Genomic DNA, 72,089 nt, shown 5'->3' with positions numbered 1-72,089 from the left:
CCGGACTCATACCAACATAAAGGTGTCCGACATCTCCTACCATACAAAGCTTCAAACGGTGCCATACCAATGCTCGAATGAAAACTATTGTTGTAGGTAAACTCAATCAAAGGCAAATAACAATCCCAAGCACCTCCCTTTTCCAAAACACAAGCTCTCAAAAGATCTTCTAGTGACTGAATCGTCCTCTCAGTCTGACCATCAGTCTGCGGATGATATGCAGAACTCAGTCTCAGCTTAGTTCCCAAAGCCTTCTGCAAACCTTCCCAGAACTTCGATGTAAATCTAGGATCTCTGTCCGAAACAATCCTAGACGGAATACCATGCAAACTTACAATCTTCTCAATATACAACTCGGCTAATCTCTCTAACGGATAATCCATTCTGATCGGAATGAAATGAGCCGATTTTGTCAACCTGTCAACAATCACCCAAATAGCTTCAAAATTCCTACTTGTCCTCGGTAAACCCGAAACAAAATCCATATTGATACTATCCCACTTCCACTCTGGAATAGCCAACGGTTGCATTAGTCCAGACGGCTTCTGATGCTCAATCTTTGACTTCTGACAAGTCAAACAAGAATAAACAAAACTCGCAATTTCTCTTTTCATTCCCGGCCACCAAAATAACTTCTTCAAATCATGATACATCTTCGTAGCTCCAGGATGAATACTTAAGCCACTACGATGTCCCTCCTCAAGAATACTCTTCTTAAGCTCAATAACATTCGGAATACACACCCGACTACCAAATTTCAAAACACCATTCTCATCAACTCTGAATTCACCACCTCGACCTTGATTCACTAAAGTCAACTTATCAACCAAATGCATATCGGATTTCTGACCCTCTCTGATCTCCTCCAGAATACCACTCGTTAACTTCAACATTCCCAATTTAACACTGTTGTGAGTACTCTCACACACCAAACTCAAGTCTCTAAACTGCTCAATTAAATCCAATTCCTTAACCATTAACATAGACATATGTAATGATTTCCGACTCAATGCATCAGCCACTACATTTGCTTTACCCGGATGGTAATTCAACCCAAAATCATAATCCTTCAGAAACTCTAACCATCTCCTCTGTCTCATATTCAGCTCTTTCTGATCAAACAAATACTTTAAACTCTTATGGTCACTGAAAACCTCAAATCTTGATCCATACAAGTAATGCCTCCACAACTTCAAAACAAACACTACAGCTGCCAACTCTAAATCGTGCGTCGGATAGTTCCTTTCATGAACCCTCAGCTGTCTCGAAGCATAAGCTATAACCTGCTTATTCTGCATCAACACACCACCCAAACCCAACAATGGAGCATCACAGTAAACTTCAAATGGTTCCGACGAACTCGGTAACGTCAAAATAGGAGCAGTAGTCAACCTTCTCTTTAACTCTTGGAAACCTTCTTCACATTTTGAGTCCCAAACAAACGCTTGCCCCTTTCTAGTCAACATCGTCAACGGTAACGCCAACTTAGAAAATCCCTCAATGAACTTCCTATAATAACCAGCCAAACCAAGGAAACTTCGAATCTCAGCAACAGACTTCGGAGCTTCCCACTTAGATACCGCTTCTATCTTAGAAGGATCAACAGCAACACCACCTCTTGAAATCACATGACCAAGAAAACTAACTTCTTCCAACCAAAATTCACACTTAGACAGTTTAGCAAATAACTGCTTTTCTCGCAGCACTCCTAAAACCACTCTCAAATGCTCAGCATGCTCTTCTTCAGATTTCGAATACACCAAAATGTCATCAATAAACACCACAACAAACTGATCCAAGTACGGATGGAAAATCCTATTCATGTACTCCATAAATACTCCAGGCGCATTAGTCACACCAAAAGGCATTACAGAATACTCATAATGTCCATACCTCGTTCTGAAAGCAGTCTTCTGAATATCCTCAGTTTTCACACGTATCTGATGATACCCAGATCTCAAATCTATCTTGCTGAACACACTCGCACCAACCAACTGATCCATCAACTCATCAATCCTCGGCAAAGGATACCGATTCTTGATCGTCACTTTATTCAGTTGCCTGTAGTCCACACACAACCTCATAGTACCTTCCTTCTTCTTAACCAACAACACTGGTGCACCCCACGGTGACACACTTGGACGAATAAACTTCTTATCCAACAAATCTTCCAACTGACTTTTCAATTCAGCTAACTCAACAGCAGACATACGGTACGGAGCCATCGATATCGGTCTAGTACCAGGTACCAATTCAATCGAGAACTCAACTTCACGCTTTGGCGGTAACTCATTCACTTCTTCCGGAAACACATCAGGAAAATCACACACCACTGCTAGATCACGAATCACTGGTTTATCTTTAGCCTCTAAAGTTGCCAACAGCATAAACAACTCTGCCCCATCTGCCACTTCCTCATTCACCTGCCTGGCTGATAGAAACAGACTCTGCCCTTCCTCAGTCTCAGGAAATATCACCGTCTTATCAAAACAGTTGATATAAACTCGGTTAAACACCAACCAGTTCATACCCAAGATAACGTCAATCTGCACTAATGGAAGACACACAAGGTCTATCCCAAAATCTCTACCAAAAATATTCAAAGGACAACTCAAACAAACCGAAGTAGTAGTCACTGAACCCTTTGCAGGAGTATCAATCACCATACTTCCACGCATCTCAGATATCTCTAATTTAAGCTTCACAGCACAATCCACAGATATAAAAGAATGAGTAGCACCTGTGTCAATAATAGCTATAAGAGGAAAGCCATTAATATAACACGTACCTCTGATCAAACGATCATCTGCAGAAGTCTCAGAACCTGATAGAGCAAAAACCTTGCCTCCTGACTGATTCTCCTTCTTCGGCTTAGGACACTGGGGACTGATATGACCTAACTCTCCACAGTTGAAACAAGTTACAGTCTTCAATCGACACTCTGCAGCCAAGTGACCACCTTTCCCACACTTGAAACACTTCATCTCAGCACTGGTACACTCATGAACACGATGTCCAGCCCGACCACATCTATAACACTTAGCAGGAGCACTAGAGTCTCCCCCACTAGGCCTCTTCATGCCACTCTGCTTCTGAAAACCTTTGCCAGCTGCATACGGTTTTCCACGATCCATCTGATTCTTACCCTTCCTATCAACCCTCTGCTGATAGCTCTCTGCTCTAGCCTTGGAATCCTGTTCAAAAATTCTGCAACAGTCAACCAAGTCAGAAAACACCCTGATCCTCTGATATCCAATAGCTTGTTTGATCTCAGGACGCAACCCGTTCTCAAACTTCACACATTTCGAAAATTCTCCAGCAGCCTCATTATAGGGAGTATAGTACTTTGACAGCTCGGTGAACTTCGCAGCATACTCAGTAACCGACCTGTTACCCTGCTTCAATTCCAAAAACTCTATCTCTTTCTTTCCTCTGACATCTTCTGGAAAATACTTTCTCAGGAACCTTTCCCTGAACACAGTCCAAGTGATCTCAGTATTCCCAGCAGATTCCAACTCAGTGCGGGTAGCAACCCACCAATCATCAGCTTCCTCTGACAGCATATGTGTACCGAACCTGACCTTCTGGTTATCAGCACACTCAGTTACTCTGAAGATCCTCTCGATCTCCTTCAACCACTTCTGAGCACCATCTGGATCGTATGCTCCCTTGAACATTGGAGGATTGTTCTTTTGGAACTCACTCAGTTGACGAGCAGCTCCCATTCCTACAACATTTGGATTCCCTCCAAGTACTCCAGCCAGCATACCCAGAGCCTCAGCAATCGCAGCATCATCTCTGCCTCTTCCAGCCATCTCTATTCTGAAAACCCAACAAACTAAAACAATAAGTACTGATAGGGTTACACAACTCCTATCCCGTACAGGGAAAACAGAATAATTACGACTCGACACGACCGACTATGCTCTGATACCACTAATGTAACACCCTTCTAAAATACCCCAAAAATTAATTAAAATAATAAACATATAATCAGAGTAATAGTGCACCAAGGGTGTCACACAAACATTCCACACCATTTAAACAATATAACAATCATGCTCTTTTATTTAATTTAAATATAAAGTATTTGCACAATTACGCAGCGGATAGAGATCAACTCAATCATGCAAAACATGTAACATCACATGTAATTTAGTTCAACAACAACAACAATAGTCAAAGTGTTCCCGCCCGATGTTACATCTATCAGAGCATGACCCACTAGGGAGACTACACTAGACTCCAAGCATTTGCTTCTACTCAACTCATTTCTCGTTACCTGAAAAATAGTTGTAAGGGTGAGTTCCTCAATCAATATAATAAGCATTATAAAACAACATGTAATGCCAAGTAATTAACACATCAATCACCCTAATTGCAATACACATTCAGTAATAGCTCATTGGCTTAAACATCATACTCAACATCAATATACAATACCAGTATAATCTCAAATCATACTTAACAACAACACAACACACGTATAATATTGGAACACATCCATTCATATTATACGCCATACATATTTTTATGCAATGAGACTCTACACATGCGGTACCGACTATTCTTGAACATATAGTTCAAGCTCACCGATCCCTCCAGATACGGCTACTAAGCTCACTAGTCCCACTCATTTGAGACCTAGTGACTCACTCACTAATTCCTCACCATGGGAATTAGCTACAGCCCCGAAGGCTAGACTATGCACACTAATCATCTAGTATGCAAACATCAACAACAACCCACAATGGTTCACTCACTAATTCCTCACTATGGGAATTAGCTACAGCCCCGAAGGCTATGCCATGCATGCTAATCCTCTAGCAATGCAACATCAACAATAATTCAAGAATAAACATATGCTCACACTCTGAGCCATACAACAGTCCATTCACACATACATGCATAATATATACATTCACAGCATCAGGTACATCATTATACATCATCAATCTTTCATCTCATAAGCATGTCAGATTATGCCAAACAACAACCACAATATTAGTACATTTCAATATTGCATATACTGCTCAAAACAGCGGGAATTTATCCCTATTACACCATAGGCAACATAGGCCAACCCTCAATTAGGTACACCACGTTTAAAAACAATAATTTTTCACTCTGCAACAGTGTTAACCGGTTAACGCCCTGGGTTAACCGGTTAACGCAGGCAAAACTCACTTTCTGGCAAAACGCAACAGCGTTAACCGGTTAACGCCCTGGGTTAACCGGTTAACGCAGGCAAAACTCAATATTTTCACATTTCAATACAGTGTTAACCGGTTAACACCCTGGGTTAACCGGTTAACGCAGACCAAACAACAATTCCTGCGCTAACACACGGCAGGATGCAGAATTCCGCCGTTGGAAGACTTCCGGACCTCCGATTCCGATTCCATAAACAGCTATACGATCGGGAAAACATTACTCACACAAATACCGATTTAATTTCAACTTTCAACACAGTTCATCCAACAACATTTCAACATTTACAAATCCCAATTAGGGTCAAATTAACGGTTTATCACTACCCATGACATATTATCCCAAAATACCCATTAATCGACGATAAACCCCCCTTACCTTAACAATCCGGCGAATCTTTAAGCTCCAAACTCTTCTCTCTTCAACCTTCAGCCCTTGCTCTGTCTCTTTGCCCTTTCCTCTTTCACGATCGTTTCTCTGTTTTTCACGTGAAATGTTTTTACTCCCAATGGGACTTTTTCCTTAATTCCATCTTATATATATTTTCCAAATAATAATTATTATTCCAAAATAATAATAATTCAAAAAAATAATAATAATAATAAAATTTCCAATTATTTAATTAAATTAATAATTAAATTATTAACTCAATTCAAATAATTATTTTATTATTATCGGGGTGTTACACTTGTGCTGCTCTATTTATTGCATTTATGATTATTATGTTGTGTATATATTTGCATATATGTTTGCATGCATCATATTATCACTGTGCTGATCCTGGACAGGTTTGGTTCCTCTGACTTTGGGGTGGGTGTTCTGAGTGGGGCTAAAACCCAGGCCCGAGTATACACCTAGGATTAGTGTGGTCTCATGTTTCCTCACATGTTGGATCAGCATGTTGTTGCGACGTGACATACCACAAGCCGGACGAGGTTCTTCTGAGTGAGCTCTTCCGGGTGGAGTATTCCACTTTGGTTGGGTTATCTCTTTAGGACTGTTGACTTCGGTGACCGATCTTTCCCGGATCTTTGGTTTAGATGATCTTAAGAGAGCTGCAACGGCACACCCGAAAGGGCAAACCCGTTGAGTATCTTTGCCCGATTGTCGAGACCATTATCCGCCTTAGGATGACCTGATTAGAATTTACCTGTGAGGGGAGGGTTGATTCTTACAGATGCATGTTCTGTTGGTGACTTTGTTGGTGACTAATGGTTCAGCCGTTGATCAGAGTCCTATTTATAAGTCGGATTTATGGATTTATTTCTGAGACGCCGGAGTTCTGTCCGTGGTATTTATCAGTGGGGATCCGTTTATTTCAGGATTCCCTGGGCTGGTTCAGAGGATCTGTTGGTTATCTGTTCAGAGGACTTTCTGGTGATGATGATGATATATCCTCCGTTTCGTTTATTTCGGAACCCTGAGTTGGATTTACAGTTACTCAGTACCTCAGATGGTTGTGATCAGTTCAGAGACCAGGGCTTCAGTACAGATGTTCAGATGACTTGGAGGATGGCACAGTGCATTGCATTCATACATCAGCATCATTCACATTTTGCATTTATCTGCATCTAACTCATGTTTATCCATATGCAGGGGACATTCTTGATTGAGATCCTGGTTGAGAGACTCCTTTGTTTCAGACATGAGGCCCGGCTTGAAAGATGACATCGTCTACAATTTCTTCAATCCAGAGATTGATGTGTTGAAGGATATCATAGCATTGATTACACCTGACCATGCGGGAATGTTCCGTGAGAGATACGGTGGTATTCTGAAGTTGGTTTCTTTGAGACCCTCCACTTACACAACTAACTTTCTAATCATAAGATCAATATTCTTAAAAATAGGATGTTTGATTTATCATAGTTAATTTTTTGACCTCCACAAAAATTGACCGTAGTTGCTATTTCAAAAAATTAATAAAACGCTATTTCTCTAGAAGAGAAAATGTATCATTCATGAAGTTTTTCAAATATAATTATTTATTGACAATTTAAGGTATGTTGATTAATATATTTTTTATTATTTTAGAATATATTTTTTTAATTTGTAGAAATTGATTATTGTTCTAAATTTTAGATTAAATAAGGAATTATTACTTGTAACAGTTGAGAGATCGCCATTAAAAAAAAGAAGAAAAATCAATTTGCAATTTTTTCACAAGTAGATTGAAACTTCACCAGCCGTTGTTTTAAAATTTTAATATAAACACTACTAATTCTCTAGGGGAAGAGAAAATGGATAATTTTTGAAGTTTATTAAACATAATTATTTGTATGATATTTTTGAAGTTTATTAAACATAATATTATTTGTATGATATTTTTGAGTTATTGCTAAATTAGTTTGGATATTATTATTTGAAAATTTCGAATGCCGTATATCGACTAATCTTTATTAACACTTTGAGACATATATCTAACGTGCCGTTTGTTTTGATTTTTTTTTTTATAAATTTTTTATAGATGTTATTTTGTATAAACTGAATTTATAATTTTTTTTCTAAAAACTTTAAATAAAAATTTAATTTGAATAATTATTTTTAAAATATTTTATTATTTTATTAAAACATTTTAGAATATCAATTTTTTAAAAATATAAGTAATGTGATTTATTTTCAATAATATATATTTATGTTATAGGATGTCAAAATTAATCTTTTAATTTAAAGAAATAAATATAAAAAAGTTTATAAAATTTTAAAAACCAATTTTATAAAAATATTATTTAAAAACTAAAACAAACATACCCTATATGTTATAAAAAATTGATTTTATTTTTATATACCGACTGATATTTTTAATATTTTATTATCAAGAAAATTTGATATTATATTTAGTATTTGATAATAAGTAATATAAGATTTGTAGACTACTTAAAATATATTTTAAAGATTTTTATTTTCTATTAGTAATATAAATATAAATTTAGGTTTTAGAGATGGTGGGAAACAAAAAAGAAGTTATATATAGTGTGGGGACTTTATTGTCCCGAAAAAGAAAGATAAAGCGTGTTTTAATGGTTTGTTTGTCCGTTCCGTTTCTTCATTCAAAATTCCAGACACTCAGTGGGCGCCGCGGAGAATACCGTTCCATTCAAATCCCAATTGGTTCAAAAAAACAAACAGCTAAGCTTCCAAATTTCCATGTCAACACTTTTTTGAACTTATCCATACTCCTTGGGACCTTCACTTTCCACCCGTTCTTCCCTTCTCCAATTCTTTCATTTATTATTACATAATAGTACTTATTTTTTAAGGTAATATTTTATATACATGATAAATACCTATTATAATATATTTTCCAAAATAATCCCTTTTCCGTACAAAACAAACTTCTCCTTCTAGTAACTTTTATAAATTAATATTTATTTATTAAATTAATTAAATAATTAATATTTTTATAAACCAACTATCTCTACATGCAACGTGAAATATAGTAAATAAATATTAACGATGTTATTCTTTTGATCTTGACTCATTCAAAATAAAAAATATTTATTTTAATTCTTAATATATTTTTTAAATTTTAAATTTTAATTAATATTATTTTTATAATTTCTAATACATTATAAAAGCATAATATTCTCTTTCATTTCTTCTATTTTGTTAATGAGGGATATGTGGGGTCTCGTCTCGTTAAGAATAGACATGAAAATAGAAAAGGGTGTACCATATTTGGCTAGGTTAAAAGGATAATAATTGGGTGGGTCTCGAGAGAGACAAGATAAACCATACTCCTATTCGGATAAACCCGAATCTTACTATTTCTTTCCAACCAAGAATTTCAGCAATAAACTAATACTATGTGATAAAAACCAAAATAAATCTTGGTCTTATCCACCACCTCACACCTTCTTTTTTCTTCTTATATATACACAAAACGCAAACCAAACATTCCCCAAAATATATCAGCCCATTTCATGCTTTTAAAAAAGTAGAGTTCTTTGTTGCCTGTGAAGTTTCGGTGTATTAAATTGTTTCGAATATGGAGCAAAAGATGAACAATCATCCCAAGGTTGAATCACCAAAGAAAAGACCATTTCATGAAGAGTATGAAGATAATATAGATGGTTCTTTCTTCTCTTCCTCGTCTTCTGATTCCGATGTTTCAAATGATAATTCATCGTTAGAATTATCAGAATCTGATTCATTTGAAGATGTCACATCTCCTACTTCATCTTCTTCATTAAATGACATGTCTTCTCTGTTTCAACAACTTCCGATCAAGTAAGCTTGTTTTTTTTAATGGGTTTTACTTTTTCTTTCCATTTTAATTTCTGGGCTATTGTAATTTCTTAAGATTATGCTAAAGTTTGTGTCTTTTTGTTTTTTTTTTATTACAGAAGGGGACTTTCGAAATTCTACCAAGGAAAGTCACAATCTTTTACATCATTAAAAAATGTTCAGAGTTTAGAGGATCTTGTGAAGCCGGAGAGTCCTTACAACAAGAAGTTAAAGTCATGTAAAAGCTATGGAGGGTTTTATGAGAACCAAGATTCTATGTGTATTTTTAAATCAACTAGTGCTATGTCAAAGAAGGGGGTGTATTCAGCAAATTCAAGGGGTTCATGTTCTTCATTGAATGCAAGGAGGGGTAGTGGAAGTAACTTTATGGGTAGCAAGCCACCGGTTCATCCTCATGGATCATCTGCTAGCAATAACAATATCTCTAATCAAACTGCTTTGTTTGCTTGATAGGGATTATGTGATGTTTTTTTTTTGTTTAATATTTTTGGTTTTTGGAGTTGTGTTTTTCGGAAGTTATGTAGTGTAAGATTAATGATTAGTTGATTTTGATGAAATGAAAACAACTACTTAATTTATATGCCAAAGAATTTTTGTATGGAGGTAACTCACTTTATGGACCAGGATTTATTGTTCTAATAACTTGGATCTGCTATAGCATCATGTACCAGAGGCAATAAATTCAACTCCCTTCAGCTCATGGGCAAAGGGCCTAATTTTCCTAAAGGGGATAAGACGGAAGCTAAATGTGAATCGATCTGCTTAAATAAGTTGTTAAGTATTGAAAGGTTTAGATTTTTTAAGAGCAACATGATGGGAAAATGTCAACTCAACAATGTAAATAATGGTTGAGGATTGAAGATTTTGATTTTTTTAAAGAGTAATATGATATTCGTTCTAGATTGGATCATACGAAGATGACCGACACATTAAAGAATATTTTGAAGTAAGATTGAATTTTTAAGTAAAAAAATCCAATTATGCTCTCATAATCTTAAATATGAAATTATCCCGACCACTTTCACATTCTTATAACCATAAACACGAAATTGTCCTTGTTTTTTTCACGTTCTCATACCTCTAAGCATAAAATTATCGTTGCCTCTTTCACGCTTTCATAACACAAAATTGTCTGCCTCTTTCACGCTCTCATAATCATAAACACGTAATTATCCTTGTATTTTTCACGCTCTCATAACTCTAAACACAAAATTGCCGTTGCCTCTTTCACGCTCTCATAACCATAAACACGAAATTGTCCTTGTCTCTTTCACGCTCTCATAACCTTAAACACAAAATTGTCCTTGCCTCTTTCACGCTCTCATAACCTTAAAGATTTTGATTTTTTAAAGAGTAATATGATATTCGTTCTAGATTGGATCATACGAAGATGACCGACACATTAAAGAATATTTTGAAGTAAGATTGGATGTTTAAGTAAAAAAATCCAATTACGCTCTCATAATCTTAAACCTTAAATATGAAATTATCCTGGCCACTTTCACGTTTTCATAACCTTAAACACGAAATTGTCCTTGTTTTTTTCACGCCCTCGTATCTCTTTTACGCTCTTATAACCATAAACACAAAATTGTTCTTGTTTTTCTCACGCTCTCATAACTCTAAATACAAAATTATCGTTGCCTCTTTCACGCTCTCATAACCATAAACACAATATTGTCCTTGTTTTTTTCACGCTCTCATAACTCTAAACACAAAATTGTCGTTGCCTCTTTCACGCTCTCATAACCATAAACACGAAATTGTCCTTGCCTCTTTCACGCTCTCATAACCCTAAACATGAAATTGTCCTTGCCTCTTTCGCGCTCTCGTATTCCAAAATATGAAAATGTTCTTGCCTCTTTCACGCTCTCATAATCCTAAATACAAATTTGTCCTTGCCTCTTTCACGTTTTATCTCTAATTTTCAAGTTTTATTTTCTCCATTTTGTTTGTCCTTCTTGCCTCTTTGTTATTGTCAAACCGTCAATTTGTTGAATATGATGTATTTGATTGAAGTGGAAGAGAACGAGGATCTATATGATTGTCATGATACATGAATACATAATACTAATATCTTAGATAATTAGATTTGTTTGTATGAATTATGTCTTTTAAACTATGTATTTTGAACTTAGTCTTTTGAGACGGATGATTATGTCTTTTGAATATTTATGACTGTCTTTTCACATTATTAAATATGTTATTTGTTACAATATTAATTATATATGTTATTTTGTTTATATTTGTGCTCTTTGATAGGATCTTATGTGTTGTGCTAACGATTTGTTTTTTTGGAATCTTTCACAAGACAACCGATTCTACTTAATATATCGTCATTGATTACTTTGTTAACTGTATGACGAGTGTATGATGAGTCTGACCAATGATCCAAGTCTTATGATCTTTCACAAACTAATTGATCATATTTAATATTCGTATTTAAGTTAAGTATATGATGAGTCTTGTTTTTAATATGTTGGATAGAATTTTAATAAAGATTTAATTTGGAGTAATAAATGGATGTTTACGATAATAACTTGAGTGTGTGTGTATATATATATATATATATATATATATATATATATATATATATATATATATATATATATATATATATATATATATATATATATATATATATATATATATATATATTGGAATTCTCGAAGTCGAGTTATAAGTTACTGAGACTAAGTATGGAGACAATATGTCAAGTACTTGTAGAGAATGACAAATATCGATTTGCCATAAATAAAGAAAGTCAGAGTACATGCTTTAGGGTTATCAGAGACGTGTTGATAGATGACATGTATGGATTGTCGTAACGGTTATGAGGAAGCTTCGTGTTAGACGATATGTCTAGATCTAGAGGGGAGGAGTAAATAGATCACAAGTTAAAAACTTGAACCAAAATTGGTTTTGAAAAAGTTTATAATGCGAAAGCAAGTTTCAAGAATTTTCCAAATCAAAAATCATTTAATCGAATCTACTATAAAAAAACTTGGATATGCGTAAAGGTGTCAATGCAATGATAATAATCCATAAGTCAATCCACAACAACTAATCACAACCAGTTAAATACAATACAATAGGAAAAGTCTATCTCCAATCAACAAAAAAAAAAATTATGTCAAGCAATTTGTCAAGCAAATTTCAAAACACATTCAAAATTATGATCCAAATAATATTGATCATATGACCAATGCAATCGACAATTTGCAAACTATAAAATATATATATATATATATATATATATATATATATATATATATATATATATATATTATATATATATAATATATATATATATATATATATATATATATATATATATATATATATATATATATAATATAGAGAGAGAGAGAGAGAGAGAGAGAGAGAGAGAGAGAGAGAGAGTACATAAGAATTTGTTTAGACAGTTCTCCAATCGACCTCGTTATGGGTACGTCTGCCCTCAATTCGAATTCGAATTGAGATATTATAGTAAATCTTACTTTGCAAAATGTGTGAATACAAGAGATGAAGAAATCGAACTCTATAAAGTAATCAACAATGCCGCTTCAATCCACTTGTTCTTGCTACTTCCTTGTGAGGCACTCCTTGTCCCAAGGCTTTCACCAGGTTGAATTAATCCCAAGTGCACACTTATTGAAACCCAAGATTTGCCAACACGGTCCACTGTCTCACGCTACTCCCTTGCAAGGCACCCCTTGTCCCAAGGCTTCCACTCGATCGGATTCGAATTGCACAATCTTGTCCAAAAACTTCAAACCCTAAGCGATCTTGAAGGAAAACCCCAACTTAGTTTTTTAATTTGAGTCCCTCAAAGTTCTCAACCCAATATTCTCGTTACAATAAACCTATTTAGACGTTACCAATCCTAATCTAGATGTCACCCAATTAATAAATGATTATGTGTAGTTTAATTGTGTGTATGCATAATTGGAGTTGAAGATGATGAGAATGCTTTAAAATCCTGGATTCATGTAGGTTTTACTCACTCTACAAACCTTACTAGAGAATGATGCATGTATGAAGTATTTATATGCATGAGTGATTTTGGCAAAAGGGGGTGTAAATGACTTGAAAAATAATATGATTTAAAAAAAAATACATCGCATAGGTCGACCTATGAAAATCATGTGTCGGTCTGTTCGATGCATAGGTTGACCTGTCTAAGGTCATGTGTCGACCTATGAATGTTATACGCTCCCTATGTGTCGACCTAAAGAGTTGGCACATGAAACAAAAGCTAGAAGCTTTAATACTGCAGCATACATGTCGACCTATAGAACGCATGTGTCGACCTATAGTCAAGAAATGTTTTCCATAGGTCGACCTATATACATATGTGTCACCCTCTAAGTCTGCCTGTAATTGCATGTGTCGACCTGTAGGTCAACCTGTAATTGCATGTGCCGACTTGTAATGCCATTTTTCATAAAAATTAATTTTTCATGCATGTATGATGCATAAGACCTTTTCCGAGTTGTTTCCAAATGCTTTTATGCTTCCTAATACTAAGATGCACATAGAGAATTAAAGGATATCGTCCAATATACATTAATGCTAAAGTATCTTAGCCTTGACATCATACAAAACACATCTAATGGAAGTTGCACTCACACCAAGGTCCCACAAGAGTTACATAAAGTTATCAAGAAGATGTTATATGATAGTAATTAGAGCGACAAACGTTATAGCTATCATTTAACATGGAATTTTAGGAGACACTTCTTAATGATCTTGGAGATAGAAGATGAGTATAAAAAGGCTTCCCACTAAAGGAAGAAAGGGACAAGCAACAAGCACCACCTAAATTATAGTACATTTGTGATGTCACCTGACTCGCCTCTGGGAGATTATCCAAAAAGTGTATCAGGAACATTTGACGCTCACCGTGGGGCCTCGATAAAACTTTTGTAGGCCACACAAAACAATATATTACACCATAGCAACACAATGTTTGGATCATCTCCCAACAGGATTGAACCTCACTCTCCACCAGACATGACACAACTTTTGACAATTATGGAGAATCTGCGCCAACAGAATGAGTCTTTCCAAGAAAGTGTTCACACACTTCAGCAAACATAAAACACTAGGGAAAAGGAAGAAGAGGAGGAGCTTCTCGATCCACAACGTCTTTCAGAGGAAGTCTAGGGCGATCAAGTTCCATAAAATTTCAAACCACCACCTTTTCATTCCTTCGATGGCAAAAGTGATTCGCAAAAGCATATAATCTCACTTAACAATCAAATGGAAATAGTCATAGCTTCCGAGTCTTTGAAATGCAAGCTTATGGCGATAACTTTCAAGGATGTGACATTACGCTGGTATATGAGCCTGCCTAGATTATCAATCATCGATTACCAAGATCTAAACAGAAAGATGGTGTAGCATTTTTTCGCCAGTAAACATAAAAAGGTGACCACTACTAACTTATTCAATGTCCTCCAGGGGCCCTCTGAATCCCTAAGTGAATACATGACATGATTCAATGAAGAAAGTATACAATTTTCTCATCCAAATTAGAAAATGTTTGTGGGAGCCTTCCAAAACGGCCTAAAAGCCGACCATTTCAATCAGTCATTGGCACAAAAGCCAACGACTAGCATGGAGGAAGTAATGAATATAGCAGAATGTTATATCAAGGGTGAAGAAAGACATACAGAGGAAAGATCCTGAGATGCTAAAGAAAAGACACAACCAAGGCATGACGGATCGGGGGCCAAGAAAGAGCACTACAAGCTAGGGTCGAGGGAAAGGTCAGCAACAAAACCTTTCCGGAAGCCATATGATAACTTCACCAAGAAATTTACCCCACTCAATGCAAATCATGTTGATATCCTGCGTGAAGTATATCATCTTAAGCTATTACCGAAATCCACTCGCCCAGAGAGGGTCAATGTTGTGCTAGGAAAATATGGGGATGTATGGTGTGCCTATCATCGTCTGAGAGGCCACCATACTAAAGATTGACATCAGTTAAAAAGGGAAATCGAGATCTTGATCCAAAGAGGTCGGCTGTTATTGTACGTGAAAGAGGTTGAAGGATAAGTAGGAAAGAGAAGTCCTTATAGAAGAGATCCAAACTTAGATAACCTCTCTGCCAAGAAGGGAAAAAACATCGAGTAAGTGCGTGAAACCTGGATAACCCGCCATACGCTCAACACCATCTCGAGAGGTTTCTCTGGTGGAGGAGAAACAAGCTCGACCAGAAAGAGATACACCCAATCAGTAATGCATGTGTCACAAAATCAATTTTTAATAAAAGAAGAAAGACCCGTGTGGTTGGTTTTTCAAGACAGGATTCAGAAGGTGTGTTGGCGCATGAGAATGACCTAATGGTCATAAAAGTACAAGTTCATGATTGGAGTGTCAAGTAGGTGTTAGTCGACTCAGGTAGCTTCGCTGATATATTGTATTGGGATGCTTTCAAAGGCATGAACATGGATACGTCAGAGCTGCTACCCTTCAAAGGTTCCCTGGTCGATTTCTCTAAGGAACAAGTCCAGGTACTAGGGAATCTGCCCATCATGACCGTATTTGGAAGTTGAGACAACGTCAAAGGAATCAAAGTGAGATACCTGATAGTAAACACATTGTCACCATACAACATCATCATCGGAAGACTGACGTTTAAAGCTCTGGAGGCTGATATGTCCACTCTTTATCTGACCATCAAGTACCCCTTAGAAAATGGAAAAATAGAAGTAATTAAAGGTGATCAGGGATTGGCTAGGAAATGCTACAAGGATATCCTGAAATTGAAAAAGAAGATCCAGTAGGATCGTCCTACGACAGAGAATACTTTAAAGGTGAATTTGGTTGACCTCGCCCTTTGGGGGGATTCGATAGATGATATCTTGACCCATATTCGAGAAATATAAAAGGTGAAAATCGGTGCTGAAGAGTTTTTGGTAACACAAATAGGTTCAGGGCTATCTCAGAAATAGGAAGCAAACATCATCAAGGTTTTAAGAGATAATGTCGACCTCTTTGATTGGAAGCCCTCAGACATGCCCGAGATCGACCCAAATGTCGTATGCCATCCTATTTCCCTTGATCCATCATCGAAAGTCATAATTCAGAGGAAACAAAAAAATGGAGAAGAAAAAAGAAAGGTTATCACAGAGGAGGTAGATAAGATCTTGAAGGTCAGATTCATCTGGGAAATAAAATATCCCACCTGGTTGTCCAACGTCGTCATGGTAAAGAAGAAACCGGGAAAGTGGCGCATGTGCATAGATTTCACTGACCATAGAGAGGCTTGCCCAGAGGATCCTTACCCATTACCACACATTGATAGACGGATCGATGTCGCGTCCGAGTTCCGCCTGCTCAGCTTCATGGACACCTATTCAGGCTACAAAAAAATACGAATGAACACGATGGTGCTTCCAAAATGGTGTTCATGACCAATAGAAACAACTATTACTATGAAGTAGTGCCATTTGGTCTTAAAAATGTCGTTGCCACATATCAAAGGTTTATGGATATGGTATTCTCATAACAGATAGGGAGAAAATTGGAAGTATATGTTGACGACATATTGATCAAGACCTAGGAGGAGATGAATCATGTAAAAGACTTGGAAGAAACATTTGAGTCAGTAAGGAAGTTCGACATGAGGCTTAATCCAGACAAGTGCACTTTTGAGATTCAAGCTGACAAATTTCAAGGTTTCATGCTGACACACCGGAGAATAAAGGCGAATCCAGACGAGTGTCGGGAAATCATTAATATGAGAAGCCCGCCAGCGATAAAAGAAGTTCAACAACTGACTGGGAGACTAGCCACCTTGTCTCGATTTCTATCTTGCATAGACGATAAGTCCATACACTTCTTCACAACTATAAAGAAGTCAGCAAAGTTCTAGTGGATAGAAGAATGTGATAAGGAATTTATGGAGTTGAAATAGTTCTTGTTTGCCTCACCGATCTTGGTTCTTACGAAGGAAGTTTCATCCTTTACCTTATATTTAGTAGTCTCCGAGAAAGTTGTCAGTTCGATATTAGTTCAAGGCAGTGATGAAGATGAGAGGTCAGTCTATTTTGTCAGCAAGTTTCTCAAAGGAGAAGAAGTTTGTTATCAAAAGATCGAATGATTAGATTTAGCATTAGTGATTATTGCTAGGAAACTCATAAAGTATTTTCACGACCACCCTATCATTGTGAAGACGAACTATCCCATGAAACAAATTCTGATGAAAAAAGCCGAATTCGAAAGTAGGATGGTGGCCTGAGATGTAGAATTATCAGAGTACGACATCACATTCACACTCAGGAACAACATAAAATCATGAGTGCTTGCATATTTTCTAATAGAGTTTAGTTCTCATATCCAGAAAAATCACCCGAATAATGGATCTTATTAATGGATGACTCGTCCAAACTCAAAGGTAGCAGAGTGGGGATAATATTGGAGGGACCATGGATGTTGCTACTAGAACAGTCTTTCTTCTTTAATTTCCAGGATAACAATAATCAAGAAAAATACAAAGTTGTGATCATTAGTTTAAAGTTAGCTAAAGAAGTCAGAGTTTCCCATTTGCTGGTTCGTACAGATTCATAGTTAATTGCTAGTCAAATCAAAGGAGATTATCAGACAAATGATGCATTATTACTCAAGTATCTACAACGATCTCTGCAATAAGCCAAGGGGTTCATGAAATTTGAAGTATCATATATTCCCCGAGAATAAAATGCCAGAGCCGATCTACTAGCCCGTTTGGCCAACACTAAAGGCCCTAGGTTAAACAAAATAGTGATCCAAGAAAATTTGGAAGCAACAAACATGGAAATGGAGGAAGTTATGGTGTTAGAAAATGTATGGGTCTGGATGAAACTCATCATTCAGTACCTGATTCAAGAAAAGTTTCCATATGAGAAGACTAAATCTCGACGCATAAAAAAGATATCTTCCTAATACCTCATGATAACTGATCAACTATACAAGATGGGCAGATCTTCTCCGATGTTGAGAGGTGTCATTGAAAAAGAAGTATGACTTATAATGAAAGAGATTCATGAAAGAGTGTGTGGAAGTCATATTGGGGGAAGATAATTATTTGGAAAAATACTCACGGACGAATACTATTGGTCGATTATGCTACAAGACTGTGCGCGATTAGTGAATCATTGTGAGAAATGCCAGATTTACGCCTCATTCATACACTCTCCCGCCGAGTTGTTGCAATAAGTAATTTCCCCTTGGCCTTTTTACTAGTGGAGATCTGATATTCTCGGACCCTTTCCTTTGGCCGCCAGAAAATTGAAATTTATTATAGTTGAAGTGGATTATTTTACCAAATGTCCGTCGAACATCCCCGGCTAATGGATAGGCCGAAGAGCAAATATGATCACACTCTCATGAATGAAAAAGAAGATAGAAGAAGCAAATGGGCTTTTGGAAAAATATTTGCACAAAATTCTATGGTCCTACCATACCACTCCTCACTCTACCACTAAGGAGACCCCCTTTCGAATGATGTACGAGGATGGTAGGATATTACCATTAGAAGTCAACACTCCAACCTAGCGTCCAATACATTTTGAAAATAGTCTTAACGAGAGGGATTAGATAACTTGGCCGACCTCATAGAATAAATCCGAAGAATGGATCATGTTAAAGAATGTGAAGTGAAGCAAAGAATGGACAAGAGGTTTAACACTAGAGTCCTTCCGAGAAGTTTTCAAGAGGGTGACTTGGTTGTAGAAGGTTACTAATAACTTAGAAAACTATTGCATTTCCGACTTGGTATCCATGAAAATTTGAGTCTTTTTCTCTTCCTTTTTATAGGTTTATGTTTGTACTTTTCCTTGATTTTCGTTATTTTGATTACAAGAGTGATCATGCGAAGAAATGGTGCAAAACGACAAAAACGGGAGAAAAATCCATATTTTGCATTGCCATGACGTCTTCCTTGTTGTCATGACGTGGCAAAGGGAGGTCGTCACAACTAGAGGACAAAAGCCAAAAAAAGTCAAGCTTCAACACCAGGACAGGTATAGTTGTCATGCCCATGATGCCTGTCATGGCTTGCCACTCGTGACTAATAGGGGCGTCATGACAAAGACGCATGTCACGAACCTTCCACTCATTAAGTTTTGGCACGTTTTAAGACTCAGCCAGTTGCTTTTCCACCACTCTCTCCACTATTCTCTACACATTCTAGACACCCTAGTACAAAAATTTACATTATAAATAAGTCCTTAAATATCAATTTTCAATATCCAAGTAATTAGAATTTTATTTTAGGTAGAAAAGTCAATTTGTAAAAACACTTATTTGCTCCCACTAAGTAATAAGTGCACCTTAGAATTAAGTTCTGCAGTTTTCTAAGTTTTCTAATCTGTATTTGGGTAAAGTATATTTTAATCTTGCCGGCATCAGTTTTCAAGAAGTTTATTCAAGAATATTTCTACACTGTTATTTTCAAATTTCAATTATAATATTTTTACTCATTTAATATTTTTCTATTATTATACTACTTTGCGTGTGCCTATATTATAATATTATTATTTTTGTCATATTTAGTATGTTAGTCTTTAATATTAATTAGCATTTATGTTCCATTTTAAGCATGTCCGACTAAACTTGTCGAGTCCGGAATGTGAGGACTGTCATATCGACGATGTTCGCATTTAAGTTGTCAAATTATGATTAATTGGGAACTGTTTTATGGCTGAAAGTATTTTCTGTTTTTATTAAATTGTTTACTCCGAAAGCCGAAAGATAGAGATACCGATTTGATTCGAAAGAACGGTATCTGTATCGGACTTAGAAAATTTTAATTATTAACATTGAGAAAGTATATTTTTAGTTAATTAAGAAAATTTCAATTTTCAAAAAGGTGTGTAAACAGCTTAAGCAGACACACAAAAGCGGGCGTTAAACACTTAAAATTCGGTGTTAGACGAGCGAAAGCCGACATCACCTTTAAATTAAATTTTCTACATTAATTAGCTTTCTAAATAATTAAAAGAATTTCATTTTTAAAAATATAGTTTTTCTCTTTAACACGCCGACCACGCGAAAGCGATCGATATAAATTTTAGGCTAAAATTCGATTCTGATTGCGCGAAAGCGAGTAGATCATTTAAATTAATTAATTTTATTTACAAGAAAATATTGTCCCAACTTGATTATAATTAATGACTTAAGTGAGCGCTAGAGATCGACGAGAGCCATATTTTGGTCTCCCGATTTATAAATTGTTTTTACAACTTAATTTAATTCATTTGTACTTAAAACTATTAATCATCATCTTAGATTTACATAGCAACAATAGATAACAATAGGTTGGTATTCGGTCTCTGTGGGTTCAATAATATTTTATATTACTACGATATTTCCGTTCACTTGAGGACGTACCAGTTACCGATATAAAAAAGGAAGAAAGGTTCGCCCCAAACTGGGAAGGACCTTAACGGATCCAACATAAGATGAATATTGGAGCTTATAAATTGAGAGTTTGGAAGGAGTAGAAATACCAAGGGCTTGGAATGTTTCCATCCTAAGGTTTTACTATAGTTAACATTATATAATGTTATTATTAAATAAAAGTTAGGAGTGACACTCTTTTCCCTTGCAAGGGTAAGGGATTTTATTGAGGCACCCTCAATTCATATGGTTATGTGTTATTCTTTCCAGTTTTTTTACAGTAAAATCGAGCTCGTCCTAGGAGCAATAAGCGCGCTCGACACCGCCGATGACCTAATCAAATCGGCCATGTAAATAAAAACCTCTGGTCTGGTTATGTTAATAAAACCTCTGACCCAATCAAACCAGTCATTTAAATAAGAACCTTTGTTTAGGTTATGTTAATAAAATCTCTGATCTAATCAAATCGGCCGTGTAAATATGAACCTCAGATCGGGTTATGTAAATAAAACCTCTGACCTAATCAAGTCGACCATGTAAATAGGAACCTCTGGTCGGGTTATGTTAATAAAACCTCTGACCTAATCCAATTGGCCATGTAAATAAGAACCTCTAGCTTGGTTATGTTAATAAAACCTCTTACCTAAGAAAACTGGTCATGTAAATAAAGACCTTTGGTCGGGTTATGTAATAAAACTTTTGACCAAATCAAAGGTCTAAATACAGCAAGAGCCTCTAGTGAACTGGTTATATTAGCCGCTAACCTAACCAAAAGGTCCAAATTTTTCCAGCACATGAATTAGTTTGCTTAAGGTCTATAACTTAATTACGAGACAAACAAAATGATATGCCTCTAGGCCAGGTTCTAATACATACTACCAAAATATAAACATGGACAATATAAGATACGCCCAGGGCTATACACGCGATCAGGGAATAACAATGATAAAATTCATACAAGATAATAATAATAATATACCCTAAAAAGGCCTCAGAAGGGCTTAAGCATTGTATTGGAAATAAAACATACATTACACGAACATTACAAAAAGTGCATTATCATGGATGGCTAACAATAAAAAAACTTAAACGTCGTGTTGTTCATCCTCTTGAGCATAAGGGGTCGGATCGTCAGTCTTCACATCCTTAGAAACCTCAGATCCTGGAGAAGCTTCCTCCATATCTACAAGTCGGTCGTCCACCACGGTCTTGAAGAAATCTATCTCAGACACATTAAGGTTAGGTTTGAGGCACATCGCTTGAGCTTTAGCTCTCTCAAAGGCCTCATCGTGAGCTGAAAGAAGGTCTACATGGGCCTACTGTAAGGATTTCTTTAGCGTCTCATTAATCCCCCGAGCTTGTTCAACATCCTAGATCAAGCCGACTATGGTTGCCTCAAGCTTCAAACATCTAGAGTTTGCAGTTTCTTTCTATTTCTTCGATTCCGATAACTGTTTGTTCATATCTTCTACCTTGTCGATCTGAATCTTAAGGCTATCCTTCAATTGAGTTATTTCTTTTGTGATACAAATTTTGTTCTGCTCATAAGAATCACCGACTTTAAACAATCTTCGGGTCATAACAGCACACCTCACCAGGTAGGCCCCAATACTTTGGGTTAGTTGTTGAGAACCTATAGTTTTCACCTTCTCGACGCCTTCTGTCACACTCAGATGATCATAAAGAAACTTCAAGCCATCAAAACTAATAGACCAAAACATGAATCCGATTGACAGATTAGATTTGCGTCCGCCGTCGAAATCCTACATCAAGGTAGTAACTGCTAGATCGGTATGACTTACAGGGTCACCCATCAAAATTTCCATCCTTTTTGGGGTGCTCAACTTCAAACTTCCAGGACGGGAAATGAGGCGTTATGGGGCTTTGAGACACTTGGGGATACTTTCCCAGCATCAACTTTCTTTCTTTTAAGGGACCGGGTCTGGATGTCGGAAAAGTCGTTCTTGGAGGCAAATTGATCCCCCCGCCTCGCCCTCGCTTTAGCCATTAGCTTCTTTTGTTCCATCAACTTAAGGTTCGTCATTACGGCTGAAAAAGAATGAGAAGCCAAGATCATAGTGGATGAAGTAAAGAGATCTCAGAGTATAACAAGAGAATTATACGCATTACCCAAGAAATTAGAGATTTATTATGGATCATCGACCAAGTTTAGTAAGTCCTTGAACTTTACTACCCGGAAGGCATCTAGAATAGCTAAAGCTCGGACTTCCCTAGAATCTAGCTTGTCATAATCAAAGTCGGACACTGGAAACGAGTTATTCGTCCAATAGATCAGAAAGCGATGACCCCAATCCAACACATACATAACTTGAGGACATCTTTTCCCACTTTTACTTGAAGAAACTATAAGACCTCAATTTTGACCCTAAGATCCCTCATGCTATCTCATCATTTGCATTGGCTTTGGGATCACACCTTGGAATCCTCTTTACCCCTCATTCATTAGGTTTGAATTGGGAGAGATCACCAAGCACATTTGATTGTATCATACTTTATTTTTCTTTGTTTACTAACCAAAATACCAAAAAATATGTCCATGTATATCTTTGTTTCTTTTGTAGGTAGTGTATGCATCCATTAATGCCCTATCAAGCTCACAACTAGGGTTTGAGACCCTAAGTGCAAGGATATCAACCAATATATGTTTAACAATGGTTCTAGACATCATATATGTATCCCCATGTTCTTTATTTGTCAATTTGATCAAGAATTCATCAAGAGTTTGAAACTTGTTTTCCTTGGAAGCCATAATTCATCTAGGTATCTTGTATGACTTCCTCAGCAAGTTTCTTCAACCTTTGGTCAAATATATAAAGGGATACTTCATTATACCTCATCTTATTCATATATGATCCTTCATTAGTCCCAAATATCAAGAGAACTTCAAGTTTGCAAGTTGGTTCAAAGAGGTTGACCAGAGAAAGTCAACTAGTCAAAACTGGGGTTCCCTAGACCCTATCTCCTATAATTTGTGTCATATGAAAATGATTCCAAGAGAAATGTTACTATTTATGACATTCCAAACAACTCTCATGTTGTCATAAAGATCTAGTTTAGCTTGGAAAGTCATTTTTTATGGTGAAACATTATATCTCATTTTGTCTGTGCCCTAGTTAGGAGGTCAACTTCCAAGGACCATAAATTGCTCAATTTTTAAGATGAAGGCCATACGAGTTTCATGATCAAATTCAATATGTCCTATCTAACTTTTATTCTTTCATAAATGTCAAATTCAACTTGCAAGGGTATGTGCCAAGAGGAAACATTATAGGTCATTTTGGGCCATTACCATTGAACAAGCAATTTTCCTCTATTCTAAAATACCTAACTCCCTCATACCAAATCCAAATGAGGTCAAGTTTATGACCAAATTGAATAGGGATGAAATAGCTACAACTTTGGTGAAGAAACCTTTTCCATTTCAAGCTCATAGAAAAAGTTATTCAAGGTGGAAGAAGTGGTCATTTGACTTAGTACTTAGAAAAATTTCAATTATGTTTGATTTCTCAAACTTCCACCTCAAACTTCATCATCATCCAAGCCTCAAATAAAAAAGTGTTCAACATCAAAGTTGTTCCTCTTGATGTCACCTTTATAATAAGTCCAAAATAACTTCATTTGTACAGTATTTGAGGGACTTGCGCATGGTTCTTTTCATAGGTTTGTTTTGGAAAGTTTTGAATTCAAATAACCATTTCCCATTGCATGCTTACATGTTAATGTTTCAATACTCATTGTGCACAAATTGGAACAAGATCACATCATGAATTGAGCCCAAATTAATGCTCATGCATCCATGCACCAAACTTGCTAATTTTGGCAAAATTTCAAATGGTGTAGAAAGCATTTTCCTTGCCTATTTAAACAAGTCCATTGCCTCAGAATGATAGACACACATTGCCCAAGCTTTGCCAAGAGATCCCAGAACCCTACACCATAGAATACCTTGAGGATTTCTTTGAAACCGAGTTTGAATTTCACCTTCTGTTTTGAGGTTCAAACTCCAAGGATTCATTTCTTTTTTCATCTCAATTGGTCACTGCAAGCAAGAGGAGGAAGAACCAAGCAAATTCAGATCAAGATCAAGCCAGATTCAAGCTACCCGAAGGTGATTTTTCAGAAACTTTGAGCTTTTGATTCTCTCTTATTTATTCACCATTCTCTTTGATTTTTGGTTGGATGAAGTCCTACCAATGTAGGCAGCAAGATTTAGTTGCTTTGAGGTTAAATTGAAGCAATTCAGATCATGAACCTCAAATTTCAAATCCATGTAGCTTTCAATATACTTGGAATTAGATGAAATGGAGGTCAGATTTGAGCTCCTGAGCATTTTTCCTTTAAAACCATATCATTACTTTTCATTTTTGTGGTGGTTTGTGGTGGACCAGTCCGGTGAGGTCCACCAGAGAAGATGATCGGAGCCCTACCTCTGGTGTTGCGTTGGCGCCTTCCAAACCATCTGATATCTTTAAAGTGTTTTAATCTTGGCCCTTGGTTATGATTACCATTGGTGTGGCGCATTGAATTAGGTCTTAGGTGGAATGTGCACGCTTGGCCATCAGATCTGCCACCTCAATTAATGAGGGAGATTTGATGACCCTTGTTTTTTTGTATTTTCTGAAATTTCATTTAATAGCCTTATTTTATTTAATTCATAATAAATCCATTTTTAATCCAAAAAATATGGAACTTTCACCAAAAATCTTTAAATATTTTTCTCTTCCATATTCTGAAATAAATTAATTTTTGGATTTATTTTGGTATTTTTCATGAATTAAATATTTTTGTGCATATTTTTAATTATTTTAAAATACTTCTGACTTTCTAAAAATTGTGAATTTTTTTGTCTAAGGTCCTTTGACCTCATTTGACCTAGGATAAATCCCTTGGCTATTTATTTGGTGTTTTGAAGGGATTTGAGGTTTTGCCCAAATTAAAATGCATTTTAATTCATTTTTAAATTGATTTTTAATTGATAATTACTTAAAAATTATGTTGAGCCATTTTTATGGTCTTGTGATGTTTGAGTTTTTGTTTGGGCCTTGGTCATGGTTGATTTGAATTTTGTTTGATTAAAACCATTGGATTTAGGGGATTGATGAAATATACATTTGATCTCCCAGAACGAATGAATGGTATTGATCAGATGAAATTTTTCTCATGATCAATTTGTGTTTCTATTTCCCCTTCCCTCTTCATATTTATCCCTATTCTTCCCTATTCCCTCATTTGATCAATGAAATCTCTAATGTCTAAATGCTAATTGATTCATCAATGACCTTGTGTCAGATGAATCAATACAAGTCTGACTGAGATAGGTCCCTCCCATTTTCTTTTAGTGTGTGGTATGTTTTAGGAGTTTGGTTCTTTGTACCAAATCTCTAACATGCATTAACACCTATATTTTTATTGCCCGACCTCAAATAGTTGTGACTTCTACATAAGTCCAATTACGATTGCTTAATATAGAGCTAAATTTGATCAAAAAGGCATATCATTCTAGTAAGTGAGATTGTAAGTCTCCCATTCTTCATGGCATTGTGTGGAGACTAGACCTTTTTTCCTTTCATGAGAGCTAGTGGCATACTTGTTAAATTATCCAAGTTGGAGCCCTTCTCATGGATGATGTCTTGGTTCAAGGATCCATACTTGTGAATGAATGGTTGAGTGTTCTCCAAAGAATGACCTAATAAAATCAAAACTCTTCACTAACATTTGACTAACACTTGACTAACTCTTATTTGTTTTACTTTTACTTTCAAGTCATTTACTTTATGCAATTTAAATTTCAGTCATTTACCATTCATTTGCCATTTATATTTCATGCAACTTGTTTATGTTTCAGTCCTTTTCACCTTGCTCATTTGAGCCATATGTTGTAATTGTATATATTGTTTGTTTGTCTTTGTTTTTGTTTATGGTCTTAGGACCTTAAAACACCTAATAACAATAAAAAAAACTAAAAAATATCTTGGTGGACTATTGGACTTGATATGAGCTTTTGGACTTAGAAATAGGCAACATTCCCTATGCTAAAGGACTTGGCCAATGCCAACATTTGAGACTGAGCTACCTCTGTTTGTGCCTTCATATAATGCAAGACCTGGGATGCCTTGGATTCATCTCCTACTCTGTCTCTATGCTTAATGGTTTGGTTATTATTGTCTATGTCTGATGTTTTTGCTCTGAGTTGATCAAAGAATATTTCATCTGCTACATGGAAAGACACTGAAGACTGCTAGCTATTGGATGGCTTGCTTGGATATTATGGCTATCTTTATTTGATGCCTTGATCTTCACATAATGCTTGGATGTTTCTTATTGCTTATTGCTTATTTCTTGTCAAAGTCCAAGGGAAAATGGGGTTCTATATGACATTCTTGTCTATTGGATTGCATCCCATTGGTAAGATCTTTTCAACTCTTAACTTTTAAATTTTTTCTTAGGGTAGTCTCTTCATCTCCTCCCACTTCTTTAATTTCAAAATCTCTCCCTCTTTTCAAAAAAATTCTTTGCTTGTGATTTCAAACTTATATATGTTTTAATGATTAGAAACTTTTGCCTTATGCCATTGAAATTTTAAAACTTTTTTCTTAAATAAAATTTGTAAATAAACTTAACCATATTGACTTAAATTTTAAAAGACAAAAAGAAATAGCAACCCCATTCAAATCTTTGGCTTTTTACGCTCTTTAACTTAAACCTTTGTTAAAATAAATTCACTAACTTCTTTGAAATTTTTACCACGAACTACGATGTTTTGATCCCTCATTTTTATGTTGGTACGTAAGCACAAGATCGAAGGACTTGTCAAACACAAAAATATAATCAATGAATTCTTTTCCCATCTACTCATTACCTTTTATATCAAACATCATTTAGACCAAATCACTTGCACATAAAAAAGGGCTCCCTAGGAGTATCTGGGACACTTTGGGTGCTAACACTTCCCTTTGTGTAACCAACCCTCTTACTTGTAATCTTTGGCATTTTATTAGTTTTGATTTGAAAACTTCTTATCTTTGGGTTTTGTTCATACTTTTTCCCTTTTCCTTTGGAAACAATAAAAGCACGGTGGTGACTCTGGTTGTGATTGACGTCAAGTTTATCTATAGCTTGATGGTCATAAATTCACTCCTACAGAAATTAAGTGGCGACTCTGCAGGGGAGTAGTCCGCAATGGGTTTAGCCTACTTTTTTATGTGTATATATTTGTATATTTGATGTTTGTATATATTGTTTGTGTGATATAATCTATTTGCTGTGCTTGGTGATCTCTGAGTGGTGAGTGTAAGACCCTAATTTTGACCCTAAGATCCCTCATGGCATCATATCATTGCTCATTTGCGTTGCCTCAAGGATCATAGCATGTTTGGCTCCTTAACCCTAGGGATGGGACTTGTGTGAGTGGTTTTAGACCACCAAGAATTCTTGTATTGTATATTATTTCTTTTCTTATTTGTTTAGTAACCAAAATCACAAAAATATGTCACTAACCCTTTTTGTTTTGAAGCTCAAGTGATCGGTGCTCTCATGCTCCTAGGAGGCTCATAAGTTCAATGAAGTGGCTAAATGAAGATGAGAAAAAAACATGACAATGGTCCACAAAGCTCTTAATAATCATATATGTCTCCCAAGTATCTCAATTTGTCAATTTGATCAAGATAACCCAAAGGGCTTGAGGATTGTTTCTCAAGGAAGCCCTAATCCAACTGTGTTTTGACTGTGCCTTGCTCATGAAGCAACTCAACCTATGATAAAATTAAATAAAGGTAAGTTATTTCATTCATTACTTTATGCATATATGAGCCTATGTGAGGATCCTCAATCATTCATTCATCAAGATTTGAAGTTTGGCCTTGAGAAGTTGACCAGTCAAGTCATCTAACTAAACTGAGGATCACTGAGACACAACTTGTGATGTATGTGTCAAATGAAGATGACCTCAAGAGCACAAATGTTCTTAAGAACCATATGAACAACTTTCTTGTTCATCAAAAATCCATTTTAAACTTGGAAGGGCATCATTCATATTAAAACATTATAGGTCATTTTGACTGAAACCCTAATTTTGGGTCAACTTCCCAAGGACCTAACTTCCTTAATTTTTATGATTTTGAGGTGAGACCAATTTCATTGGAAATCTTAAGATGTCTAATTCAAATGTTATGTTGGAAAAAATTTCATAATCCTAAAATAAATACATGTGATAATACAAAACATTATAGGTCACTTTGGACCAAAGCCATTGAATTTGAAAAATGTCCAATTTCAAGTGCCCATAACTTTCTCATGAAAATTCCAAATTATGAAAAATGTAAGTCTAAATTGATCATCTTGGAAATATCTACAACTTTGATGTTGGAGGTTTTTCCATTTGAGGCATGCATCATTAAAACAGAAGGGTTTGAAGAGGCTTAGTTTTGGTAAAAAATTTCAAAGGGGAACCTAGACATGTTTTGTACCTTAACCTTCACAGCCAGTTTTCATAAATTTCCAATTTCCAAATGAGTTTTTGTTCAACATGACTTTTGTTCCTTATTTCTAGAGCTTTCCAACCATTACTCACATTAATTTTTTGGACTTTCCATGAGTGAGTTTCAAAGAGCTTAATGTTTATGTTTATTTTTGCAATTCACATTATAACTTCATGTGCAAGCAAATTCCAGGCCAATTGCACGTCCAATTCAACTACAATTGATCCCAGCATGGATTTACATTCATTTTTGGGCCTTACATGCGCCTGTACAGGCCCATGCAAGGAGAGTTCAAACTTCATGCACACGAGCCAAGCATTGCCTTGCATCACATTCCAGCTATAAATAGAAGCGCAATCTCATTCAAATGGTAACCAAGTGGAGATCTGAAGTTCTGCTGAATTGAAAACCAAACCCTCACTAAAGGATGTTTCAGTTTTCTATTTCAATTTCAAGCTTGAATTTCAACATCATTAGTTGATTTTCAAAGCTCAATTCCTTAGCCTTGCATCATCATCACATTTCTAGAACCAAATTGGATCAAAAACTTGGACAATTCGTGTTGTTTGAAGCTCCATTTCAGAGGTATATCACCAAACTTTCTTGATCTAGATCTTGCTATACAATGTGAATCTCTTTGGTTTGTGCTGTTTTCTGAAGTCCTCATGCATGAGGCAGGCCAATGGTGGTCTTAATTTTGCAAATCGTACCATTTCAGTTCATGTACCATGATCTTCAAGCTCATGTTTCTCACTAAATAGGAACTATGAGGATGATCCATGATCACAGGGGTGATGTACATCACCTCAGCTTCATTTTGATACCTTCCTTTTTCATTTTCATTGAGGTTTGATTTTCTGCGCGTGGTGGCCGGATCTGGTTAGATCGTCGGAGAAGATGGTGGTTTCCACCACCATCCCCACGTGGGAGCCTCACGGCCCTTGGATCTCACTGAAATGTTATAATCTTGGCCTTTCATTGCATTGACCTATTTTAAATCAAAGTGTAGCGCGTTTGACCAAGGCGCATCCGCGCCTCTGAGCCACATGATCATTGCCATGTCAATTAATGAGATGATCAGAGGGCGCTGGATTTTCCTGATTTTCTTATTTTTGTTTTAATTTCCTTTAACTCATTTTATTTTCAAAAATTCATAAATATTTTATTTGAAGTTACAAAAATATGAGACCAATGCCAAAAATTTTCTTGAAAAATCTAGTTTCATATTTTGATTTTTAGTTATTTTTGTGATTTTATTTAATATTTTTTGTGAATTATTTGTTTTTTAATAGTTTTAATTCTATTTAAAATACTTTCTGATATTTGAAAATTCCAAAAATATTTTTCTAACACATATGGATCATGATAAGTCAATGAAAAATAGTCTCATCAATTTCTTAATTGATTTGAGATTTATTTGAGATTTTAATTCATATTGTGTTATTTATTGTTTTTAATTATTTTTAAATAGTTTCTGATTTCAAAAATTATTGCAAAAATTTGTCAAAGTTTGTTTGACCATGTTAAACCTATGAGAATTTAATTGGACTTGTTGAAGTTGATTTGAATTGAATTTGAAGTTTAACCATATTTTGTCCATTTTATTTTTGCATTTATTTTTAATTCAAAAATACCAAAAAAATATGTTTGACTTGTTGACTCTTGATCTTCATTTCTCTTCTGTTTAGCATTGGTTGATGATGATTTGATTCACTTTTGACCAATTGTGTTTGACACTTGAATTATCATTCCATTCATTTCATCTTCATCCCATTTCTTTTTATTTTTGGCCAATGAGTTAATGACTTATGGTTAGTCTTGACAAATGAGAGGTTTAATCTTCTTTGATCCAAATCAAACTCAACTTGATCTAAGATCAAGTGAGTTGCTTTGTGTCCAAGATAGGTTACTTCTTGATCAAGCAAAAAACCTAAAGTCCATACAAGGCCATTCTCTTTTTCTTTTGGCATGGCAAGTTTTTGGAGCTTGGCTTACTAGTCATGATCTCTAACTTGTGTTTATTTGCCTATAGTTTTATTGACCGCTCTCAGATAGGTGTGACTACTACATTAGTCCACTTACGATTGCTTAACATAACGCTACATTGTCTTATGACAAATTAACATAACTTCACTAATTACTAACTTTAAATTCAAGCATTTAATTTCTTGCAATTTACTTTAATGCACTTTATTTCTTGCTCACTTATTCATATTGCTTTTCATTTTGCTCACTTGAGCACATACTTTATGTTTATGTCATTTTCCTTTTGCTCATTTGAGCTCTTTATTGTATATAAATATAGTGTTGTCTTGTGATGGTTTTGCTTTTGTTTGTGTGAACCTAATGCAAAAAGAAGAAATGACTTAGAATTAGGACTTACCTATGCTTAAAGGAGTTCAAGAGAAACTAGGCCTCATGCCTTTAGAATGCTAAATTTGTTGAAGAACAACTAGGCCTCATGCCTTTAGAATGCTAAATCTCAAAGTTGACTTCAAAGGACTTCCTTTCCAAAACTTATTCTTTGTCTATTCCTCTTATTGTGTTATGAACTTTTTGATGTTTGCTCTTTGTGATAGGGATTCCATCTTGAGATAGTAAGGAGGACCATTGTCATGAGTAGCCAAGTTAAGAGAGAGACAAGCTAAATGGAGATCCTAGGAGCTTGAATCTAAATTGTTTGATTGCTTGATTGTGTTTGCTAAGTCCAAAGGAGAGGAGCATCTTGAATCATCTCTATGATTTCAAGAAAAGGAACTCCAAGGGTTTTATCTCTTTCTCTTATCTTTGTATGCTTTAGGACTAGCCATTCTCTTCTTCTCCTCACTCTAAACCAAGCCAAAACCTTTTCTAACTTTGACATTGTTTTCAAACTAGAAACCTAGGCATTATGCCTTTGACTTTTCAAAATATTTTCATCAATACTCATTGTGAATAAATCTTAATCCAATTTTGACTTCATTTTGTAAATAAATTAACTTGTAAATACAACTCACTTCAAGTGGTTTTTGTGGTTCCAAAGGCCACCCTTTGTTAGACCTTTTCATAAACATTAGTCATAGGTTTGAGTCATCATAGTGGTTAATGTAAATCTCACCTCATCCTTAGTGTTTGGATTATAAGTCTTCCATACTTATTATAGGGTTAACCCCTCATTAGTATGTTGAAGCTCTCACTACTAGAAAAACTGTTATTAGCGTCGGCCATTTACAGACGCTAACGGTGAAAAAACAGACACTAATATGTGGTTAGCGTCGGTTTAGCGTCGGTGTCGGGCCTTGAATAAAAGTTGCGAAGCTACTGTGTAACGTCGGCTAAAGATACACCGAGGCTACGTAGCCTCGGGGAGACGGAGGCTAAAGCGGACACTAATTGAACCGACGCTATGTTGTTTCAAAACCATGAAAAGTCAATATTATGTTTAGCGTTGGCCTGTCCGACTCTAAAGTCAACAAAAAAAGTCAACAGATAGCGTCCGTGTCACCGACCCTAAAGTCAACATAGAAAAGTCTATAATAATATTTAGCCTTGCATACACCGACTCTAAAGTCAACAAAAAAGGACAATAACGGGTTGCAACATGACAACCTCACTCGAACAAATTTTTTCAATCCACAATATCATATTTATGGTAAAACATTTGGAAACAATTTTAAACATTCGTGAAAGTAACTACAAAAGTTCTACCCACATTAACTTTCAAAAAACATACACAAAAAGTAATCACATCCGAGATTAATTCGTTCTACTAAAAGTACAAGATCAATCTTCATCTAATGATTGATCATCCAAATCGTCATCATAATGATGAGAATGTGATACAAAAGTTGAAGTGTCAAATTTCTTCATCATAAATTCCTTCCAAGCATTCATCTCCCTCTCCATCCTTTGTGCAGTCTCGGTAGCAGCTTTTGCAGCCTCGGTAGCAGCTCGCATTGCTTCGTTAGCCTCTTGTAATTGGGTCGTTGCAGCCTCGGCAATTTGTTCAGCTCTAATTCTAGCTGCTCTTTCAGCACAGCAGGAATTTCATTTTCAACAGAACTTTCCTTTTCAAACTGATAGCAGGAATTTCAAACTGATATCAAACAGCACAGCAGGAATTTCATTTTCAACAGAACTTTCCTTTTCAAACTGGCAATCTGTAATCAACACAACAACCACATTGCATCATGAATTAATATTGATTGTATTACAAGCAGCAGATTGCATCATGAATTAATATTGATTGTATTACAAGCAGCAGACAGTGGGTACCAAACATTAATTACCTGTACACCAGAAACCAATGATCCGGCAAGGACACCAGAAAGTGTTTCAACACCAAAAAAGATCCCAACAATAAGGGGTGTTAGCATAACAAGGGCACCAGGTGGGATCATTTCTTTGATGGAAGCGTCGGTGGAGATTGTCACACATGTGGCATAGTCAGGTTTCGCAGTTCCCTCCATCAATCCAGGAATCGTGTTGAATTGCCTGCGAACTTCCTCAACCATCTTCAATGCTGCACTTCCGACACTCTTCATGGTCATGGCAGAAAACCAGTAAGGGAGCATGGCGCCCACAATCAGTCCGATGAAAACCTTGGGAGTCAGGACATCGACGGTTGTAACACCAGCACGGCTCACAAAGGCACCAAAAAGGGCCAAAGACACAAGGGCGGCAGAACCAATAGCAAACCCCTACAACATAGTTACAACATACATCAAGAACTTAACTAGAATAATAGAATATATTGAACTAGGTGAAAAGAAAAGAAAAAAAAAAGAGGAAAACTGAACCTTTCCAATGGCAGCAGTTGTGTTTCCTGCAGCATCAAGAGCATCGGTTCTCTCACGAATTCTATGACTCATTCCAGCCATCTCAGCAATACCTCCGGCATTGTCACTGATTGGACCATATGCATCGATGGCTAATCCGGTTGCTATAGTACTCAACATTCCAAGTGCAGCAACAGCAACACCATACATAGCAGCAAAACTGAAACTTACAAAAATACTAATTGCAATGGCAAAAATTGGAATGATAACAGACTTGTATCCCAAGGCAAGACCAAAGATAACATTGGTAGCAGCACCAGTCCTGCAGGAATCAGCAACATCTTGCACAGGGCTGCAAAATTCAGAAAGAAAATGCAAAATATGATTCAGAATTACTTTTACCTGTATGCATTGCTGGTATAGTATTCAGTAACAAATCCAATGATAAGCCCTGCCCAAAGACCAACAGAAACACACAAGAATAGCTGCCTGCAAAGCCAAAATCAATCCAGTAAGTACTAAGACTGTTCAAAATTTATGATTCAAATCATTATTTCGTAAATAGACTGAAACCCTAACAATAAGTGTTATGAAACTAACCAGTTCTTGACAACTTTCTGCTCTCCAAAATTGAAGATGGTGAAGGTAGATGGGAGTGCTATCCAACTAACAATTGCAATTCCAACAGTCATCAGTACTGTTGAAATAACAAGCTGTTTTTTCAATGCTGGCTCAATTTCCTTTACAAGTTTGATCTCAAAAAAGTCGGTTGCAAATAAGGTGGTGAGCAAACAAACAAGGAGGCCCACAGAACTGATGATGAGAGGGAACAACATGGCAGTGAACTCATGATTTATCCCAAAAGAAGAGATGGAAGCAACAACAAGGGCAGCACAAGATGCCTCTGCATATGAACCAAATAGATCGGATCCCATACCGGCAATATCACCAACATTATCACCAACATTATCAGCAATAACCTGAATACACAAGAGTAACAAGAAGTATTTATAAATATATATTTTTTAAATTAACTATCAACTTTGGTCGGTACAATATTAACCTCTAAAACATAGATAAATTCAAAATATAAATATTATAAAATTGATACAAGATTAAACCATAAAAGATTTCTCTTTTATATAAATAACAAAAGACTTAGTTACAGCAGAAACTTGGAAAGCTCTGAACTTTCACAAATGGTATCGTACTTGTTGATATCTATCATGCATCAAAGAACTTCTAAATATTCATTTAGCTTTCTTACTAATGGTAGTGATATAAACTTTTGACAAATGAAGAACAACACAAATGCACTATGACAGATGATAGTAGTTGTCCACGATGTTAAGGTGGACCTGAATCCGTCTTGCACATTCTTAAAGACAGCTAAGACGCAATGGATTTTCAGTCTCCCATCTGGCCAAAATTCTATAGCCTAGGACTCATATTTTGGCTAGAGTGGAATCTTTCAAATACCAATATTGGTATAAATGTCTTCTGTGTGACCATGTAAACTTTCATCCGAAATTTTATATGCAGCTACCATCTGCTACATATTGTATATACTTTCTTTTGTTAGATGCGTCATTATATTGTAAATAAACTATCCAGATTCAACAAGAATCAATAATTAAACCACCATTAGAAGGAGCTGCACTGTCACCAACATTGTCCATTTCCGTTTTCACCACTTCATCCTCTTCTTTCTCAACCTTCAATCTCTGCTTGAGGACCATGATAAGAGTTTTAATTAGAAATTAGAAATACATTATACTATACAGAATTAAGAAAACAATGGGAACTTAGATTAACAAAAGTTATCAAGTTTAAACACTAATCACCTTCGGTTTATGAGCGAACATATTTTCATACAGTTTGGCATCCTTTTTGTCACTATCAGCTTGAAGTTGCTTCACTTTTGTTTTCAGCGTCTTTACCTCCCTGAAAAATGAAAAACAATGCACACCCCGTGATAAGTTTCTAATCCGGAAATAAATTTCTATGGAGAATCAAACCAATCGTTTATGTGTACCTGTTTTGTGGATCCACCTCAAGAGCTTTCTTGATGTCTACATCTGCTAAAAGAAAGTCTCCCGTCTCTATATATGCCTGCGCTCGTCTATACAAAGCTTTCACGTTGTGAAACTCAACATCAAGTACCTGATGAAAAGAGTAAGAGAAGCATGAGGAGGATTATAATATTTCAAAAAGTTCACTTCTTATCTGTATTAAAGTTTAACAATAGTTGTATAAACCAGTCTATAACCGTCCTCAAACTTGATCCTATCTAAGTCTTTATGAGTCTGCTCGAATTTACACGAAACAATTTTGTTAAGTGAGTTAACTCGGCTTTGATAACCAGAATCGTTAACTAGTACGGGATCAAAAATTAAACATGACGATATACACCATTCACAATTAACAACCGATTTCTTGATACATACCTCTACGTATCCATCTCCAAAGTTGATGCCATTTCCAAAATAGGTGCGAGAGATATGACGGTTAAGGGATGCTGAGTTGAACTGTGTCAATACAAATACTTTGTTGATCCCGCTGTTGATGCAGTTGCTCATTGGAATGTCTATAAGCCTGTAGCATCCACCAACAGGAACCTGAAAAATGTAAACAATACTATGTATCATTACCGAATGAAACAATTCTCGAATTTTGAGTCAACAAAAACAATGGTTTGGTTAACTCACAGCTGGTGTAGCAGCTCGTTTGGTAAGAGGAAAAAGTTGAACACCAGAACCTCCTCCCAGTATGATGGAAACAACATTTTTAGGGTTGGCTTTTCTTCTCAAAAAAGACGGAACTTGAAATGTCTGAAGTTGTCACACATAAATACGAATCCAAGAATCATTTACCTGGAGTAATCAGAGAGGGGGATGAAGAATATGAATCAGAATCGGAAGACTAGCGATGATGCTTGCGACGTCGTTTGGTGTGGGAGTGAGACTTGGTTTTTTTTCGGTTCTTAACGGAGTCCTTGTCGCGGTCTCAGTGATTACGGTGGTGACGCCTGCGACGGTGAGAGGAAGAATCGGAAGAGAGAGAGGAAGAATCAGATTAGGGTTTTCGTTTTGTGAAATGAAATGGAGGGAGAGTGAAAAATGACGAGGGAAAAGGAAAGAGGGAAATAAGCTGATTTTTGGTACGAAATAAAAAATTCCATAGAGTCCGCCAAGCGGACTCTAATTAATAAATAAAATACTTAAACCTTAAATATATATATATATTATAGATAAATCAATGGAAATTGTATATGTTATAAGAATAGAGTCGGCTTAGCGGACTCTAAGTAAATAAATACTAATTAAAAAATAATGCTACTAGATAGAGTCGGTCTCACCGACTCTAAATAAATTAATCAAACATTCTTCAAATATAAAATAACAATTAGTGTCGGTTTTGCCGACACTGATAAAAAAAATAACTTGTCTTACAAGTGTACCTAGATAGAGTCCGTTAGTGTAGGCTTAGCCGACACTAATAGTGTCCGTGTCGGTGGCCGACTCTAAACTAGGAGGCTAAAATGACTTATTCTAGTAGTGTCTCCTCACATGGTGGATTGTTGGTTTAGGTTGAGTTTTCTCCCTTTGGTAACAAAAGACCTTAAGGCTTTTGATCAAATCAATTCACCAATCTTTGAGATTTTTACCCCGAACTACGAGGTTTTGATCCTACCTTTGTGATGGTACGTAGGCAATGGGTTCATCCATTCAAACAACAAAATTGTAAATATAATCTATTCTCTTCTCATCCCCACAATCTTTTGCATATATTTTCACAAATACCAACCTACAACACACGTTTGCAAAAAGAGGTTCCCTTAGAGTACTAAGGATGTTTTGGGTGCATAAAACCTTCTCATTTCATAACCAACCCCCTTACCTAGATCTCTGACATTTTTATTAGTTTTTTATTTGATAAAACTTCTTACTTGGCCTTTGTTCGCTTTTTTAGCCTTTCCTTTGGACAAATAAAAGTGCGGTGGTGACTCGAATTGTATGTTTACTTTTGGTTTAGTCAATAAACCTAAAGGTAACAAAAATCCCGCTACAGAAAAGTGGCGACTCTGCTGGGGACAACCCTAGTGGGTTTAGCCTACTTTTTGCTTACATGTGTTGTATGTTTATATTTATTGGTGACATATTTTTGTGCAAATTTGGGATGACTGTATTGTTTGTAATGTATGAATTGCTTGATATATTAATTGCTTGTATGCTTGGTGGTTTCTTGTGAGATGAGTTCTATACCCGAACTCGAGTGCACTTATGATAGGAGAATGGCATAGTCTTGTTGACTTGTGTGGAGTTATTCCTTAGCAAGTTGACTTGCAAGCCCATTCACTTGGTGGATGTCTTGTTGGGATCAATAATGTCACACGAGTAGTCGTGGTTAGGCATTACTCTTTCCAATATAAACCTTATAAGCCAAGGACCTTAGATACCTAGCCCATCTTGGCCTATTTTAGGATGTAGTGCGAAGGTCATTCAAGTGTAAGATTTGATACGATTGTTACGCGATACTACACTCATTAGAGTCTCTCTTGAGAATATTTTTGGAGGACGAGTAGTCGTTTTATCCGATGATATCCGAAAGATGAGATGATGACTATGGGGACCCTTTTTAGAACATGATTGTCAGGTTTAACCATAGTACACTCCCCATTGGGTGGTTCTTAACCGAGACTCCATGCTCGTGACTTACAACTAACCCTTGATTCACGGTTGATCCGTTCTCGTACATTCTCAATATCAATGGAACTTGGGTATTGATAAGGTGTAAACCATAATCCAGCAAAATGGATGATTAATATTGACAATGACGTGAGCCATCCCGTGACCTTTGTGTGGTGTGACTTGCTTGATCCTTGAGTGTGATTGTTGCATCCATGCATTCATTTGCATCCATATCATCAACAATGAAATTTTTCAAGGAACTTAAGAGGTCTATTTTCAAATTTTTAGACATGGATAAGCAAAGAAGGAATACGAAGAAGTACAGTTTCAGACAACCCGACTTAAAAGAGTTAAGGAGTTTGACATCTTATGTACTAGAGCCTTTGGAGTTCAAATCTCGCCATGGGAAGCTTTTGTCTATTCTTTCTACCAAGGTGGATGAGGGTCTAATGAGTGTGTTGGTGCAGTTCTATGATCCTTTGTATCGTTGCTTCACTTTTCCGGATTTCCAGCTTTTTCCTACACTTGAGGAGTATGCCTATCATGTGGGTATACCTATTCTTGATCAGTTGCCATTCAGTGGCTTGGAGAAGATTCCATCTTCTCAAGAGATTGCTGATATGCTTCATATATATGTATCTGATATTGTTGCTCATATGACTACCAAAGGTGGAATTCAAGGTCTCCCATCTGATTTTCTCATTGCCAAAGCTACTTTGTTTGGGAAGGCCAAGAGTGAGGAAGCTTTTGAAGCCATATTTGTACTTCTCATCTATGGACTAGTGTTATTTCCCAACATCGACAATTTCGTAGATATGAACGCTATTAGGATTTTCTCTTCTCTTAATCCCGTTCCGACTCTGTTGGGTGACACTTATTTCTCTTTGCATATGAGGAATGCAAAAGGTGGTGGATCCATTGTGTGTTGTTTGCCTATGTTGTACAAGTGGTTTATTTTGCACTTGCCTCAGACGCTCGCCTTCAAGGAGAACAAGGGATGTCTACGGTGGTCCACGAGACTTATGTCTCTCACTAATGACGATATCTCTTGGTATAATCGTGTTTATGATGGCATTCAGTTTGTTGACTCTTGTGGTGAGTTCTCCAATGTGCCTCTTCTTGGTACATGAGGTGGAATTAACTACAACCTTGTTTTGGCTCGCCGTCAGCTTGGGTTCCCCTTAAAGGATAACCATAACAACATTTTGTTGGAAGGTGTATTCTTTCAAGAGGGTAAAGATCCCCAGAACTTGAAGGATAGAATGGTCCGCACCTGGCGCAACGTTCATAGGAAGGGAAGGAAAGAGCTTGGTCAGAAGAATTGCATTGCTTTGGAACCCTACACCTCTTGGGTGAGGAAGAGAGCTCTTGAGTACCGCATGCCATATGATTATCCGAGACCTACCCCTATGGTTATGGTTGGGCCTTCAACCCTCCCTAACCAAGGAGTAGAGGAGTTGAGAGACGAAGACTGGTCGCGTGCATGGGTTCATGAGCGTGAGGAACTTCTTCAGCAGCTCAAAGATAAGGATGCAGTGATAGAATTTCTAGAGCATCAGGTTATTGATGAGCCTGATGATGTGGTTACTTCTCTTCTTCCTCACTCATCTAGGTTCTGGAAGAGGAAGTATGATCAGCTTGCCAAGGAGAAAGTCGACATGGAAGCAGCTTATGAGAGAGAAGTGAAGAGACTTCGTGCAGCTTATCTTCCGATCTCGAAGGCTTTGGACGATTGTTTCTAGGGCTCTATAGGATGTTCATTCTCATTTTCTCTAGTATTGTATTTGGTTACCAAAACTGTACTACTTCTTTGGTGTAAAAAGTTCCCGAATACTATTGCTATGAGTATTCCATATATGTTTAATATTTTCAAAATATTTGCAAATAGATCTCTAAAAGGTTCCTCTGATTAAAAGCAAACCATGTGCACAAACATTGCATGCATCATATGCATAAGCAGGTTTTGTTCTGAGCTCCTGATCAGTGGTCTAACTCTTTGCTCTTCATTTATTTTGAAGACAAGCTGACGCACCGTTATAATACCAGAGCCAATCATCCAAGGATAATGGAGCATTTAGAGCAAGAGAACATGGAATTGAAGGAAGAGATTACTAGGTTGACTGCCATGATGGAGTCAGTTCTGGCCGCCCAGAGCCAAGCTTCACCAACTCCTGCAACTCCTTCCGCGAGGACGGTTATTTCTGAGATAGCGACTTCAACGGTGCCTGCTGCAACCGCCCACTTCGCTCCGTCTATGCCAGCTGGGTTCCCTTGGGGAATGCCTGCTAATTTTGTGCCAGAGGGTTTTGCTCCTACTCTCGCTTCTTTGCTGGCATCTAGCCCAGTCCTATCTGTGCCACCTCCCATTGTGCACACCTTACCCCGTGTTGAAGACACCATCTATCATTCCGAGCCATCTGAGGGCCCGAACCTATATGAGAAGATGGATGAGATAAAAGACAAATTCCTTGAGCTACGCAAGGAACTGAAGACTCTGAGGGGTAAGGACCTCTTTGGTAAAAGTGCTACTGAGTTATGCCTAGTGCCCAACATGAAGATCCCTATTAAATTCAAAGTACCTGACTTTGAGAAGTATAAGGGAAATACATGCCCACTCATCCATCTTGTGATGTATGCTCGCAAGATGTCCACATATACCGATAATGACCAACTGCTGATCCACTACTTTCAGGATAGCCTGACAGGTGCTGCGCTTCGGTGATATATGGGGCTGGAAAGTGAAAGCATCCTCTCTTTCAACGATCTAGGCAAGGCCTTCATCAAGCAGTATAAATATAATGTGGATATGGCTCCAGACAGGGACCAGTTAAGGGCGACATTGCAGAAGGACAAGGAGACCTTCAAGGAGTACGCCCAAAGATGGCGAGAGTTGGCAGCTCAGATAGTGCCACCCCTAGAAGAGAAAGAGATGACAAAGATCTTCTTGAAGACTTTGAACTCTTTCTATATGAAAGAATCATTGCTAGTGCTCCCTCAGACTTCACCGAAATGGTGAATATGGGGATGAGATTGGAAGAAGGGGTCCGCGAAGGACGTTTATCTAAAGATGACAGCTCCTCAGCAAAGAAGTATGGAGGCTTTGCAAGGAAGAAGGAGGGAGAGACTCATGCTGTGTCCTCCCATATTAAAAGAAGGCCCTCCGTGAGGAGGAAGGATGTGCGTCCTGCCGTCAACCAACACCAGGTGGCTCACATAGCACCTACTTTTCGAGAAGTTCATCAACAACAACAACAACAACGTCAATAACAACAGGCCTACCAGCCTCGCAACAATAATAACACCAGCACCAACAACTACGAGAGGAAGAGGGTAACTTTTGACCCGATTCCAATGACATATACTGAACTGTATCCTTCTTTGATCGATAGAAAGCTGATAACTCCGCGAGATCCTCATGCTGTACCAACCAATCCTTAGTGGTGGTATAAGCTAGAGCTTCATTGTGTATATCATTCCGGTGCTCCCGGACATGACGTGGAGAATTGTTACCCATTAAAGACCAAGGTGCAAGACCTTGTGAGAAGCGGTATATTATTTTTCGAGGACGTAGGTCCAAATGTCAAGAAGAACCCATTGCCCGAGCATGGGAAAGAAACTATTAACATGGTCCAGGGATGCCCTGGCAAATACAAAGTCCTGTATGTTAATGATATAAGGCAGTCTTTGGTCGAGATGCATAAACTGTTGTGTGAACACAGCTACTACGAGCATGACCATGATAGGTGCCAGGTGTGCACTACCAACGAGAGAGGATGCCGTCAAGTAAGAAGGGACATCCAAGAGATGATTGATTAGGGGATGATTGAGATACTTCAGAATCGTAATGAGGACGAAGTTGATGTTATCACCCCAGTGTTTAGAATTCCTGAGCTTGTTGTCGTCAAGTATGATGGCAGCAAGAAGAAGGTATCTCCAGCTCTTGTGATCAAGCCAGCGGGCCCTGTCCCATATGTATCAGACAAGGCTGTTCCCTACAGATATAATACTGTGATGCTGGAAGATGGAAAGGAGGTGCCGTTGCCCTCAACTTCCGTAGTGAGCATTTCTAACGTCAGTGGTGTGACCCATAGTGGTCGTGTTTTCTCGGCGCAGCCGAAATCCCATGAAGATGTCATGAAGAGAACTGCTGTTAATCCTGCCGGTCCCATGTGGACTTCTTCTTCAAACAATCCTGTTCCTATTGATGACCCCGTTTCTATTAAGAATAACAACACTCATGTCCTGGTTGGCCAGTCTGGCATATTAAAAGAGGATGGTGATGAGATGCCGAGGCTCATCAAGAGAAGTGAATATAATGTTGTGGATCAGTTGCTTCAAACTCCATCAAAGATATCTGTCTTATCTTTGTTGATGAATTCTGAGCCACACCGCGAAGCTTTGCAGAGGGTGTTGGACGTGGCATACGTGGACCACGATGTCACAATTGAACAGTTTGATAGCATTGTTGCAAATATAACCGCTTGCAACAACCTGAGCTTCTGTGATGCTGATCTTCCCGAGGAGGGGAAAGACCACAATTTGGCTTTACACATATCAATGAACTGTAAGGATGATGCCTTGTCCAATGTGTTGGTGGACACAGGATCATCACTTAATGTGTTGCCAAAATCCACTCTTGCCAAACTTTCATATCAGGGGCCTCCCATGAGGCAGAGTGGAGTGGTTGTGAAGGCGTTTGATGGATCGCGCAAAATTGTGATCGGCGAATTAGAACTTCCGATCAAGATTGGACCTAGTGATTTCTAGATCACTTTTCAGGTCATGGATATTCATCCGTCTTACAGCTGTTTGCTTGGCAGACCATGGATTCACGAGGCAGGCGCCGTGACATCCACCCTACACCAAAAATTGAGGTTTGTGAAGAATAAGAAGTTGGTGGTGGTAGGGGGAGAAAAGGCTCTCTTGGTCATTCATTTATCTTCCTTCTCCTATATTGATGCTAAGGATGAGGTTGGAACGTCGTTCCAGCCTTATCTATTGTTGAGCCTTCAAGGAAAGGACTTTCTTCATTTGTCTCCTACAAGGATGCAAAGTTGACCATTGAGCATGGTACAACTACTGGTTTGGGGAAAATGATAAAGTTGGAAGATAACAAATCCCGAGCTGGCATAGGGTATTCTTCTGGTGTTTCCAATGAGCGTGGGTTGTTCCAGAGTGGAGGTTTCATCCACACGGTTGAAGATCAGGAAGCTGCTGCCATTGTGGAAGATGATGAAGAGAAAGACCTTGGCAACTTTGTCATACCTAGGGGAATCTACAATAATTGGGCCGCTGTTGATGTTCCAACATGTTAGTACCTTAGGATTGGCATTAATTTTGTAAAACAAATAATGTAATCACCTCTGTTGTTTTAATATGTTGGGTTGAAGAAGTTCAACATCTGGACCAACATGTCATATAAGATGTCACGACATCGTGACTGTGACATCACGCATGTGTATAAAACTGAATTAGTTAATTCTGTTATGTGTTAACTGATTCAATATTCTGGGATTAGTTAGAATCCTATGTGGCGTTATTTGTGGAGATCTTGAAGACTCAATCAGAATATTTGGTGAATATACAGTTTCCAAATATGGAGATATTTTAGGAAGTAAAAGATTGAAGACCTTGATTGTAGCAGAAGTTTTCTGTTGGCTTTGTAACAGCAAAGGAGAAGTTTGTTGCGATTTCTGAAGGCCCAAATCCAGTTGGGTGTTTAGGTTATAAATAGCAGATTGTAACCTAGGTTTTAGAAGCCTCAAATAATGTAAAATTAGGGGTGTGTGTGAGGTAAACCTCTCAACCTTTGGGAAGGTTACCAGGTGTTTCTCAGTGCTCTAAAGCATGAGATTATTTGTAACTCAAAGCCTGTTGGTAAGAGTTGTTATGGTCTTGAATGAAGCTGTGAAGCAAGTTCAAGGTGTTTAGCATTACATTGTAATTGTAGTGATAGGAATGGAAACTGGAGGTTTCTATCTAGGAGTTCCTAGGTATAGATTGCATTGGGTAGGGATTAAGTGAAGAGTTGTAAACAGGGGAGTTTAACTCTGAATTAATACTGCTGATATCTCTGGGAGAAGTCTGATAAACATGGAGAAGTCTGATAAACATGGAGAAGTCAGAAGTGAGTTCGAAGAATCAAGATAATCAACATATGGGAGCTGATTATTCTTGAGGAAAGTCTGAAACAAATTACTTTTGAGCAGAAAAGTAGCAAGTTGAAGACAAAAGGAGGTGTTTTCTGTAACACCCCGATAAAATAAGATAATTATTTAAATTGAGTTAATAACATATTTATTAATTTAATTAAATAATTGGAATTATTATTATTATTTGAATTACTATTATTGGGTTATTATTTTATTGGAATAAAAGTTGGAATTTAGAAAAGGTCCCATTTAGTAAAAAGGTTCATTTTCACGTGAAAAGGAAAAAGGGGCAGAAAAGTGGAAAAGGGCAAAGAGAGCCAGAGAACAAGGGTTGAAGAGAGGAAGGAAAGCTTGAAGCTCAGAGATTTGCCGGATTAACTCAGGTAAGGGGGGTTTATCATCGTTTAATGGGTATTATGGGATAATATGTACTGGGTAGTGATAAACCATATGAATTGGATGATTATGATGAAATTGTGAACTCTTTGGATGAACGAAATTGGGTTACAATTGAGAGGAAATTCGTAGGAATTAGATGCAATAGTGTTAGGAGTTGTGAGATCGAATAGGTTATAATTCGTGTTAGATGATATGAACGATTATTGTGTAAAATTGGACTGTAGAAGGTTGAATTGGATAGATCTCGTAGCAGAGAAAGCCATAGCAGATCTGGAAATCTGGTTTCTGGTCATACGCGTATGGCACTAGGCAATACGCGTATGAGATGGCCTGGTACGCGTATGGCACTAGGCAATACGCGTATGGATGAGGAAGATGATGTTTTGAACGTAGATTGGTCTCTGTTGGTACGCGTATGGGGAAGTGGTACGCGTAGCATACGCGTATGAGATGGTGTTACGCGTATGGGATTTTGTCAGGAGATGGGCCATACGCGTATGGGGTTAGGCAATACGCGTATGGGCAGGATTGTGATTTTCCTGAGCTGTTGTTGTGCAGTTTTTAACTGTTCAGCTGAGTAACATAATGCAGATGATGTATGATATATTAGGGATCATTTCCCGTTGTTTTGAGTAGTATAGGTATTAGTAGAGTGTGCTAATACTGTGGTTGTTATTTGGCATGATATGATATGCTTATGTGATAAAATACTGCTGATGTGTGATAGTATGCGTGATGCTGTGAATGTATCAGTTATGTGTGCATTGGTGAATAGACTGTTTTATGGCTTAGAGTGTGAGCATATATCTATTCTTGAATTGTTGTTGATGATGTAGCATTGCTAGGTGATTAGCATGCATGTTGTGGCCTTTATGGTGGTAGCTAATTCCCATGGTGAGGAATTAGTGATGAGTTATTGTGGATTGTTGTTGATGTTTGCATGCTAGGTGATTTAGCGTGCATAGCATAGCCCTTGGGGTGGTAGCTAATTCCCATGGTGAGGAATTAGTGATGTGAGTCACTAGGTCTCAAATGAGTGGGACTAGTGAGCTTGGTAGCCGTACCTGGATTTGGTCGGTGAGGTTGAACTATATGTTCACGAATAGTCGGTACCGCATGCATGGAGTCTCATTGCATAACGTATGTATGTATGGCGTATAATATGAATGGATGTATTCCAATATTATACGTGTGTTTTATGGTTGTTTTGAGTTTGAGTATGATGATGGTGATGATTATGAGTTGATATTGCCGTTGCTGAATATGTGTAATCTGATTAGGGTAATGATATGTGTTATATTACTTAGCATTACATGATATTTTATAATGCTTATTATATCGATTGAAGGACTCACCCTTACAACTATTTTTCAGGTAACGAGCAGTGATTGAGTAGGAGCTAGTGCTTGGAGTCTAGTATAGTCTCCTTAGTGGGTCATGCTCTGGTAGATGTAACATCGGGATGGGATGTTTTACTATGTTTTCTTTTGGTTGTTAAACAACTTTACATGTAATGTACCACATGGTTTGAATGTTGCTAGTTGTATCCGCTGCGTATTATGCACATGTTTTATTCTAATGAAATAAATGAGCATGACAGGATAATTTGGAAAACGGTGTGAATTGATTGTGTGACACCCTTAATTGCATAATTACTCTGATTGATATATTGCTATTTAATTAAATATTTTGGGGTATCTTAGAAGGGTGTTACATTTTCTATTCATCTCTAGGAGCTTGTGGTAGGAGTTCTGAGCTATCTATGGAAGATTATCTCTTGTAATGGGATGAGAATGTATATGCCCCAATTTTTGCCTGGGTTCTTTTGGATCAAGCTGGTGACTCAGTGTTATCTGAAGATTATCAGATGGTGTTCGTTGTTATATTTTGAAGGATGTCCTAACTTATGTTACAATAGTTGGTGAAGTGATTTTTTGTTCTGGTTAGAAGAGAGATTGATACAGAGTGTGGATGTGTTCAGCCAAGAGGGTTGAACAGAGGGAGTGCTCTTGAAGACATGAAGATACGTCTTATGTTTTCCATTCATCAAGTGGTCCGGGTTCTCTTTGAATCAGGAAGTATGTGAAGGTCCAACTTTGGGGTGTTGGATATGTTCATGTGTGATCTCCAAGTTTCAAGAGGAGAGTTGGTTGTTCATGACAGGGGGAGTTCTGTCTTTGCGCTGCAAGTAATCATCAAGCTTGTGGTCTATGTGTTCTCAGATAACAAGGTATGACACCTTGTTAGTTAGTGGGATGATATGGTGTGTGTCAAGGCTGAGTGAGCAGAAGACTGTCTGACCGGATGTCATGACATTGCCTTGGACAATTTGTGTGTCTTACTAGTTGCATCCATAACTAGTAATTCTGATTGTTGCACAGGTTTATGGGGAGGAGAAGTACCCTTGTGCATGTGTGTATTACTAATAGCCATAGCTAGTAATTGTTTTGCTTCTACTGCTGATTAAACTACTGTTATGTTGTTTAAACTGCTGGTAGTTTTCCTTGTGAACAAAAAGGACAGAGTGTTCACAAGATGTCATATGTGATTTCTTAACATAAGATATCCTATGTACCTGCTGGAAGTTATATAAGGAAATATGGATGTGTGGTGCTAGATGTCAAGCTACCACTGGAGGTGAGAAAGTGGTTTTAGGAAATGGTGATAGGGAGAATACATGAAGAATGCAGACAAAAGCAGTGTCGAATGTTAAGACATCGCTTGCAACGTGTCTGACAACATTTATGGAATAGTCTACATGCATTGGAACTGTTGTTTTTTGAAAAGAAACAGTCAAGAGCTATGAAAGGTATTCAAAGATAGTCTGGAATATTGGTGGTGATTCTCTGACTGATTCTCAGCAAATATTTATGGATCTTGACCAAGTATTTACTCCTACCGTTAATTCCTAAGCAAATATTTATGGATCTTGACCAAGTATTTACTCCTACCGTTAATTCCTAAGCATGGTCTGACCTATTTAAAGGATGTATCAGCACTCCTCTTCTCACAAGAACGACATTCCATTCCCTCTAAACCATGGGGTTTGTTAAGATTTGGGCATACTGCGCCTGGATCTGGTTTTGTGAAGGTTTCATTTATAAATGTTTAGCTAAAAAGGGGGAGAGAAACATTATCCTGAGGATGTACCAGAAGCAAGCAAAATGTGGAAGCAAGCAGAAGTTGTTTTCAGGCACAAAAGTCACTAACTGGGTATATCACTTGTGACTTGTGATCTGAGTTAAGAAGACAATTGTGTCTTGTGATTTGAGTTACATTATCTATGTACTCAGCATTACATTTTCTTCAGGAAGCTCTAGTGTTGAGGGGAAGGGTTGTGATGCAGCTGATTACTATACAGCTTCTTCTTCATGCACAACAAAGTTGGTGTTAGTGATGGTGCTGACAATGACAAAGAGGAAGTGCAGACCCATATTGGGATGTGGTGTCTAGTGTAATGTTTATTTGTTTTAGCTAAAATTTGCCAAAGGGGGAGATTGTTAGTACCTTAGGATTGACATTAATTTTGTAAAACAAATAATGTAATCACCTCTGTTGTTTTAATATGTTGGGTTGAAGAAGTTCAACATCTGGACCAACATGTCATATAAGATGTCACGACATCGTGACTATGACATCACGCATGTGTATAAAACTGAATTAGTTAATTCTATTATGTGTTAACTGATTCAATATTCTGGGATTAGTTAGAATCCTATGTGGCGTTATTTGTGGAGATCTTGAAGACTCAATCAGAATATTTGGTGAATATACAATTTCCAAATATGGAGATATTTTAGGAAGTAAAAGATTGAAGACCTTGATTGTAGCAGAAGTTTTCTGTTGGCTTTGTAACAACAAAGGAGAAGTTTGCTGCGATTTCTGAAGCCCCAAATCCAATTGGGTGTTTAGGTTATAAATAGCAGATTGTAACCTAGGTTTTGGAAGCCTCAAATAATGTAAAATTAGGGGTGTGTGTGAGGTAAACCTCCCAACCTGTGGGAAGGTTACCAGGTGTTTGTCAGTGCTCTAAAGCATGAGATTATTTGTAACTCAAAGCCTGTTGGTAAGAGTTGTTATGGTCTTGAACGAAGCTGTGAAGCAAGTTCAAGGTGTTTAGCATTACATTGTAATTGTAGTGATAGGAATGGAAACTGGAGGTTTCTATCTAGGAGTTCCTAGGTATAGATTGCATTGGGTAGGGATTAAGTGAAGAATTGTAAACGGGGGAGTTTAACTCTGAATTAATACTGCTGATAGTGGATCTTCTTCCTGGCTTGGTATGCCCCCAGAGTAGGTAATGTTGTACCGAACTGGGTTAACAATTACTTGTGTTTTTTCACCTTATGCAAGTTACATTCTGTCTGTTATAACTCAGTATGTATTTCAGTCTGTTTATCAAGGGAATAACTGACCTGGTACATAGCATACTGTCTGAATGCCAAACAGAATGTTATGACATTCATCATTGACAGTTGATACTGAAGTATAGACTAGTTGGTCTTTTACAGTACAACAAACTGTAATGCTAGAACAAGTGATGTTGAAATCAATATTGAGACATCATGCTGATAACAGTGCAGGCTCAATAGAAGTAAGTGCTATGTTTGATCTCTGCTGTGTATTTGTACCAGATGGACAGAACTGGGTGTTCTTGTTTTCTGTGGTGGTATAGTAGCAGATGTCGTGACATCTGTGAATGTGTGCATATTAGTACTGGGTTTTAATTTTTATAACTGTCTTGCTGTACTTGTAACAATGTTGGATCAGATGTCATGACTTCGAGTAGAACATCTGAACTCTGACTGCACCAGAATTTCACAACAGTTATCCATAAGTCAATGTAATGTGTTCATTTTGTTTGAAAACCCTTCTCCCATGCCAAAGGGAGAAGTGAATACATTGTTGGCACAATTTGATTAATACAATGATATTCATTCAATAATCACATGTTAAATGTTTGTTTTTCCAAAATTATTTTCCCTTTTTACTTTTTTGCATGAAATTGGTGATCACCATAAAACCCTAAAAAGAGAATAAAATCAATCTTTTCATCTGCATAATGATTTGCCTTGTTTGAATTCTGAAATCTCTTTTATACTCAAAATCATTATACAGGATAATCAAACCCATTGAACATAATGATCCAACACCATCTCCCAACTTTGAGTTTCCTGTATTTGAGGCAGAAGAAGATGATGTTGAAGATATTCCTGATGAGATTACCCGTCTTCTTGAGCACAAGGAGAAGATCATTCAGCCACATCTTGAGAATCTGGAGACAGTTAACTTGGGATCTGAAGGTTGCGTTCGTGAGGTGAAGATTGGGGCACTCCTTGAAGAATCTGTTAAGAAGTGGTTGATCGAGTTGCTACGAGAATATGTCAACGTCTTTTCCTGGTCATATGAAGACATGCCTGGTCTAGATACTGATATCGTACAACATTTCTTGCCATTGAAGCCTGAGTGTGTACCGGTGAAGCAAAAGCTCAGAAGAACTCATCCTAATATGGCAGTGAAGATTAACGAAGAAGTTCATAAGCAAATTGATGAGGGGTTTCTGGTGACTTCTACATATCCTCAATGGGTGGCCAATATTGTGCCCGTGCCTAAGAAAGATGGAAAAGTCCGAATGTGTGTGGATTACCGTGACTTGAATAAAGCTAGTCCGAAAGATGATTTTCCTCTACCACACATTGATATGTTGGTAGATAATATGGCTAAATTCAATGTCTTTTCATTTATGGACGGATTTTCCGGTTATAATCAGATTAAAATGGCACCCGAGGATATGGAGAAGACAACATTCATCACACCTTGGGGAACATTCTATTATCGAGTGATGCCCTTCGGTTTGAAGAACGCCGGAGCCACGTATCAACGTGCCATGACTGCCTTGTTTCATGATATGATGCACAAGGAGATTGAGGTGTATGTTGATGATATGATTGAGAAGTCGAAAATGGAAGTTGAACATGTAGAGCACTTGTTGAAGCTTTTCCAGCGTTTGAAGAAGTACAAACTCCGCTTGAATCCGAACAAGTGTACATTTGGAGTCCGTTTCGGCAAGCTATTGGGCTTTATTATCAGTGAGAGAGGTATTGAAGTTGATCCTGTCAAGGTCAAAGCAATACAAGAGATGCCTACGCCCAAAACTGAGAAGCAAGTCTGAGGTTTTCTTGGCCGCTTGAATTACATTTCAAGATTTATATCCCACATGACTGCCACATGTGCGCCTATATTCAAGCTCCTTCGGAAAGGTCAGCGTCATGATTGGACCGAGGAATTCCAGAAGGCCTTTGATAGTATCAAAGAGTATTTGTCTGAGCCTCTGATTCTGTCTCCGCCTGTTGAAGGGAGACCTTTGATTATGTACTTAACCGTGCTTGATGACTCCATGGGATGTGTATTGGGTCAGCAAGATGAATCAGGGAAGAAAGAGTGTGCAATATACTACCTGAGCAAGAAGTTTACTGATTGTGAGTCCCGGTACTCAACGCTTGAGAAGACATGTTGTGCTTTGGCTTGGGCCGCTAAGCGCTTACGCCAGTATATGTTGAATCATACAACTTGGTTGATATCCAAAATGGATCCAATCAAGTATATCTTTGAGAAGCCTGCTTTAACTGGGAGGATCGCCCGTTGACAAATGTTGTTATCTAAGTATGATATTGAGTATCGAGCTCAAAAATCTATTAAAGATAGTATCTTGGCTGACCATTTGGTGCATCAACCGATTGAAGATTATCATTCTGTGCAGTACGACTTCCCGGATGAGGAGATTTTGTATTTGAAGATGAAAGATTGTGATCAGCCTACGCTCGATGAAGGGCCAGAGCCTGGTTCCCGATGGGGCATGGTGTTTGATGGTGCTGTTAATCAGTATGGAAATGGTATTGGGGCAGTGATTATTACTCCTCAAGGCACACATTTTCCTTTTACAGCAAGGCTAACTTTCAAATGCACGAATAATATGGCGGATTATGAGGCCTGTATTATGGGTTTGGAAGAATGTATTGATCTTAGGGTCAAACATCTTGATGTTTATGGAGATTCGGCCATTGTTATTAATCAGATTAAAGGTGAATGGGAGACGAATCAGCATGGTCTCATCCCATACAGAGATTAAGCGAGGAGGATTTCAACTTTCTTTACTAAGGTTGACTTCCATAATATTCCTGGGGATGAGAATCGGATGGCAGATGCTCTCGCTACGCTTGCTTCAAGGATTATGGTGAAGTACTGGAATGAAGTCCCCAATATTACTGTGATGCGCTTGGATATACCAGCTCATGTGTTTGCAGTTGAAGAAGTGAAGGATGATAAGCCGTGGTATTATGATATCAAGTGCTTTCTCCTGAGTCAGACTTACCCGCCTGGGGCATCTGTTAAAGATAAGAAGACTTTGAGGAGATTGTTTGGCAGTTTCTACCTTAATGGTGATGTGCTTTACAAGAGGAATTTTGATATGGTTCTGCTCAGATGCGTGGATAGACATGAAGCAGACCTGTTAATGACTGAATTCCATGAGGGTTCATTTGGTACTCATTCCAATGGACATGCTATGGCAAAGAAAATGTTGAGAGCGGGCTACTATTGGCTGACAATGGAGTCTGACTGCTGCAAGTATGTGAAGAAATGCCACAAGTGTCAGATTTATGCGGATAAGATTCATATTCCCCCGACACTTTTGAATGTTATTTCCTCACCATGGCCTCTCTCCATGTGGGGAATTGACATGATTGGCATGATAGAGCCAAAGGCGTCGAACGGTCATCGTTTTATTCTCGTAGCTATTGATTACTTCACCAAGTGGGTTGAAGCGACATCGTATGCGAATGTGACCAGGTAGGTGGTTGTGAAGTTTATCAGGAATAAACTCATATGTCGATATGGTGTGCCAGACAAGATCATTACTGATAATGGATCTAACTTGAACAATAAGATGATGAAAGAACTGTGTAGCAAGTTCAAGATTACACATCATAATTCTTCTCCTTACAGACCTAAGATGAATGGGGTTGTTGAAGCTTCTAACAAGAACATCAAGAAGATTATTCAGAAGATGATTAGCATGAGATGTTGCCATTTGCTTTGCATGGCTATCGTACATCTGCCCGCACTTCAACAGGGGCAACCCCTTTCTCTCTTGTATATGGCATGGAGGCCGCGCTCCCCGTAGAGGTCGACATCCCATCAATGAGAGTCTTGATGGAAGCCAAGTTGACTGAGGCTGAATGGGTTCAGAGACGTTATGACCAACTGAATTTGATTGAAGAAAAGAGATTAACTGCCATGTGTCATGGTCAGTTGTATCAGCAAAGGATGAATAAAGCCTTTGATAAGAAGGTCAAGCCTCATGTGTTCCGAGAAGGTGACCTTGTGCTCAAGAAAGTCTTGTCTTTCGCGCCCGATTCCAGGGGCAAGTGGACTCTAAACTATGAAGGTCCATACGTTGTTAAGAGAGCCTTTTCAGGCGGTGCTTTGTTGCTTACAACTATGGATGGGGAGGATTTCACTCGTCCTGTGAATTCAGATGCAGTCAAGAAATACTTCGCCTAAAAATAAAAACAGAATAGCTCGATAAGTTGAAAACCCGAAAGGGCAACTTAGGCAAAAATGAGCGTCTCGGTGGATTGAAAAACCGAAAGGGCGATTCAGGAAAAAGTTAGAGACATAAAAAATGAATATATATATATATATATATATATGTATATATATATATATATATATATATATATATATATATATATATATATATATATATATATATATATATATATATATATATATATATATATATATATATATATATATATATATATATATATATATATATATATATATATATACCGCTAGATTGAGTACCTCACTCTGGGGCAATCTAGGCAAAAGTTAGGGATTTGGCAAGTAACTGCATCCTGGTAAGACTTTGCTCTACAACAGTCATTTGTCAGAGAGTCTATTTCAGTCATCGTCAACTGAAGCTTCAAATACAGTGGATTCAGAGTTGGTGGAGAAACGGTCATTATGTACAATGTAGCCTTTTTTTTCCAGTATATATCACCAATTTCAAATTTGTAAAGATCCATGGAGTCTCGCCATTTGCGGACTACCATTCTATTAAATAAATTTGAGCCTTTATCCAATTCTTGGCACTCTTATTCGTTTCTATTTAACAAATGTTGGCATGTTTTAATTGATAAATATCATTGTTTTAAACAAATAAAGTTTTATAAACTGTGTTTAAGCAAAATGAACATTCACAATGACTGAAAGGATAGTCAGAACGTCTTCAGTGCTCTCCCAAGGATAGTACGTTTTCCTAAAGGATTAGACATTTGTTCAAATTCTGGCACGTTTATGTCCTCTTCATCAACTTTCAGGTTGTCTCCTTAGCAGGAAGTGGTTTAGAGCAGTTGGTGGAAGGTCTGTTTCTCTTCTACCCCCAGCATGTTGCCTTCGGGAGTACTAGCAATTTATCCCCAGTAGGGTTGCCTACAGTTCATCCCTTGCAGTTTTGCTTGACCCAAGTTTGGTAATTTGGCTTCCCTCCGTGGTTGAAGATTTCTTCAAGTTGAGGGATGTTGAGGAAAATGTGTTGCTTCCTTCCCCAGCGGAGGAAATCGTTCTTTCTCCCCTTTGCAGAGATGTTCTCTCCGGCAGTCAGAAGGGAATATTTTGATTGATGAGTATCCGTCCGGTGTTAAGCCCCACGGATTTGTATATCTTACCTTGATAAGTTCCCCAGTAGAGTTTCTTCTACGGCGAGTCCTATCGATCTTCAGCCACTCGTCCCCGAGAATGGACAAGAAGTCCTTGGCAGTCGGAAGCTGTGACCTTTGCCTATCCCCGACGGTGGTCGATGTCTTCTAGTATTTGATCATCCCCACCAGAACTGATTTCTCCTGTAGGCTGTGCCTTTCTACTTGAGATGTTGTGCCGGATGTCTGTCCATTGAGTCTCAGACCTGTTTGTGTTAGATATGTCTTTCTGTCAGCATTAATCATACACAAATCATGCATATACACGCATAAACATAGCATCCAGATATTCATGTTGCATTCTTTGCCATATATATTTGCTTGTTATCTCCTGCTATTGGTGAAATGTTTTTCCCCAAGCAGATGTTTGTGTCCGATCTCTCCACATAGAGTCAGCCCCATAGGCAGAAAGTGTCTATCTTTCCTTTTGTATTCCCCACTGAGTTATGCTCTCGTGGATGATTATTGTTGTAGTTCCCACCCCAATTATGTATTGGGATGGAATTACTCCCCTGAGTTATATCCTCATAGGGTTGAGTCTTGTTTAATTGTGTCTTTCTAGTTTGTTCCTAGATTGAATTCTTTCTTGTTATCCCTTGCAGTTCCCTGTTGTTCAGATGTTCAGTTGCTCAGTAACCAGTAATTGTTCATCCTTTTCCCCAGTGGATCTTGTGGCCTTCTATCCAGTAACCGGTAGTTGTAAGTCCTATTTCTGTGGTTTTCTACCCAGTAACCGGTAGATGTAATCCCCTCTTTGTTGGTTATCTTTACCCAGTAACCGATATTGATATTCCTTCGTTTTGAGTATACCACCCAGTAGCCGGTGATATATCTCTTGGATAATTGCTTTTATCAAGTAATTCATCTCCTACGAGTCGTCTTTCATTTACCCTTTGTTTGGTAATGATTGTTTCTCCTCCTGATTGGTCATCATTTTTATACCTAGTAACCGGTATCCCAATGTCCTTTCCTTTCGGTCGACTTATCCTTTATTAACCCAGTAACCGGTTGTGGATAATCTTCCATGCGAGTATGTTATCTACGTTATGACAGTAATAGATAATATGTCTCATGCGCTCTTCAGTCGAAGTCTTTTTCTTCCCCAGTTGAGTAAGATTCGTATTTCCTTGTGGAATCGAATGTCCATCCTGTAAGTCGAGTTTGCTTTTTCAGCCCTCCTTTCGGATGATGAGTGTTTTGGATATGTTCCCAATTCACGCTTGGTTGGTCACCTATTATATGCCCAGTAACCGGTATCCTTGGTGTTCCTTCCTTCTGCTCCCTATTATGACTTTTTGTCCCCTGTGGAGTCAGATTTCCCTGAGTTGAGATATGCCTTTTAGGTCCTCCTCAGATGTTTCGGATGATTGATATCTCTCACCCTTTTACCGGTATTCGATATTCTTTCTCCCTGAGCGTGTCGTTCTTTCACCTAGTAACCGGTGTTAATGACATGTCTCCCTTTGAGTTTATTACCCAGTGGCCGTTAATATCTCGTTGTTTCTACCTCAGTTGATGACCTTTGTGGACATCCCCGTCTGAGTCCGAATTTTTATCCGATGTATCCTTTATGGATAGTTTTGCTGTATTGGCATATTCCCCAATACATGCATCTTTGCGTCAACTCGAGTCTTTCCATCGATCTATTTTCGTGGAATCCCTTCGTGTCTCCCCACAAGTTTTTAAGTCGTGACTTGCTCACGCATTTAACCTTATTTTCCCCAGAGTCTCTGTCTCCTTAGTGAGTGTGTTACTCCTATGGGTTTTCAGTTTCTCCCAGTTTCTTTTCCTTTGTGGCAATTATTCACCATGAAGATTTTTTTTCATGCATACATTTGCATCATGAGGTCTGTTAGGGACCAAAATTCGTCTCTTTGTTATTATTTAAGCCCATTCTACCTTGTCGAGGCGAAGATTTTAACCTTCATATCTCCGGCTAGAATGACCTTAAATAGGGGCATCTGTAAGACCCTAATTTTTTACCCTAAGATCCCTCATGGCATCATATCATTGCTCATTTGCATTGCCTCAAGGATCATAGCATGTTTGGCTCGTTAACCTTAGGGATGGGACTTGTGTGAGTGGTTTAAGACCACCAAGCATGCTTGTATTGTATATTATTGCTTTTATTATTTTTTTACTAACCAAAAGCACAAAAATATGTCACTAACCCTTTTTGTTTTGAAGCTCAAGTGATCATGTGCTCTCATGCTCCTAGGAGGCTCATAAGTTCAATGAAGTGGCTAAATGAAGATGAGAAAAAAGCATGAAAATGGTCCACAAAGCTCTTAATCATCATATATGTCTCCCAAGTATCTCAATTTGTCAATTTTATCAAGATAACCCAAAGGTCTTGAGGATTGTTTCTCAAGGAAGCCCTAATCCAACTGTGCTTTGACTGTGCCTTGCTCATGAAGCAACCTCAACCTATGATCAAATTCAATCAAGGGAAGTTCTTTCATTAAATATTGTATGCATATATGAGCCTATGTGAGGATCCTCAATCATTCATTCATCAAGATTTGAAGTTTGGCCTTGAGAAGTTGACTAGTCAAGTCATCTGACTAAATTGAGGATCACTGAGACACAACTTGTGATGTGTTTGTCAAACGAATATGAGCCCAAGATAAAAAAATGTTTTTAAGAACCATATAAACAACTTTCATGTTCATAAAAAATCCATTTTAAACATGGAAGGTCATCATTTATTTAAAACATTATAGGTCATTTTGATTGAAACCCTAATTTTGGGTCAACTTCCCAAGGACTTAACTTCCTTAATTTTTATGATTTTGAGGTGAGACCAATTGAATTGGAAATATTAAGATGTATACCTAAAATGTTATGTTTTTAAAAAATTTCATAGTCCTAAAATAAATACATGTGATAATACAAAACATTATAGGTCATTTTGGACCAAAGCCATTGAATTTGAAAAATGTCCAACTTCAAGTGCCTATAACTTTTTCATGAAAAATACAAATGATGCAAAATTTAAGTCTAAATTGATTACTTTGGAAATATCTATAACTTGTATGCTGGAGGTTTTTCCATTTTAGGCTTGCATCATTGAAACAGAAGGGCTTGAAGAGGCTTAGTTTTGGTAAAATTTTTCAAAGGGGAACCTAGACATGTTTTGTACCTTAACCTTCACAGCCAGTTTTCATAAATTTCCAATTGCCAAATGAATTTTTGTCCAACATGACTTTTGTTCCTTATTTCTAGAGCTTTCCAACCATTACTCATATTAATTTTTTAGACTCTCCATGATTGAGTTTCGAAGAGCTTAATGTTTATGTTCATTTTTGCAATTCACATTATAACTTCATGTGCAAGCAAATGCCTGGCCAGTTGCACGTCCAATTCAATTATATTTGATCTCAACATGGATTTCCATTCATTTTTGGGCCTTACATGCGCCTGTACATGCCCATGCAAGGAGAGTTCAAACTTCATGCACACGAGCCAAGCATTGCCTTGCATCACATTCCAGCTATAAATAGAAGTGCAATCTCATTCAAATGGTAACCAAGTGGAGATCTGAAGTGCTGCTGAATTGAAAACCAAACCCTCACTAAAGGAATTTTCAGTTTTCTATTTCAATTTCAAGCTTGAATTTCAACATCATTAGTTAATTTTCAAAGCTCAATTCCTTAGCCTTGCATCATCATCACATTTCGAGATCAAAATTGGATCAAAAGCTTGGACAATTCATGTTGTTTAAAGCTCCATTTCAGAGGTATATCACCAAACTTTCTTGATCTAGATCTTACTATACAATATGAATCTCTTTGGTTTGTGTTGTTTTCTGAAGTCCTCATGCATGAGGCAGGCCAGTGGTGGTCTTAATTTTGCAAATCGTGCCATTTCAGTTCATCTACCATGATCTTCAAGCTTATATTTCTTACTAAATAGGAACTATGAGGATGATCCATGGTCACAGTGGTGATGTACATCACCTCAGCTTCATTTTGATACCTTCCTTTTTCATTTTCATTGAGGTTTGATTTCCTACGCGTGGTGGCCGGATCTGGTTAGGTCGCCGGAGAAGATGGTGGTTTCCACCACCATCCCCACGTGGGAGCCTCAGGGCCCTTGGATCTCACTGAAATGTTATAATCTTGGCCTTTCATTGTATTGACCTATTTTAAATCAAAGTGTAGCGCGTTTGACCAAGGCGTATCCGCGTCTCTGAGCCACATGATCATTGCCATGTCAATTAATGAGATGATCAGAGGGCGCTGGATTTTCCTGATTTTCTTATTTTTGTTTTAATTTCCTTTAAATCATTTTATTTTCAAAAATTCATAAATATTTTATTTGAAGTCACAAAAATATGAGACCAATGCCAAAAATTTTCTTGAAAAATCTAGTTTCATATTTTAATTTTTTTAGTTATTTTTGTGATTTCATTTAATATTTTTTGTGAATTATTTGGTTTTCAATAGTTTTAATTCATTTTAAAATACTTTCTGATACTTGAAAATTCCAAAAATATTTTTCTAACACATATGGATCATGATAAGTCAATGAAAAATAGTCTCATCAATTTCTTAATTGATTTGAGATTTTAATTTATATTGTGTTATTTATTATTGTTTTTAATTATTTTTAAATAGTTTCTGATTTCAAAAATTATTGAGAAAATTTGTCAAAGTTTGGTTGACCATGTTAAACCTATGAGAATTTAATTGGACTTGTTGAAGTTGATTTGAATTGAATTTGAGGTTTAACCATATTTTGTCCATTTTATTTTTACATTTATTTTTAATTCAAAATTACCAAAAAAATATGTTTGACTTGTTGACTCTTGATCTTCATTTCTCTTCTGTTTAGCATTGGTTGATGATGATTTGATTCACTTTTGACCATTTGTGTTTGACACTTGAATTATCCTTCCATTCATTTCATCTTCATCTTCATCCTATTTCTTTTTATTTTTGGCCAATGAGTTAATGACTTATGGTTAGTTTTGACAAATGAGAGGTTTAATCTTCTTTGATCCAAATCAAATTCAACTTGATCTAAGATCAAGTGAGTTGCTTTGTGTCCAAGATAGGTTGCTTCTTGATCAAGCAAAAAACCTAAAGTCCATACAAGGCCATTCTCTTTTTCTTTTGGCATGGCAAGTTTTTGGAGCTTGGCTTACTAGTCATGATCTCTAACTTGTGTTTATTTCCCTATAGTTTTATTGACCACCCTCAGATAGGTGTGACTACTACATTTGTCCACTTACGATTGCTTAACATAGCGTTACATTGTCTTTTGACAAACTAACATAACTTCACTAATTACTAACTTTAAATTCAAGCATTTAATTTCTAGCAATTTACTTTAATGCACTTTATTTCTTGCTCATTTATTCATATTGCTTTTCATTTTGCTCACTAGAGCACATATTTTATGTTTATGTCATTTTCCTTTTGCTCATTTGAGCTCCTTATTGTATATAAATATAGTGTTGTCTTGTGATGGTTTTGCTTTTGTTTGTGTGAACCTAATGCAGAAAGAAGAAAGGACTTAGAATTAGGACTTACCTATGCTTAAAGGAGTTCAAGATAAACTAGGCCTCATGCCTTTAGAATGCTAAATTTGTTGAAGAACAACTAGGCCTCATGCCTTTAGAATGCTAAATCTCAAAGTTGACTTCAAAGGACTTCCTTTCCAAAACTTATTCTTTGTCCATTCCTCTTATTGTGTTATGAACTTTTTGATGTTTGCTCTTTGTGATAGGGATTCCATCTTGAGATAGTGATGCGTTATTTTTTCGCAAGTATACAAACGCGTCAGAGTAATATAAAAGATTGTCGAATCCACAGAGACCAAGTGTCAAGCTATCGTTATCTGTTGTTATGGTGTTTATCAAAGGCAATCAAAATAGGTGTTTTTGTAGTGTGCAATGAAAAGTGAAGTATTGAAATAGAATAAAATTAATAAAGACAGTGAAATTCTAGTTAACAGACTTTCGATGTCACACGGGTTGTTATGACATCCAATTCTGTGCAGACAAGAATTATGCAGAACTTAAAACGTAAGTGCAGTAAATAACACAAGGAATTGTTTACCCAGTTCGGTCCAACATGACCTACGTCTGGGGGCTACCAAGCCAAGGAGGAAATCCACTATTAGTAGTATTAATTCAGACCTTAAACCACTTGTTTAACCCTATCACTTAATACCTACCCAATGCAATTTCAATCTTACACTAAGATCAGAGTTCCTACTCACTCCCCCTCAATCACCTCAGTGATTACAACCTTTAATAAAGATTAAAAACAATTTCAAAGTCACACTTCAAACAACTCTTGATTGTGCTTAACAGCTTTAATCAAGATACACAACACTCACGCTTAAAAGCTTAGAGTGACACAACACTTACAACTCAATGAACACCCTATACCAATGCAATCATCTCAGTGATAATAGCTTGGCTTACAAGATACGTCTAATACAAGACACACAAAAATACAGCAGTGAAGTATGATGGACACACAAAATCTTCACGCCTAAAATCCCCGAGTTCTGAATGAAGGATGTAAGAACAAAAAGTGTTCTACAACAGACTCCATGATTTTGATGATAACAAAGGATGAAACCAAAAATGGCACCCTAACGAAAAGTTTCTAAGTGTGCAGGGTTCTAAAGAAAGAAGAAATAAATCTGATGATGTCATCAGATGCAAAACAAGATCAGATGCAAAATCTCAAGTATCAGAAGCATCTAAAGTGGAATCTCGTTTCAAGAAGCTCTGACTCTGGACAAAACTGCAAAGTATCAGAAGCATCTGAACATGAAGTAAAGTCTAGAAGCTCTAACTCTGATCATATGCCCTCTGTAAATTCTGAAGTTATCAGCGCCATCTGAACTTTCAAGAGATAACATCAGAAGCCAGATTCTCCAGATACACAAAGACTCTAATCAGAATTGTTAATCATGATGAAGTAACGTTTAAGCCAAGTTAAAGTTCTGCAAATGGATTTCCTCAATTAGAAAGAGACGTTAATCTCCACTTCCAAGAGAGAAGATACTAATTGTGGTAAGTAGTCACTTCTAAGAGAAAAAGTCTACTGCAGAAGCTATTAATGGAATGGCGTAACTACATCTCAATATCCAACAGATTCAACGCTACTTCAACTCTACTTCAACTCCTATAAATAAGAGAAGAAATCAACATTCAGTAACAAGAAATCACTAGCCAAAACTATACTGAAATTATATCACGCTCAAGAAAAACATCTTTGTTCTTCAAAGAATTTCACTAAGCTTTTGCTTATCAAGTGAAAAATTTGTTCTTAAGTTTGTAATATTTGCTTTCTTAGAAGCACTCTAGATTACACATCTTGTATCTAATTTTTATTTGATTTCCTCAAGTGACTCTTTGCAGTCTGTAGACTTGAGAGGACTAAGAGATTTTCTTCTCTCTTAGGGGTTGTTTGTAATCTTTCAAGATTAGTGGATTAAGTCCTTGTTGAAGGCGAAATCACCTTGGCCGGGTGGACTGGAGTAGCTTTGTGTTATAAGCGAACCAGTATAAAATCATTGTGTGATTTTCTTTTTGCAAAAGCGCTTATTTTTCAAACAATTCAAACCCCCCTTTCTTGTTTTTCTCACCTTCAATTGGTATCAGAGCTCCGGCTCTGTTATTGATTTTCAAATCAAACACTTAACCGTGTAGAGAGATCCAGTGCGAGAAAAACAAATGGCCCACTCAAATGAGAAAGATTCTTACAATGCCAAGCCTCCTGTTTTTGATGGAGAAAAGTTTGATTACTGGAAAGATAGAATCGAAAGTTTCTTTCTGGGTTATGATGCTGACCTCTGGGACATTGTCACAGATGGATACAAACCTCCAACCTTAAATGGAGCTGAAGTTCCCAGAAGCAAAATGTCAGAAGATCAGAAACGTGAGTTCAAAAATCATCACAAGGCCAGAACAATACTTCTAAATGCTATATCATACAACGAATACGAAAAGATCACCAACAGAGAGACGGCTAAAGATATACTTGACTCTCTGAAGATGACCCATGAAGGAAACTCCCAAGTCAAGGAGACGAAGGCTCTGGCGTTGATCCAGAAATATGAAGCCTTCAAGATGGAAGATGACGAAGCTATAGAAGCTATGTTTTCCAGATTCCAAACTCTTATTGCAGGTCTTAAAGTGCTAGACAAAGGATACACGACTGCAGATCATGTTAAGAAGATAGTCAGAAGTCTGCCAAAGAAATGGAGACCAATGGTTACTGCTCTGAAGTTATCAAAGGATCTGAACAATATCAGCCTTGAAGAACTTGTTAGTTCTCTCAGAAGCCATGAGATAGAACTAGAGGAGGATGAGCCTCAGAAAAGGAACAAGTCAGTGGCGCTGAAGTCCAGACCTGAAAGACGGAAGTCAGACAGAACCAAAGCTCTCCAGGCAGAAACTGCAGATACTGACGACTCTGAACCTGAAGACTCTGATGATGAAGAAGAACTGTCCTTACTAACCAGAAGAGTTAAGCAACTCTGGAAAAGAAGGAACAACAACAACTTCAGAAGATCAAGACCCAGAGGGGATAGATCAGAGTCAACTTCAAAAGGTAAACCTAATAAAGATATTACCTGTTTTGAATGTAAAGAAACAGGTCATTATAGAAATGAATGCCCCAAGCTGAAGAAAGATAACTCTAAGAAAGAAAGCTTCAAGAAAAATGCCTTCAGAACAAAGAAGGGATTAATGGCCACCTGGGACGATAGTGAATCCGAATCATCAGAATCTGACTCTGATGAACAGGCCAACGTAGCTCTTATGGCTACCACATCCAGCAGCTCAGATGAAGAATCTGAAGAGGTATTTTCTGAACTTTCTAGATCTGACTTAGAATCATGTTTATCAGAAACTCTTACCTCTCTTCAGAAATTAAAACAAAAAGTTAAAAACATTAAAGGTCTTCTTAAAGCAAAATCTGAAGAGTGTAGTAAACTTGAGACAACAATTCTAACAAGAGATGATACAATCATATCTTTAACGTTAGAAAGAGATGAAGCTAAAACGAAAAGCTTAGAATTAGAAGAAGTGTTGTCTCAAGCACCACAAACTTCAAATGAAATTATTTATAAATATGAAGAAGCCTTTCAACAATTTCTGAAGAATGGGATAAATAGGAGTATTATGGCATCCATGATTTATGGAGTAGGTCAGAATAATAAAAGGGGAATTGGGTATGATTCTGATTCTGATAAAACTTCTACCAGTAACCAAATTAAATCGCCTTTTTCATACCACTACACACACACACAAGAACACAAATTTAAAAATGCTAGAAGACCCAAAGTTGTAAGAAACTCTGGGAAAACTAATCTGAAAGGACCCAAGAGATTCTGGGTACCGAAAGATAAGATCATCTATGTTGCAGATATCCTATGCAGCAAAGTTCAGACACCAGTCATGGTACCTGGACTCTGGATGCTCGCGACATATGACGGGAAGAAAGTCTATGTTCCAAAGCCTGGAACTTAAAGACGCTGGCCTCGTAGGCTTTGGAGGAGATCAGAAAGGAAGGATCAGAGGCTCCGGAACTATTGGTAACGGTACTCTTCCCTCTATATCTGATGTTCTTTATGTAGAAGGATTAATGCATAACTTGTTATCCATAAGTCAATTAAGTGATAACGGTTATGATGTAATCTTTAATCAAAAAACGTGTAAAGCCATTAGTCAGAACGATGGCTCTGTCCTTTTCACAGGCAAGAGGAAAAACAACATTTATAAAATAAATCTTTCTGATTTAAAAGATCAAAATGTTAAATGTTTAATGTCAGTTCACCAAGAGCAATGGGTATGGCATAGACGCTTAGGCCACATTAGCATGAGAAAACTTTCTCAGCTAACTAAACTTGAGTTAGTCAGAGGCTTACCTAAACTGAAGTTTTCTTCAGATGCTCTGTGTGAAGCTTGTCAGAAAGGAAAGTTTTCAAAAACATCTTTTAAAAAGAAAAATGTTGTTTCTACCTCCAAGCCTCTGGAGCTTCTTCACATTGACTTATTTGGTCCTGTGAAAACAGCATCAGTCAATGGAAAGAAGTATGGACTTGTAATCGTTGATGATTACAGCCGCTGGACATGGGTAAAATTCCTAAGGCACAAGAGTGAGTCTCACTCTGTATTCACCAGTTTCTGTTCTAAAGTGCAAAAAGAATTTGACTCTAAAATTGTTAGAGTCAGAAGTGATCATGGTGGAGAATTTGAAAATAAAGATTTTGAAGAATTATTTGATTCTAATGGAATATCCCATGATTTCTCCTGCCCTAGAACTCCACAACAAAATGGAGTTGTAGAGAGGAAGAATAGGACACTCCAAGAAATGGCCAGAACCATGATCAATGAAACAAATGTAGCAAAGCACTTTTGGGCAGAAGCTGTAAATACAGCGTGTTACATTCAGAATAGAATCTCTATTAGACCTATTCTGGATAAGACTCCCTATGAACTGTGTAAGGGAAGAAAACCCAACATTTCATATTTTCATCCTTTTGGGTGCATTTGTTTTATATTAAATACTAAAGAACATCTAAACAAGTTTGATTCCAAAGCACAGAAAGGTATTATGTTAGGATACTCAGAACGCTCTAAAGGCTATAGAGTATACAACACAGAAACCAAAATTGTGGAGGAATCAATTCATGTTAGATTTGATGATAAGCTTGACCCTGAAAAGTCAAAGCTAGTTGAAAAGTTTGCAGATTTAGAGATCACTCTGGTAGAATCTGAGAAAACTCCAGAAGCAACTGTCACTCCAGACTCTGAAGAAATTAAATCTCCAGAAATTCCAAGGAAAGTCAAGAGTCGTAGCAACGTATCTGAAGATTTGATTTTGGGAAACAAAGATGAACCTGTTAGAACCAGATCTACCTTCAGAACTTCTGAAGATATTCCTCTGGGACTAGTGTCTCTGATTGAGCCTACGTCCTGTGATGAAGCTCTTCAAGATAATGATTGGGTGGCAGCTATGCAAGAAGAGTTAGATCAATTCTCCAAGAATGATGTCTGGGATCTCGTTCCCAAACCCAGAGGCACTCATGTCATTGGAACCAGATGGGTTTTCAGAAACAAACTGAACGAGAAAGGAGAAGTTGTCAGAAACAAAGCACGACTGGTAGCTCAAGGTTATAGTCAACAAGAAGGTATTGATTATAATGAAACCTTTGCTCCAGTCGCAAGGTTAGAGTCTATTCGTCTTCTTGTATCATTTGCTATTAATCACTCTATAAAATTATACCAAATGGATGTCAAGAGTGCATTTCTAAATGGTTATATTTCAGAAGAAGTGTATGTAAATCAACCTCCCGGTTTTGAAAATTCAAACTTTCCAGAACATGTTTTCAAACTTAAAAAATCTCTATATGGACTTAAACAAGCTCCCAGAGCTTGGTATGAACGTCTGAGCAATTTTCTTCTGGAACAAAACTTTATCAGAGGGAAAGTTGATTCTACACTCTTCTGTAAAAATCATGAAAATGATCTCATGATATGCCAAATTTATGTTGATGACATTATTTTTGGTTCTGCTAATATCTCTATTTGCCAAGAATTTTCTAAGTTAATGCAGGCAGAATTTGAAATGAGTCTAATGCAAGAACTAAAGTTCTTTCTGGGAATTCAAATCAATCAAACTCCAGAAGTCACGTACATTCATCAAAGCAAGTACATTAAAGACGTTCTGAAGAAGTTTGACATGACTGAATGCAACTCTGCAAAGACTCCCATGCATCCAACTTGCATTCTGGAAAAGGAAGAGGTAAGCAACAAGGTTTGTCAGAAGCTCTATCGAGGTATGATAGGCTCTCTTCTCTATCTGACTGCTACTCGTCCTGATATTCTCTTCAGCGTCTGTCTTTGTGCCAGATTCCAATCAGATCCTAGAGAATCTCATTTAACAGCTGTTAAGAGAATTCTTAAGTATCTGAAAGGAACTCCTAACCTGGGCCTGATGTATGGGAAAACATCAGAGTATAGGCTTTCTGGTTATTGTGATGCAGATTATGCAGGAGATAGAATAGAACGAAAAAGTACTTCTGGAAATTGCCAGCTTCTGGGAAACAACTTAATCTCCTGGGCTAGCAAAAGACAGTCAACAATTGCTCTATCAACTGCAGAAGCAGAATACATCTCAGCATCACTGTGCACAACTCAGATGCTCTGGATGAAGCATCAGCTAGAAGATCTTCAGATATTTGAGAGTAACATTCCTATCCTTTGTGATAATACTGCTGCTATTTGTTTGAGTAAGAATCCTATTTTACATTCCAGAGCCAAACACATAGAAATTAAACATCATTTTATTAGAGACTATGTTCAGAAAGGAATAGTAACGCTGAAGTTCATTGATACAGAACATCAATGGGCAGATATCTTTACTAAGCCTCTAGCTGAAGATAGATTTCTTTTTATCTTAGAAAATCTGAACATTAAAAATTGCCCTGAGTAAAATTTGGCTCTGAACATGTAAAATGAGACTCTGATAAAAACAAATACACTTCTGCCTCTGACTCTGATACTTCTACCAAGTTAAGAAGATATCTGAGTTAGAAATCTTCAGAAATCCTTTGGTATTCCTGAAGATCAGATACATCAACACGTGGGGAACATGCGTCTAACCCTAGAACTTCTAGACAGCTGTCAAAAGAAATCAAAGGTCAGAACGCTTGAAATCTCCTCGAGCAGTGTGCTTACTGTTGGGATTAGACATTCATTAATGAGCTGTAATCATTTTTCCCCCAAACGTGCTATTTTGGTTTTTGTGCTAACGCTGGTATGTGTGTCGTTTTGCATGTGTTTTTACCCTTAGTATATAAACACTTTTCTCACATTTCACACACTTATCACTCTCACTCACTCTTAAACCCTAAACCCTCTCTCGAAGTTTTCTCTGCAACTTTCTCAGTTCTTCATCTTCTTCATCAATTTCCTTCATGAATCCTCAAGAGCAAGAAGTTTTTAACTTCTCCCAACAAATGGAAGCCGCTTCTAATCCCCAAACCTCAAACACTCAAACACCCATGGTTATAGATGTTACCACAACCCCAGTTTACAAAGAACCTCACATTTTGGAACGCGAACAACACATAAACCTTTCAACTCCCTTTGAAGGTTTAGATGTACTGTGTGAATCACTGGTGGATTTTGAGAATTTAAGAAGAAATGGTGTTGATCTTACTGAAGATCTTCGCAAGCAAGGTTGGGAAACCTACTTCGACAGGCTTTATGGTCCAATCTATCCTCTTCTGGTGAAGGAGTTCTGGAGATGTGCAGATGCTGATGACCAGTTCATTGTCTCGTTTGTTCTGGGTGTGAAGATTGTCATCACTGAAGCATCAATTGCTTCCTTGCTAAACATGGAGAAAGCTGGAGGTAAGAGGATTTACAACATTCCTCCAAGGTCCAAGCGCATCACAGAAGTCATTAACCCTACAATCTTCAAAGCAAATGTTGAAGGAAACCCCTCTAAGAACAAGGAGCTTCATCAGAACCTCCGAGTTTGGCTGAAGATTATTCTGGGAACAATCCATCATCGTCCAGCCTCCAACTCTTCAGATTACATAAATGCTGATCAGAAATGCATCCTCTACTGTATTCAGAAGGGTATCCCGATCAACCTCCCTGTTCTCCTCTTCAGATATCTGAGGGATTCAGTCAGAGAAACCAGGAATAACATGAAGCCCAGATCCTACATTCCTCTGGGTAGATTGCTCTCTGACATCTTCATTGAGCATGGGCTGGTAGATGCTCTGGAGAAGACCAGATGTATGGATGATCTGGCAATTGATGTGGGAAAGCCTCTGAATGCCAAAAATCTGAGGAGTATGGGAATCATCAAAGACATCAGAGTCAAGCCCACTATGGATGTGACCTGGGAAGCTCTGAAGGATCAGAGGAAGATGCCTCATGGCCTTGAAAGGTTCTTCAAGAATGAACCCAGAGATGCCATTGCTATCTACCTTCAGGATCGTCTGGATGAAGGCATTGATATTTCTGATTTCCGCCTTGAAGACTGTCTGGACTCTGTAGAAGATTTGGTCAGATACAAAAGAGGTCTTTCTGAGAAGAAGATAGCTGAGGAAGCAAGGAAGGCAAAGAAAGCCAGACTTGGAGAAACCTCTGGCACCAAAGCTTCAGCACCTCTGAATGCCTCTTCTGGTAAGTCTATTCCTCCTGTCTCTTCTGAATCTATAATGGCTTCCTCTAACCCTCTCTCCTCTCAACCAATATTTACAACCTCTGAAATCCCTCCTTCAACCATCAGAACCTCTCAACCTCCACCTGTTCTAAAAATTGCTCGAAATTTCACAACAACCTCTGACCCTAATCAACTATATCACCACAGCTCTTCCTCATCCTCTGAATATGAATCACCCCCTTACCTTTCCCCTTCTTCTGACCAAGAGTTCTCTGAACAAGAGTCCTCTGACCAAGAACACTCTGACCCAAACTCCCCAACAATAGCTGAAATTTATGCTAAAAATTTCGCTCCACAACCCTCAAGACAATCTGAAGTAACCTCTCCCCTCCAAACTTCACTTCCACCACAACAAACAACAACCTTACCCTCTGAAACTCAACCATCTGATCCTTTCACCTCTAATATCACTCCACCATTTATTCCCGCTGTACCTGAACCAGACTCTGACCCTTTAGACCTAAATCCACTATATGCTTCATCCCCCAGTCTTCAACCAGACGCAGATTCTGAACTTCAAGCAGAATCTGAACCTCAACAAACTGAACCTCAACCTCTAAATCTCAGCCCTCAAAACTCTCCACCTCATTCACCTGAACCTGAACCTGAACTTACCATACCTACCCTTGAGGAGGCCATTATACAGGTTGCAGAAGCCTCAGTCCAGAAGATCAAGTCTCTGGCTAAAAACTCTGAAGTTAGTGATGATCCTAAATCTGTTAGGACACACTGGAACAGAGTCATTAGTTGGATGACCTCTGAGTCTTATAGGCTGAAGAGTATCTCTGAACAAGTCAGAAATGGCTACATCAGAGACTCTGAGGAAAGACTTCAAGAGAGACTGGCTAGAGAAGCTGAGGCTAAGAGATTAGAGGAAGAAAGATTGGCTAAGGAAGCTGAGGAAGAAGCAAAGAGGTTGGAAGAAGAACGCCTGGCAAAGGAAGCAGAACTTCTAAGGATTAAGGAAGCTGAAGCCAAGGCTAAGGCAGATGCAGAAGCCCAAGCTGCTGCTGAAGCTGAAGCTCAGCAGGCTCTGATTCAGGGGGAGTCTTCCTCTGCGATCCCTCTGATTCTTAACACTCTGAAGGAGATCAAGCAAGATCAGCAAGAGATCAAGAAAGATCAGAATGAGCTTCGTGCCAGGATGGACAAGCAAGATGCTCTAAATGAAAACATCCAGAACATGTTTGCCATGTTGCTTCAGAGACTTCCTCAACCTCCAAACCCTTAGGCACTTAGGATTTATTTTGTTTGTTTGCCTAAGTGTTTTTGCTTCTGTCTTTTTTAGCTCTGATATTCTCTTGAATCTGATGTTTTGACTGTTGTTTGCCTTTGTGCTTTTTAATGAAGTGTTTTTCTCTTTATTATTCTTTTTAATTTTTTTTATGCCTTTTTGATTATGCCAAAAAGGGGGAGAAATTATTAAATAGCTCTGATGAAAATTATGTCTAAAACCTTAAGCATTCTGCAACAATTAAATAATAGCTCTGATTAAATAACTCTAACATTAAAATTAAGAAATTGCAGAAAGTTTTCAGAAATCTTATTGCTTGGAAAGCTCTGGTAAGAACTTCTGAACTCCCTAGTACTAACTCAGGGGGAGCTTTTGTCTATCTGATCTAATATTTTTCATGTTTCATCTGATAATTTTTATTTGTTTTGTCATCATCAAAAAGGGGGAGATTGTAAGAACAAAAAGTGTTCTACAACAGACTCCATGATTTTGATGATAACAAAGGATGAAACCAAAAATGGCACCCTAACGAAAAGTTTCTAAGTGTGCAGGGTTCTAAAGAAAGAAGAAATAAATCTGATGATGTCATCAGATGCAAAACAAGATCAGATGCAAAATCTCAAGTATCAGAAGCATCTAAAGTGGAATCTCGTTTCAAGAAGCTCTGACTCTGGACAAAACTGCAAAGTATCAGAAGCATCTGAACATGAAGTAAAGTCTAGAAGCTCTAACTCTGATCATATGCCCTCTGTAAATTCTGAAGTTATCAGCGCCATCTGAACTTTCAAGAGATAACATCAGAAGCCAGATTCTCCAGATACACAAAGACTCTAATCAGAATTGTTAATCATGATGAAGTAACGTTTAAGCCAAGTTAAAGTTCTGCAAATGGATTTCCTCAATTAGAAAGAGACGTTAATCTCCACTTCCAAGAGAGAAGATACTAATTGTGGTAAGTAGTCACTTCTAAGAGAAAAAGTCTACTGCAGAAGCTATTAATGGAATGGCGTAACTACATCTCAATATCCAACAGATTCAACGCTACTTCAACTCTACTTCAACTCCTATAAATAAGAGAAGAAATCAACATTCAGTAACAAGAAATCACTAGCCAAAACTATACTGAAATTATATCACGCTCAAGAAAAACATCTTTGTTCTTCAAAGAATTTCACTAAGCTTTTGCTTATCAAGTGAAAAATTTGTTCTTAAGTTTGTAATATTTGCTTTCTTAGAAGCACTCTAGATTACACATCTTGTATCTAATTTTTATTTGATTTCCTCAAGTGACTCTTTGCAGTCTGTAGACTTGAGAGGACTAAGAGATTTTCTTCTCTCTTAGGGGTTGTTTGTAATCTTTCAAGATTAGTGGATTAAGTCCTTGTTGAAGGCGAAATCACCTTGGCCGGGTGGACTGGAGTAGCTTTGTGTTATAAGCGAACCAGTATAAAATCATTGTGTGATTTTCTTTTTGCAAAAGCGCTTATTTTTCAAACAATTCAAACCCCCCTTTCTTGTTTTTCTC

At 37.4% G+C, this 72,089-nt stretch overlaps 3 protein-coding genes across 3 annotated transcripts; 1 reads left to right on the top strand and 2 right to left on the bottom strand.

The window, feature by feature from the left end:
* The first annotated feature begins 8,955 nt into the window (after positions 1 to 8,955).
* Positions 8,956 to 10,037, top strand: LOC127084300 (protein OXIDATIVE STRESS 3). Its single transcript, XM_051024718.1, has 2 exons — positions 8,956 to 9,441; positions 9,558 to 10,037. The coding sequence occupies exons 1-2, from the start codon at positions 9,200 to 9,202 to the stop codon at positions 9,907 to 9,909; spliced, it is 594 nt and encodes a 197-aa protein (XP_050880675.1). The 5' UTR covers positions 8,956 to 9,199; the 3' UTR covers positions 9,910 to 10,037.
* A 22,937-nt stretch (positions 10,038 to 32,974) lies between these two features.
* Positions 32,975 to 35,116, bottom strand: LOC127084299 (pyrophosphate-energized vacuolar membrane proton pump 1). The gene is made up of 5 exons (XM_051024717.1): positions 34,709 to 35,116; positions 34,511 to 34,597; positions 34,130 to 34,460; positions 33,620 to 34,030; positions 32,975 to 33,490 (listed from the first exon to the last, which is right to left on the bottom strand). The coding sequence occupies exons 1-5, from the start codon at positions 35,041 to 35,043 to the stop codon at positions 33,422 to 33,424; spliced, it is 1,233 nt and encodes a 410-aa protein (XP_050880674.1). The 5' UTR covers positions 35,044 to 35,116; the 3' UTR covers positions 32,975 to 33,421.
* Positions 35,117 to 35,351: 235 nt separating this feature from the next.
* On the bottom strand, positions 35,352 to 37,120 carry LOC127088302 (peptidyl-prolyl cis-trans isomerase FKBP65). The gene is made up of 5 exons (XM_051029229.1): positions 36,817 to 37,120; positions 36,556 to 36,726; positions 36,144 to 36,271; positions 35,953 to 36,052; positions 35,352 to 35,832 (listed from the first exon to the last, which is right to left on the bottom strand). The coding sequence occupies exons 2-5, from the start codon at positions 36,685 to 36,687 to the stop codon at positions 35,725 to 35,727; spliced, it is 468 nt and encodes a 155-aa protein (XP_050885186.1). The 5' UTR covers positions 36,688 to 36,726; positions 36,817 to 37,120; the 3' UTR covers positions 35,352 to 35,724.
* Between the last annotated feature and the right edge of the window lie 34,969 nt (positions 37,121 to 72,089).

Source organism: Lathyrus oleraceus, chromosome 5 (assembly GCF_024323335.1).
Source record: "Lathyrus oleraceus cultivar Zhongwan6 chromosome 5, CAAS_Psat_ZW6_1.0, whole genome shotgun sequence".
In the NCBI taxonomy this organism is placed as follows: Eukaryota; Viridiplantae; Streptophyta; class Magnoliopsida; order Fabales; family Fabaceae; genus Lathyrus; species Lathyrus oleraceus.
Note: the sequence above shows the minus strand (reverse complement) of the source record. Positions and strands in the feature narration are given on the sequence as shown.

Bases quoted from the DNA above. Each gene is read 5' to 3' on its own strand.
- LOC127084299 (XM_051024717.1), bottom strand. From the start codon at position 35,043: ATGGGATCCGATCTATTTGGTTCATATGCAGAGGCATCTTGTGCTGCC. The intron at 34,598-34,708 runs GTTAGTTTCATA...TTGGCTTTGCAG, and splicing joins CAGAAAGTTGTCAAGAACTG to GCAGCTATTCTTGTGTGTTT. The intron at 33,491-33,619 runs GTAATTAATGTT...TGTTGATTACAG, and splicing joins CATTGGTTTCTGGTGTACAG to ATTGCCAGTTTGAAAAGGAA.
- LOC127084300 (XM_051024718.1), top strand. From the start codon at position 9,200: ATGGAGCAAAAGATGAACAATCATCCCAAGGTTGAATCACCAAAGAAA. The intron at 9,442-9,557 runs GTAAGCTTGTTT...TTTTTATTACAG, and splicing joins TTTCAACAACTTCCGATCAA to AAGGGGACTTTCGAAATTCT.
- LOC127088302 (XM_051029229.1), bottom strand. From the start codon at position 36,687: ATGAGCAACTGCATCAACAGCGGGATCAACAAAGTATTTGTATTGACA. The intron at 36,053-36,143 runs GTACACATAAAC...TTCATTTTTCAG, and splicing joins GAGGTGGATCCACAAAACAG to GGAGGTAAAGACGCTGAAAA. The intron at 35,833-35,952 runs GTGATTAGTGTT...GTCCTCAAGCAG, and splicing joins TGTTCGCTCATAAACCGAAG to AGATTGAAGGTTGAGAAAGA.